The sequence below is a fragment of the Diabrotica virgifera genome, chromosome 9, assembly GCF_917563875.1.
Source record: "Diabrotica virgifera virgifera chromosome 9, PGI_DIABVI_V3a".
NCBI lineage: Eukaryota > Metazoa > Arthropoda > Insecta > Coleoptera > Chrysomelidae > Diabrotica > Diabrotica virgifera.
This window is the reverse complement of record NC_065451.1, coordinates 93,814,432-93,886,520: the sequence shown is the minus strand read 5'-3', so window position 1 is coordinate 93,886,520 and position 72,089 is coordinate 93,814,432. Positions and strand designations below refer to the sequence as shown.

General features: G+C 33.8%; 4 protein-coding genes across 4 annotated transcripts; 1 reads left to right on the top strand and 3 right to left on the bottom strand.

Moving 5' to 3' along the window:
- Nucleotides 1-5,368: 5,368 nt before the first annotated feature.
- On the bottom strand, nucleotides 5,369-6,133 carry LOC126891132 (activity-regulated cytoskeleton associated protein 2-like). The gene has a single exon (XM_050660312.1). The coding sequence runs from the start codon at nucleotides 6,131-6,133 to the stop codon at nucleotides 5,369-5,371; it is 765 nt and encodes a 254-aa protein (XP_050516269.1).
- A 33,745-nt stretch (nucleotides 6,134-39,878) lies between these two features.
- Nucleotides 39,879-42,362, bottom strand: LOC126891130 (uncharacterized). Its single transcript, XM_050660311.1, has one exon. The coding sequence runs from the start codon at nucleotides 42,360-42,362 to the stop codon at nucleotides 39,879-39,881; it is 2,484 nt and encodes an 827-aa protein (XP_050516268.1).
- Nucleotides 42,363-43,516: 1,154 nt separating this feature from the next.
- LOC126891129 (uncharacterized) lies at nucleotides 43,517-45,217 on the top strand. Its single transcript, XM_050660310.1, has 3 exons — nucleotides 43,517-44,533; nucleotides 44,596-44,878; nucleotides 45,191-45,217. Exons 1-3 carry the CDS (start codon nucleotides 44,439-44,441, stop codon nucleotides 45,215-45,217), a joined length of 405 nt encoding a protein of 134 aa, XP_050516267.1. The 5' UTR covers nucleotides 43,517-44,438.
- Nucleotides 45,218-46,411: 1,194 nt separating this feature from the next.
- On the bottom strand, nucleotides 46,412-47,638 carry LOC126891128 (uncharacterized). Its single transcript, XM_050660309.1, has one exon. The coding sequence runs from the start codon at nucleotides 47,636-47,638 to the stop codon at nucleotides 46,412-46,414; it is 1,227 nt and encodes a 408-aa protein (XP_050516266.1).
- Between the last annotated feature and the right edge of the window lie 24,451 nt (nucleotides 47,639-72,089).

Here is a 72,089-nt window from a genome sequence, read left to right as displayed (position 1 = left end):
GGGTAGCGGTTATTTTCCCCAAAAATCCCCCCCAAAGTTAAAAAAGGGTAAAAATTGTTATTACAAAAAATATCATTGACGTGACTTTAAAGTAAATTTAAATATTCAAATATAAAAAAATAAACAGGCCAGGCGATTTGAGGGCGATTTTAACTGTGTAAGATACTTGCACGGGCGTCCCAGGATTATTTTCAGGGGATGCATCTGAACTTTAGAAGATTTCATCTGAATCTGTACATACTATTAACGAATATAAAATATACAACTATACATACATAGCTATGTACATTCCTTCCGGACAGGGAGGTGCAATTGTTATTTGGACAGGGTATTTTTTAATATTAAAAATAAATATTCTAAAAAAGACAGGTTTATTTGGTGAAATTTTCCAACTGCCATGTGATCAAACAAATTACGCGTGCATTATAAATGAAAAGCGCTATAGGTAAGCACCAGTGTGAGAAAGAGCGTATACCGATAGCTGTTTGCGTCCTCTGTTGTAACTGAGCGAGTCCGTTCGCTCGAGAAAAATCACGTGACCTGGCGATACCTATGTTGTTGTAAGTAACTTTTTTTTAATTGAAGGAAAATAATACGGACTATACAATAGATTTTGCAAATATGATAGAAAAAGACAAATTTATTATTATAAATATATAGGTAAAAAAGTATAAAACTATAAACTAAATTAATTCTGTGTCCGAATCTTGTACTTCTTCTTCAAACTCCTCATCTGAGCTTAAATATTCATTCTCTTTTTCTTCGTCAGACTCCCCTCGAGACTCAGATTCCTCTTCTACCTGATCTATAAATAGTTGTAATATGTATTTAGAGTTAATTAAAAATTAATTGTGATTAATTAATTGAGTTGCTACGTATTCTTACTTATATAACCAATACTTAATACCTTCCCTTATAAAACCAATCACATCAGGTTGTTTATTTCTTAGTATATGACCAAAGTAGCTCATTTTTTCCTTCATAGTGTTGAGTATTTCTTTTTCCTTTTTCATCTTTCTTAATGTTTCCGTGTTTGCTACGTGTTGTGTCCATGATATTGTTTACATTATTCGATAACACCACATCTCAACAATGGCAAGTCTTTCTTCAGATGCGCCCGTGATTGTGCAGGCTTCGACTGACCAGTCTGAGGAAGAAGAAGAGAATGAATATTTAAGCTCTGATGAGGAGTTTGAAGAAGAAGTACAAGATTCGGACACCGAATTTATTTAGCTTATAGTTTTATACTTTTCTACCTATATATTTATAATAATAAATTTGTCTTTTTCTATCATATTTGCAAAATCTATTGTATAGTACGTATTATTTTCCTTTAATTAAGAAAAAGTTACTTAAAAAACTATAATATATAATAATCACTCTAACGTTTCGAGGCACAACAACATGGGTATCGCCAGGTCACGTGATTTTTCTCGAGCAAACGTACTCGCTTCGCTAGAACAGAGGACGCAAACAGCTATCGGTATACGCCCTTTCTCACAGTACTGCTTACCTATAGCGCTTTTCATTTATATGCACGCGTAATTTGTTTGATGGCATGGCAGTTGGAAAATTTCACCAAAAAACCTGTCTTTTTAGAATATTTATTTTTAATATTAAAAAATACCCTGTCAAAATAACAATTGCACCTCCCTGTCCGGAAGAAATATACATATACATAGCTATGTATGTATAGTTGTATATTTTATATTCGTTAATAGTATGTACAGATTCAGATGAAATCTTCTGAAGTTCAGATGCATCCCCTGAAAATAATCCTGGGACGCCCGTGCAAGTATCTTGCACAGTTAAAATCGCCCTCAAATCGCCTGGCTTGTTTATTTTCTTTATATTTGAATATTTAAATTTACTTTAAAGTCACGTCACTGACATTTTTTGTAATAACAATTTTTACCCTTTTTTTTTTAACTTTGGGGGGATTTTTGGGGAAAATAACCGCTACCCTCCAGCCAGACCAGCATTTTTGTATTAGGCTATCATGGAAGAGTCACCTGAAAAATTTTCAGGTTGCCTAAAATACCTACTCAAAAATGTCTCACAGCTCTTGGACCATCAGTAATACTCTGTGCAAGCTTAAGTGAGGTTGCTAATTGCTGCAACCTGGGGGTAATCTCTGCAACGAAGTTTTCGTTTTGTACTATGACACTTAAATCATTAGTTACTTCTTGCACAGTTCGGAGCTCGCGTCCGAAAGTTAGGTAGGCGGCAGTATAGCCTGTGCTCTGGCAGTTTGCTGTATTTAAGGCAAAACGTATGGCGGGTATGTGTTCACACCATGTTGTGTGTTCTCTTCCAACCAATATTCCAAGTTGAACCTTTTAAGTCTCGGTGCTTTCTTTCAACGGGATTAGCTTCGGCGTGATACATGGGAATAAAGGACTGTTTGATTCCCAAACAAAATGTAAGCTGCTGAACTGCGGCCGAAACGAACTGTACCCCATTGTCGCTTAAAATTCTGCGGGGTAGACCATAACGCAGGAATATATCCTCCAAAAGGACTTGTGCACAAGCTTCAGCGGTTGTGTCGGTCAACGAGAATAGTTCTACCCAGCGACTTGCCGTGTCTTCTACAATAAAAATCCACCGTTTGCCTCTTTTGGATGTGGGCAGAGGTCCGAATAAGTCGATGGCTAGTACTTCAAATCTCTGGTTAGTTGTGGATGTTTGCATTAATCCAGGGGGTTTCCTGTTGGCTAATTTATGTCTTTGACAGTCTAGGCAGTGGGCAACATGTTTGGTAATACTCTGCCTCATTTTCGGCCAGTAGTACCGTCTTGAGATTCTATGGAAGGTCTTCTCAACACCATAATGTCCTGCTGTCGGATCGTCATGGTATGCTTGTAAAATATTATTCCACTGGGATTCGGGAACTACCAATCTGGCGTCGTCGTCTTCCTGTTCTTCACTGTATCGATAGAGTACGCCTCTATGCAACAGGTATCCTCGATTGAACCATTTTTGGTGTGCCTCCAAATCCTCTATGTTTTCTAATGCATTCACTATGATTTTCAATTCGGCGTCTGCCAATTGCTCCTCGCGGATCTCTTTTTCGCTTCGTACGGGTAAGTCGATCTGCACGCTGCATACGCTACAGTTTTCAGTGTGCTGTGAACATGGCGGTCTAGATAGAAAGTCGGCAACAGTATTAGTTCTACCAGGCGAGTACTGAATCTTTAGATTGTAGGATTGTAGCTGCAGGCTCCATCTTGCTAATCGACCGCTGGGAGTCTTTAGTGTCATTAACCATCTAAGCGGCTGGTGATCGGTTATGAGAATGGTTTCTGCGCCTTCTATATATCCCCTAAACCTGGCTACAGCCCACACGATAGCGAGGGCTTCTCGCTCCGTCGTCGAGTAGTTCCTTTCCGCACTGGTGAGTAAGCGACTTGCATATTCTATGGGATGTTCTTCCTCCTTCTCCCCCTGGACCAAAACTGCTCCAATTGCGTAGGCACTAGCATCTGTTTTAATTATAAAAGGGATAGCATCATCAGCTTGTCTCAGAATAGGTGACGTGGACAGGCACATCTTAAGACTATCGAAGGCTCTCCCTTCTTGCTCACCCCACTTCCAGATGGATTTCCTTTTGGTGAGATTGGTTAATGGTCGGGCTATATGAGCGAAGTTCGGTATGAATCTCCTATATCACGAGCATGTTTGTATAAACGAAAGAAGTTGTTTAACGGTTTTTGGTGCCGGTAACGACACGATCGCCTCCGTTTTACTTGGATCCATATTGATTCCATCTCTGGTTATTATATGTCCCAGGTATGGGATAGTAGCGCAACTAAAGTTGCATTTTAATCGGTTTACTCTAAGTCTATATTGTCTAAGACGTTCAAAGACCAATTCTAGGTCGCAGATATGCTGCTCGAAGCTAACAGATCTTATTATTAAATCGTCTAAATATGTTAGTAGTGACACTGTGTGCAGACTGGCTGTAAAACGGTCCATCAGTCGTTGGAACGTTGAAGGGGCATTGCAAAGACCAAATGCCATTCGGTTAAAGCGGTAGACTCCAAATGGAGTTATGAATCCTGTTTTGTTTCTATCTTCTTCGTGGATCTCGATCTGCCAATATCCTGACTGAAGGTCAAGGCTTGACATATATGGGCAACCTTTTGCGGCGTGTAATAGATCGTCGACTCTAGGTAACGGGTAGTGATCCGGGATCGTAATACTGTTCAGGCGTCTGTAGTCTACACATACTCTAAGATCGTTGTTCGTTTTAGGAACCAAGACCACTGGAGATACCCAAGGGGTGTCACTCTCTTCAATAATGCCTTTTGCTAGCATGTCATCTAATTTGTCGCGAAGGATCGCTTGGCGGGATGAATTCAGCCTGTAAGGGGCACTGGCTATTTGAGCATGATCTGCTGTGTTGATCCGGTGCTGAGCATAGCACGTTGGCGGACCTTCTTCAGCGAAGATGTCTTGGAACCGTAGCAGCGTGGTATTGAAAATGTCCCTTTGTCCTTCGGTCAGCCCGGAGGCTTCTTCCGTATTCAATACAACGTCTATGCCAAATATTTCGAACCTTCTTCTTTTTCGAGGATCACGAGGTGGACTACTATATAGGGAAGGTATCGAGTCTTTGAATATTTAATCAATAGCATCTGGCGAATATAAGTCATTGTGTTGAAATACTTCTTTTAATGGTATCTGTGTTGGTACATTTGGTAGTTCTAGCTCGCATAGATTATAACTTTGCTCTTCCGGTAATGGCGATGTAAAAATGTCGAGAAACGGTGACCTTACTTGCCTAACCCCTGTAGCATATACAGTTTTCTTTGAGGGTGCTTGTTGTCTGTCATTCGGAGTATGATCCGTCGTTTCCAAAAACTCAAAAAATTGGTCTGGTTTATCAGCAAAAGAACAGCACCTTTGTGGTATGTGTAGGGTCATGGCCGCCTTCTCGAGAAAATCGATTCCCAGAAGTGTTCGATTATCTGAAGCGTTCGGTGGAACTATAAAGTTTATTTGAAAAGTTCTGGTTTCAATATCTATTTCAACTGTGGTGCTAAGCAGCTCTTGCATTTGGTTAGAACCATCGGCTAGGGTTACCGTAGCTTCCGATTTCTTGAAAATAACAGATGGTGTCTTCTTCAAGCACTCATAGAGAGATCTACCAGCGACGCTAGTCCTGGCTGCAGTGTCTATATGCGCAATGCCTCGAATGCCTTGTACTGTTATTGGTATTGTCGGTACTTGAGTGCTTAAGCTTTGTAGTGTATTGAAGGAGTCAAAATTCACAGCTTGGGTGTTTACGTTAGGTCGCGAAGCTGTACATACTGGACAATTGCTTCTGTAGTAACCGGCCTTGCCACATCCATAGCATATGATACCATTATTTGGTTTGGGGCAATTCTTTCATTGAATTCTGCGTATCAGGTGCTTTGTCGGTATCGGGATGCTTTTCATTTTCTTTAGTCTGCCGCTTTCTACACACATCAGTTGTGTGGCCTTTGAAGTGGCAAAATCCACATCGTGCCGGCTTGCGTTTTGTTGAAGTGCCTTGTTTCTCGTCTATTCCTTTATCTGGGATAGCTTCTTTGCGAATCTCCTCACATTGTCGGCCTTTATCTAAAAGCTCACTGAACGTGGTTATTTTATTTCGGGGTACTTTTTTCCGTATGTGGAGACTCAGCAATCGATATATTAAGTCCAATTGGGTCTGTTCGTCGTGTCTGTTGAGGGGCAGTTGAGCGAGTAACGCCCTCTTCTGCGTAACGAATTCATCAATGGTTTCGTTGGATTGTTGCTTGTTGTTAAATATATCAACATAAACTTGGTGTGCAGGTTTAGATGGTGAGAATGCTGTTCTAAGTAATTGGGTAGCGTCGTTCCAGGTTTTGGCTTCGTTCTGGACGCCTTGTTCCCATACAGCTGCATTGTCAGTAAGCAGTAAAGGTAACCCTTTCAGTGCGTCTGCTTCTGAAATCTTTTCAATTTCTTTATAAATTGACACCGTTGTTATGAATGTTTCAACTGTATTATGACATCGTTTACCGCTAAAACGTGCGGTGCATTTACTAAAACTACCGCTGGAATTGTTGGTGCCTGGACTGGCTGCGACTGTTCTAAGTAATTCATTAAATTGATCCGCAGACATAGTTATAGTAGTCATATTTTCAGCAAATCTTGGACTTCTTCTAAGTGTCGCGTTTTGATTTGGATCGGCCACGTTTGGTGTAGTCGTCGCTTACGGGTTATCACAATTATACAAATCGTCGCAAAGCGAATTCTTGTCGACGCTTGTTTGAAACGTACAGAGCTGACAAAACAATGAAAAGCTAGCGAATGTTTTATTGCACGATCTGCAAGCCAAAGTAAAATGTGAATATAATATAATGTGTGTTGAGAACAGCTACTAAACAAAGCCACGAAAGGCGAATGTTTCGTCTGATGTCTTCAACACGTTTAAAATATTTGTTAATAGGTAATATGTAGAAATGTTCGTTTTTGTATTGAAAACGCTACTAAACAAAGCCACAAGTGCGAATGTTCTGTTGGTCGCCTTCAACACGTTTATTAAATTATTTCAAAATTTCCAAAAACAGCTACTAACAAAGCCACAAAGGCGAATGTTTGTCGGGTGTCTTCAATTGAATTTACTATTCAGTTACAAGTTTGAATATTATTTGTTATTATTATTGAAAACAACTACTAAACAAAGCCGTAGATAGCGAATGTTTTGTCGGGTGTCTTCAATTACCTTTATTTTAGAATTTGCTAATTATTTCCTATGAAAACAACTACTAAACAAAGCTCCATAAGGCGAATGTTTTGTCGGGTGTCTTCAATTGGATTTTTTCAATGCGGATAAGTGAACTAAACAAAGCCTGCTTTGCGAATGTTTTGCCGTAAATCTGCACGTGTTCAATGTTACGCGGAATCGTTGCAATTCTTATTTCTTAACACGACGATATTAATTTTAAAAAGGCTTTACGTTGGACGCCAGTTGCAATGTTATGATTAAAACTTTATTGAGTCTAAAATCTTAATACAAAAAAAACCATTAAGTTATCGAAATTTAAAGAAACGCTGAGAGTTAAAGTCTTTATTACACGTCTTCACTTTTCAACGTCTTGGATTCGAGTGTTGAATTGTCGAATGACCGAAAATGCCCTGGCCTCTCTCCGAGTACCTACCACCACCTCGAGTCCATGTGGTAGTGGGGTCGGGTACAATCGACACCAGTCGATCATGCCGTGGTGTGGAAAGACAGGGCCGGCTCAGTTTGCTACAATAATCAATTAAAAGATGATATTAAACTTGTATTTAAAAAATGGCCCGATTTTCATTCAAAAGTCCCGGATTTTAGGAATTTTTTTCAGCCTTGTCCCGAATTCGACTGAATTGGAGTTGGTCACACTAGATGATGGTAAATTAAGCATCAAAAAAATGTTTTCCTAAAATAAATGGTATGTAATGCTGATGGTAAAATTTTTTTAAAAGCCGGAAATTTTCCAAAAAGTCTTCCGTTTTTACTTCTATTGTTACCACTTCTTTTGGAGTCCAAACCACCAAATAGCACCAGGTTCGCTTGGTCACAAATAATTGCCCTTGAATTTGTGCATAATAATCATGATTTCTATTGATCCTAATATTTCCTTGTTTATCAGCAATTAGTATGTAACCAGAATCCTTTTTAATGGCTTCCAGTAGTGAACATTCCCTGTATTTAAAAGGACACTTCACTTCTATGATTGCTTCATGACCAACCAAACCATCAGGACTAGCACCAATAAATCCACACTCATGTAGCCAAAATCCAGTCATCTCCACTATTTTCCCATTTTTCTCAAATGCCTGGATTCCAGCACTTTCATGTTCTCTTCCCCACTGAATGGCTTTAATATTATTCAGCGTGTATGCACCTAAAAATTAAATAATTTTTTTTAGCCACTTCTTTCATTTTAAATGGTGTCAATTGCAATCATAAGAATCATGATTTCATAAATTTTCAGCAAACGTGAAGTAATGCAGTTGAATCTGTCATTCTAAAAACCACATTATCCATATTTGGTCAAAAATAACTTTTCATTGAGTTTGTACCAGCCTCTACTATTATAATATAAGTAAGTACCAAGCCACAATTGTTGGCCCCTTAAAAATTTTATTGCATTTAAAACGGGTTTTCTCAAAAATACTTCGGTGGATATAAATATGTGGTTTTTAACCCTCACGTAGCCACGTTGCATAAAGTTACAAGAGTGGACACACTGCGGTAGGTACCTAATGCTGCACATATAAAAAACGGTATTAGATGTTAAAAATATCCAAAATTTGTTAGAATAACAAAAGAAAAGCGTTCTTTTTAACATTTTATTGTACGACTTAACATAATGTAACAACTCAGGTGCAAAATAAAAAATCGAGTAGTTCGTCTTACAATGTAATCTGAACAAATAAAACATTTACTACAAAAAAAAGTCACAAACATCCCAAAAGTAAAATACCTAAATACAAAATAATTGAATTAGTCTTATAAACCACACATGGCACTGGATTGTTTTCTCACTTTGATTTTTGCAAAAAAAATTATTGAATAACTCTCACTTCAACGCTTAATATCAAACTGATAAAACAGTTCAGAAAATGCAGTTCAGAAAATGCAATAGCCACAGATAGTATTTTAAAGATAGTCACTAGAACATATCTAAATAGACAGTGGCATGTATGAAAGAATATTGGTAAAACTTATTAAAACTTTGAAATGCGGCACAAAGTACTGTAGTGTGGACACTGGAGGGTTAAGATGACTGAATCAATTATTATACTTTGTTACCATTTATGGAGTTTCTAAATAAACCAACAATTTTTTATCATACTGTAGGTACTAAAAACTACTCTGTAGTTTGGACATTTCATAAAACTTGGTTAAAATATATCGATGGCTTAAAGCACACTTATTGTATGTCAATTTTTTTTTCTATTATTGCATCCTGCACAGATATTGCATGTCCTAACACGTTTGGTGTGGTATAAATGACATATCAAAACTGTGTGATGTATTGTACTACAGAAATTTAAACATTTAAAGTCGATTTTCTCAAAAAGTACATACACGGACATACAATAAGTGTGTTTTAAGCCATCAATATGATTAAATATTATTTCTATACTATATGAGCCAAATTCAATGAATTGCTAGTCTTACCTGATATTGTTTTAAAAAGGCTGGGTGGAAATCTATTTCTTCTACAAGCAGCTAACACAGGACCAAATACGCTTGCAGTTAATTTATTTTTTCTCATTTCAAGCCAATGTGGATTTGCATATTGTCCTAAAGTGTTTTGAGCTATACTCTGTATTTTGTTTTCATCAATTTTCAACATAGTGTTTAAGTAATCTTCTTTATCAGAAGCTGCAAAATATGGTTCACTAAATAATATATCTTCAACGTCTGCAATTTGCCACTTTTCAGATATTGGTTGTAGTTCTCCAGTCATCAGCCAAGAAAATCCTACTGCTGCATCAGAAGGGCGTAAGTCCTGCTGAAAATCTGTACATTCATTGTTCAATAAAACTCTTAGCAACCCTGTGTACTGTCAAGTCAAGTCAAATTTATTCTACACATGCGACATTGTACAAAGTACATGTATGAGACCAGTCAAAGTTACAGACATACAAAAGTATATAAATTAATAAATATGACAAAACATACTTAAAAGTTATTTTTAGAATATGGCTCTAGCTCACAAATGTATTGATGTACACACCTCCGAAAGTTTGGCTGATGTAAATTCATTCGTATATCTATTGGCAATTTGTTAAAGAAACTTATGGCTGCATAATGTGTGCTACCTTCCAACAAAACAGAACGATGTTGTGGAAGCATAAAGTGATTGTCTCTGAATCTTGTTGAATAAACATGGTTAAACTGAAATTTATTGAATTCATAAATTTTGCAATGTAAATACATTATACACGAAAATATATACAGACCAGGAATAGTAAGAATATTGTTTTGTCTAAAGATGCCTCTACAAGAATCTCTAAATTTCATTTTATAAATTATCCTAATAGCTCTTTTCTGAAGTACGAATATCTGCTCTAATTCAGCGGTACAACCCCAGACTTCAATGCCATATTTGGCTATTGAGTAATAATGGGCAAAGTATACTGTTTTTAATATTGATGTATTAAAGAGACGTGAAAGAATTCTCAATGCATAACATGCGCTACTTAATCTGGATTTCAAATTAGAAATGTGGTTTGACCATTTAAAATTACTGTCTAACAGGACCCCCAGCAACTTCGTGCAGTCTGTTTTATCTATTGCTGCTTGTATAGTGGCTTGATGGTTTAATAAATTATTTGACGTGAAAATCATATACTTTGATTTCTCTTCATTTAAAACTAGTTTGTTGGATAAGAAATAACTGTTGATGGTGGATAGTATCTGTGTAGTTTTATTTTGCAAATTTTGATCGGATGTTGCTGTGACTAGAATGTTGGTATCATCCGCATAACTGATGATGTTAACTCCATCAGTGAATTAGTTACTAAAGCTATATCATTAATATATACTATAAAAAGTAGAGGACCCAATACACTACCCTGAGGGACACCATAATGGATATCCAATGTGTTTGATTCGTTTACAAGTCCATTAGATGTTATCTTTACTTTTTGTCTTCTATTTTCTAGGTAGGAAGTAAACCATTTTAGAACTACACCACGAATACCAATCCTCTCAAGTTTTGTTAGCAACAAATTATGATCCAAAGTATCAAAAGCCTTGGACAAATCGAGAAATAAACCACATGCCTTCTCTCGTCTGTCCAAAGCATCCAACACTAAGCTGACGAAATTTGCAAGAGCTGTAGTTGTAGACTTAGAAGATGTAAACCCATGTTGAAAATTATGCAAGACACTATGCTTTTTTAGGAATGCGTTTATTCTAGTATAAACCAGAGTTTCAATTATCTTTGAAAACACAGATAAGAGACTTATGGGACGGTAGTTGTTAAGGTCATCTTTATCACCACTTTTGAATAAAGGGATTACAATAGATAGTTTAAACATACTAGGAAATATTCCTTGTTGAAAAGAGGCATTACAAATATCCGTCAGTGGATCTGCGAGAGCGTGAATGCATTGTTTTAATAACTTACGGGAAATCTGATCAAAACCACAACTGTGTTTGGATTTAAAACTTCCGACTATACTAGTTATTTCCTGTGGGTTAGTTGGATATAAAAACATAGAACAACTATTACGGTTTTTTGATGCTGATGTAAACCCACCTATTTTAGTAGGATCCAAAGCGGCAAGTAACTTTGGAGCCATTTCAACAAAATGGTGGTTAAATTTGTCTGCTAAATTATTATTATTATCACTAGGTACTTTTGAGTTGTTTTGTTTCCCGACTGTTAAGTTTACTAAATGCCAAATACATTTCATTTTATTTGATGATTCGTTTAACTGTCTCATGAAGTGACTACTTTTTGCTGCTTTTAATTTAATTGAATATTCTGTCTTTGCTAAATGAAGGACTGGCCTAAGATTACTATTTTGCTGACAGATCGTTTCTAAAAGTTTTAGCTGATCCCTTAAATTGTACAGTTCCTGCGTAAACCAATTCGAACGTGTACATTTTTTAGGTTTATATTTAAGTAGTGGAAAATGAAACCGAAAGTAATTTTGGATAGTATTTAAAAAAGCTAATGATTTATCCTCAGCAGAAATTGTATTAAATACCTCTGACCAATTTGTTGACTCAAGGGTTTGAACAAAACGATTTATGTTCCTTTCTCTATATGAACGGATGAATATATAGGCATCATTGTCTGTGTTAATGCTACATTGGAACAATTGCGCACGATGATCAGAGATAAAACCTTCCACAACCATTGTTTTTTGTTGGTGATTTATGTTTGTAGCAATATAATCAATTTGAGTTTTACTAGTTGCAGTTACTCTTGTATAATCATTCACAGTTACGGTTAAGCCATAAGAATCTAAAACATTTACCAAGTTCTGCTTACTTAGTGAATTTGATTTGAAATCTATATTAAAGTCACCTGTTAATATTATAGCCTTACCTTCGGAGACTAGTACATCAAGTATTAGATCCAGTTTTGACATAAAAACATCAATAGAGCCACGTCCAGGCAGATAAATACACAACACAACACAATTAAAAAGGCAATAGTCTATTTCCACAGCACTCAGTTCAAAATTATATTTCTCAGATTGAGAACATATATTAGAACGTTCCTTCCAAACCACACCCTCTTTTACATAGATTGAAGACCCTCCATGTTCCCCTTGGTCACGGAAGAAAGATGAAGCTAGAGAAAATCCATTTATATGGTGTAGTTCTAGTTGTTCTTTAGATTTCCAGTGCTCAGTTAAACAGACACATACATTATGTAGACCTTCGCACTGCAGGAAGAACTCTAGTTTTTCAATGCTTGTTGATACACATTGTATATTTTGATGAAGTAAGCCAAAACTTTTTTGATTGATAGTTGAAACATTTTTACCAACTGTGTCAAAATTAGGAGAATTGAATACTTCTAACTTATCCAATTTAAAACCAGTCTTCTGACTAATACTTGGGATATTTAATAATGTAATATCTGGATCAAAAACTAAGCTTCTTCTGTCTGTTTTTTCTTGTGGTAAAAAAAACGGCTTACAACAGCTCCGTGAGGCCAAACTTCGGGATTCATGGCCTTGTTGAAGTTCCCTGAACATATATTTACTTTGAACGATGAGTAAATTGTTGGATGTTTCGATTGAATCATTTCACATGTTGCTTCAGGAAAATTCACTTTAATTAACTGGGTTAGAGAGGCAGTTGTAGTTTCTTTATTAATTCTTGTAACATGTAGAGTTGAAATTTTTGGAACACCCTTAACCTCATCGCTATTTCTATTGCTACCTACTATAATTTTTCTTCGTCCGTTAAACTGATGTCGCCTAGGCCTAATAGTTTTCCATTCTTGATCATTTTCTGCTTCATTTATAGGTATTTCATCGTTAATAAGTTTTTCGTCCTCTACTAAATTAATGAACTGATCCATTTTTAATCTGTTTTGTTCAAAAAGCAGTCCTTTCGAAACATCTGTTTTTGTTATTGTTTGGGAATTCCCTTGTTTATTTACGTCAGGTTTTTTCTGAGTAATTACCAGTTCACTTTTTGCTGCTTTGCCCATAAAGTTTTGTTTGTGTTCTTCTTTCTTTTTTTCGGCAATATTTAAATTAGTCTTATAATGTGTTTTGGAGTTCGCAATAGTACTAGTAGATGGCGTTGTATGTATCTTTGGTGAATCTGAATTCTCTTTTAATTGTTTTAGGAGAAAAATTAGATCTTCTTGTTCTTGGCACCTTTTTTCTAGATGATATGTAAGTTTACTTACAGCGTCAAGTTCCTTTTTAATGGTAATGGTCCTGCCTGATAATGTGTCACAGTGAGAACAGGTTATCTTATCTACCAAATCATAAGATTTATTGTCGCTCTTGCTGTTTATAAATTCACCAATTTTATTTATATAGGTAATCACTTGTGGATTTGCAACATTCACTGGTACTTTTAACGTCACAATTATGTCGATTAGTTCATTTTTCTTTAATTTATTTAACTCAGTCGTTAACGTGGTTGTATCACGCGCCGCTATCTTTTTCCCACTCCCGTTCGATAAAGGTTGCATGTGAGACACTCTCATTGTCCTTTCATCTGTTGATTTTGGAGCTGCCCATGAACATGCTTGATCAGTTACCGAAACATTTTCTCTGGCATGCAATAAGAGGCATCCCATATGATGGAATAAATATTTGCCTCTAGGACATGAACAGGATACAGAATCTACAGTCCAGTCTTCAGAAAAACACACCTAAAATTATAAAGAGCTACTTAACATAGTCACTTTTATACATATTTTATACTATATAATATTGCACACTAATTATTTGATCTTACCTTCACATCATATTTCTTATCTTTCATACTAGCAAAAACCTTTCCTGCTATTGCCTTTAGTTGGTTATCAAAAGCAAAACTATGCACATGGCCAGATTCTAATGCATTGTCTGCACGAACAAGTGTTTTTGGTTCCTCCTTAAACAAGTTTGCAATTTCACTAATTTTAATTGATATTTTTGCCATTATTCCAGATGGTTCCTAAAACAAAAGACAAAATACAAAAATACTACAAACATAAACATACACAAGCCACGTGTATAATGACAATTGACATTGTTTTGTTGGGAAAAAAATTTGACGTTTTGACGTCACACTATCACGGTCCATTAATCGATGATATATAAACATAATATCAAAAAATTGAGGTGGGGTTATTTTTTGTTTTCACGTAATTATAAGTAACCAAATCTATTGCCAGCCTACGCCGGACGGCACGAAAATGATAAAATGACGGTGTTCATCACGACATTTTTGCGATTTTTGTGGATTATATAATTAATCGATGATATATACGCTGTGAGCTCGTAGGTAGAGGGGATAATTACAAATTCGCGAGCGCCAGTAGTGACAAGTTTGTAAACCTTTACTGGAAATTTGTCTAGCTTTTAAATGTCACACGAAAGTTGTTGTATTAAAGAGTGTCGAAATACTGGTTACAATAGCAACTGTGTATTCTACAACTTTCCTGTCGCTAAGCATAAGGTGATTCAACGACAAAAATGGATTGATGCAATTAGAAAAAAGTAAGTAAACACAATTTTAATTTTAAAACGGTAGAAAAATTTGAGCTAAAGGATCAGTTAGCACACTCTCGAATTTTGACGGTTTCAATTTTACAATCCAATCCTGAAACAAAATTTGAATGCGTGAAGATAACGACCAATCACAGCAAACGTAGAATGCCGTTAACTGTCATTCATAAGTTAATATTTAAGAAGTATTATACTATAATTATTATATTAAATTATTATACTTTTTTGCAGAATAAATTTTTTCTAATATTAGTTGTCAACATAAACGTCAAAACGATAAGCAAAATCTTAAAAATAATCATAATGAATAATAAATTCTGTACTTACTGCTAATAATTATCGATTACAATCCAATTACTTCTTTACGTTGTAAATATTACACGATAAGAATTAAATAATAAGTTTGAAACAACTATTATTTGCTTTTCTACTGTCCTCTTTAAAATTCCGGCTGAAATAGAAACACTAGTCAACCGTTAGATGGCGATAGCAGCCATACCAGCGAAACTCAGAGTATAGGCAACACTTTTTTCTTTCTAGAAAATTTCCGGTAAAAGTTATACTAGTAATCCTGTAGGTAGGTGGCGATACCAGCGAAGCTCGGAGCGGATAAACATAATATAAAAAAATTGGGGTTGGGTTATTTTTTGTTTTCGCGTAATTATAAGTAAGCAAATATATTGCCAGCCTACGCCGGACGGCACGAAAATGATAAAATGACGGTGTTCATCACGAAATTTTGGCGATTTTTGTGGATTATACAGGGTGTCCCAAAAGTAGTGGAACGGTCGAATATTTTGCAAACTAAACATCGGATCGAAACACTGAAAAATACGTGTTCAATCATTTTCAAAAATCTATCCAATGACATCAAACACCAACCCCCACTACACCCCCTGGAGGTGGGGAGGATGGTAACTTTAAAATCTCAAATGGAAACCCCTAGTTTTTCTTGCAGATTTGGATTCGTTACGTAAAAGTAAGCAACATTTATTCAAGACATTTTTTCAAACTGTGGATAGATGGCGCTATAATTGAGAAAAACGATTTATCCTGATACCATAGGTAAATTATAGAAACGGTCTAATATCTCGAACAATACACTTCCAAATGAGAAACCAAAAAAAAAGTTTTTAATACTTTTCGAAAACCTATCGAATAACATTAAACATGACCATCCAACCCACCCCCCGGAGGTGGGGTTGGGGGTAACTTTAAAATCTTAATTAGCAACCCCCACTTTTTATTACAGATTCAGATTCGTCATGAAAAATTAAGCAACATTTATTCGAAACATTTTTTAGAATTGTTGATAGATGGCGCTTTAATTGGAAAAATGCGATTTATTAGCGCCATCTATAAGCAATTTTAAAAAATGTTTCGAATAAATGTTGCTTAATTTTTCATGACGCATTCGAATCTGCAATAAAAAGTGGGGGTTGTCATTTAACATTTTAAATTTACCCCCAGCCCCGTCTCCAGGGGGTGGGTTGGAGTATCATTTTGATGTTTATCGATGTTTTCGAAAAATATTAAGAACCTCTTTTTTTGGTTTCTTATTTGGAAGTGTATTTCTCGAGATATTAGACCGTTTCTATAATTTACCTATAGTATCAAGATAAATGGTATAGCGCCATCTATCCACAGTTCGAAAAAATGTCTTGAATAAAAGTTGCTTACTTTTACGTAACGAATCCAAATCTGCAAGAAAAACTAGGGGTTTCCATTTGAGATTTTAAAGTTACCCCCCACCCCACCTCCAGGGGGTGTAGTGGGGGTTGGTGTTTGGTGTCATTGAATAGATTTTTGAAAATTGTTGAACACGTATTTTTCAGTTTTTCGATCCGATGTTTAGTTCGCGAAATATTTGACCGTTCCACTACTTTTGGGACACTATATAATTAATGGATGATATACAGGGTGTCCCGAAAAGATTGGTCATAAATTATACCGCACATTCTGGGGTCAAAAATAGTTCGATTGAACCTAACTTACCTTAGTACAAATGTGCTCATAAAAAAAGTTACAGCCATTTGAAGTTACAAAATGAAAATCGATTTTTTTCAATATATCGAAAACTATTAGAGATTTTTTATTGAAAACGGACATGTATGATTCTTATGTCAGAAACATCTTAAAACAAAATTATAGTGAAATTTGTCCACCCCATAAAAATTTTATGGGGGTTTTGTTCCCTTAACCCCCCCCCCCCCAAACTTTTGTGTACGTCCCAATTATTTCATTATTGTGGTACCATTAGTTAAACACAACGTTTTTAAAACTTTTTGTCTCTTAGTATTTTTTCGATAAGCCAGTTTTTATCGAGATGTGGCTTCTTTTTTAATATATTTACATAAAAATTTTTTGTGGGTTTTGCTCCTTTAAACCCCCCAAATGTTTGTGTACGTTCCAATTAAACTATTATTGTGGTACCATTAGTTAAACACAGTGTTTTTAAAACTTTTTGTCTCTTAGTATTTTTTTCATAAGTCATCTTTTATCGAGATGTGGTTTCTTTTTCAAAATATTTTCTTATTTCAAAATATAAATTAAAAATAAATTTTCAGATTATTAACAGGTCTCTATAATCGTACTTAACCATATAATACAAATATGTGGTGGATTTGACAAATATTCAAAATATCTCGATAAACCCTAGCTTATCGAAAAAGTACTAAGAGGCAACAAAGTTTTAAAAACATTGTTTTTAACTAATGTTAATACAATATTAATTTAATTCGAACGTACACAAAAGTTTGGGCGGGTTTAAGGGAACAAAAACCCCCATAAAATTTTTATGGGGTGCACAAATTTCACTTTAATTTTTTTTAAGATTTTCAATAAAAAATCTTTAAGAGATTTCGATATATGAAAAAAAATCAATTTTCATTTTGTAACTTCAAAGGGTGTTCATCACGAAATTTTTGCGATTTTTGTGGATTATATAATTAATGGAGGATATATAAACATAATATCAAAAAATTGGGGTGGGGTTACTTTTTGTTTTCACGTAATTATAATTAACTAAATCTATTGCCAGGCTACGCCGGACGGCATGAAAATGATAAAATGACGGTGTTCTTCACGAAATTTTTGCGATTTTTGTGGATTATATAATTAATCGATGCTGTATAAACATTATATAAAAAAATTGAGGTGGGGTTATTTTTTGTTTTCACGTAATTATAATTAATTAAATCTATTGCAGGCCTACGCCGGACGGCACGAAAATGATAAAATGACGGTGTTCATCACGAAATTTTTGCGATTTTTGTGGATTATATAATTAATCGATGATATATAAACATAATATCAAAAAATTAGGGTGGGGTTATTTTCTGCTTTCACGTAATTATAAGTAACCAAATCTATTGTCAGCCTACGCCGGACGGCACGAAAATGATAAAATGACACTGTTTATCACGAAATTCTTGCGATTTTTGTGGATTATATAATTATTGGATAATATATAAACATAATATAAAAATTGGGGTGGGGTTATTTTTTGTTTTCACGTAATTAGAATTAACTAAATCTATTGCCAGTCTACGCCGGACGGCACGAAAATGATAAAATGACGGTGTTCATCACGAAATTTTTCCGATTTTTGTGGATTATATAATTAATGGATGATATATAAACATAATATCAAAAAATGGGGTGGGGTTATTTTTTGTTTTCACGTAATTATAAGTAACCAAATCTATTGCCAGCCTACGCCGGACGGCACTAAAATGATAAAATGACGTTGTTCTTCACGAAATTTTTGCGATTTTTGTGGATTATATAATTAATCGATGATGTATAAACATTATAGCAAAAAATTGAGGTGGGGTTGTTTTTTGTTTTCACGTAATTATAATTAATTAAATCTATTGCAGGCCTACGCCGGACGGCACGAAAATGATAAAATGACGGTGTTCATCACGAAATTTTTGCGATTTTTGTGGATTACATAATTATTCGATTATATATAAACATAATATCCAAAAATTGGTGTGGGGTTATTTTCTGTTTTCACGTAATTATAAGTAACCAAATCTATTGTCAGCCTACGCCGGACGGCACGAAAATGATAAAATGACGGTGTTCATCACGAAATTCTTGTGATTTTTGTGGATTATATAATTAATGGATAATATATAAACATAATATAAGAAAATTGGGGTGGGGTTATTTGTTTTTCACGTAATTATAATTAACTAAATATATTGCCAGTCTACGCCGGACGGCACGAAAATGATAAAATGACGGTGTTCATCACGAAATTTTTGCGATTTTTGTGGATTATATAATTAATGGATGCTATATAAACATAATATCAAAAAATTGCGGTGGGGTTATATTTTGTTTTCACGTAATAACAATTAAAAGTTACTCCATTGGTATCCTGCGCCGGACGGCACGAAAATGATAAAATGACTGTGTTCGTCACAAAATTTTTGCAATTTTTGTGGACCATATTGTTAATCAATGATGTTTAAACAAGATATAAAAAAATGAGGTGGATTTTTTTTATTTTCAAGTAACAATAATTATAATATTTCAACATGTGCATCCTGCGCCGCACGGCACGAAAATGATAAAATGGCTGTGTTCATCACGAAATTTTTGCAATTTTTGTGGATCGGATCATATTGTATATTAATGATAATATAACATATATTATTGAACAGTGTATAAAAAAATAAGATGCTCATTCTTGCAAGCTTATCCTTGGTCTTCCACATCACCCTTACGGTTCCATTATACGGTAGAGCACTTTTCGAAATTGAAGAAAAAAAGTTTATGGAAAATGTCTGCTTTATCCTTTAAAATAGGGTAATGTTATTTGCAGATTTGATACCTTGAATTTAGGTCAATCACGCAAAACCATTCTTAATATTGTTGTAAAATTATAACCGTGCCATATCAGTATAATTTCAGAATTATATGTGAGGAATTTTTTGTAATAACTAAATCAAATAGTTCTACATAAATCACAAATATAGTTGTTACTTTCCCTTGAATTTGCACAAATAGCGTGGTCGTTTCGATTACATTTTAAGCACTTGAGGATGTTTTCGAAATCATTTTTTTGTTCACAAAATAAACATGAATTAGGTTCAATTTCCGATTTCGAAATAATTAGGTAGATGTTTTAAATAATCTCTGCATAAAAGGGGATTAAAGTTCTTATCCATATTTTTGTTTATTAAATTTTCCACGTAATATAATACATAAACTCCACAGTTCCAGTCATCCAATTGCACAGGATAAGATGTTTCCTGAAGGAAGAACTTTTTGTCACGGTAATTTTCATTACAGTTTAAAAGCACTGAAATTTTGCGAAAATGTGACTCAGATTTCCTTTTGCTTCGAAATGTGGAATCGTAATATTGTACTATATTTCTTTCGAAGTCAATGTACAACAAAGTAAAATGGTTTGAAGTTAAAATTGGAAGAAATAGGTTTTTTGTTGTGGGCCGTATTGTTAGTTTAGAATCATTAAAGTTAAATAAAATATGAACTTGATGTACGTAGAGAAACTCAACATCGTCAAAATGATGACTCATAATTTTTATGCAATAATCAATTGTGAAGTTATCGAGCCACATTTCTAAAGAATTTTCCTTTGCGGTAAGAGTATTAAAACTGGAGTAAAACAAACTTTCAGATCCAAATGTTGATACTACATAATCACGTTTATTAAAAAGTTCTTTAACCGTTGGAGCAGAAAATATTGTATAATAATTTAAATTGTGGTTGTCTTTTTGAAATGACTTTTCACTACTATGTTCTAAATCCTCTTTTTGCTTGACATCATCTTTTTCCCCGTTTTGTTCTTTATTGTGTAGTTTTGTGATAAACTGTTGTTTGAAGTAGTTATGTTTGTTTTTTCTTCTTTTGCACCATATTTCTTCTGGTATTTTTTTTTCTTTTTGAAGCACATCTTTTCAAGCCCAGGTTCAACTTATGTTCTCGGTATTCAGAAATTGTAAAGTCCCTTACCTTTCGTATAAAGCGTGAACACTTCAGTTGCAAAGTTTTTGCAAGAATATTATTTTTCAGAATTCCAAAATATCTTTCAACTACTGCATTGCTGGATCTGTTTTCACAAAATAGACTTGTCCACAAGGGCAAAAATGGAATATAATGCACAATAAAGTATGTTAAAAACGATTCACTGTAAAATCTATTTTTATTCTTTCCACTGTCTTCCTCAATAAGCAATTCGTTTTGAACATCATGAAGCATTTTCTGAAAGTACTTAAAAAAACTATTATTTTTATAAAATATATCGTTTTGTTTAGTATATTTTTGTGAAGGTAACTCCTCTACGTCATCATCTTTAACAATATTTTCCACAACATTACACGCACGATTGTCATTTTTTAAATTAGATTATTCCTTGCATTTATCATTTTTAAGTTATTGTTTTTACTGGAGATCAAAACAAATAAATTTAAAATTATTTCTTTTATGTCATCAAAATTAGATTTATCAAAGAGTGACGCAATTATTTCTTTTAAAACTTTACGAACATACATTTCCTCAAAAAATATATTAATGTCTAGCGAATAATTTCATTAAATGAGCGCAACACAATCGTAATTTGACAATATTAATTGAATTTGAAGTGAATTTGACAATATTGAAGGACAGTTCACTTTCTCGTAGAACAAGTTGCAGTAATTTAACAATGATTGGCAGTTCCATGACTCCGAAATCGCACTTAAAAATGCTAAACTGAAATCAGTCGTAACACTATTAAAAGCAGGCTATTTTAACTGATTCTTCAAACAATAATATTTAAATTCTAGAAGCCAAGAAACAATACTTCCAGTATCGTGTCTCGTGGACACCATTTCTAGTACTGGTAATAATTTATTTTTATTGGTTTGTATAACTCGAGCGTAATACAGTACTCTTTTGGATACTTTAAAAGGTTTTCGAACTACTGAGCCGGTAGCATCCAAATGAATATTTGGAAGTTGTGGTATGTCACTGGCATATTTCTTAATAAATTCAAGTTCTTCCCTACTAAATATATACACTGTTAAAGGTTCGCAAACTTTAAAAATATAATTGTCATTTTCTAGAGCCATTAATACCATATCAAAAACGTCATCTACAGATCTATCTAGATTAGAAAGTGCTTCAGTTTTAATTTTGCGATAGACAAACGTGATCTTGCTCTCCTAATGTTTTTCGTATACGAAACTTTTTTGAAACACGATTTAACATCTTCTTTTCGTATGTCTAAGATTTCAGAATTTAGTAAACGTTGTCCTAGAATACATCGCTCTAGACCTCTAACGTGTCTAGTTAATTGTTCACTGTGACAGAAATTAGCCGACGTACTATATACACAACCCCTAAGACCAGCACTGTCAATATAACACTTAATTTTAAACAGCTTACATTCGGAAGCAGCACAATATCCATAAATTATTACAACCGAGTTAGATATATAATTAATATTTTTAAAGTTAAATATACATGTTGTGTTAACTTCTTCAAATTTCTCTCTTAACAAAATATGGTAATAATTAGCTTTGAATTTGTTAGTTGTAAAATTATAAATTGAATTTAACTCTTCTTTTGAAACATGAAAATCGCCTTCGAATATTTTACAGTCTTTATATAAAATAGGTTCATTTGTTAAAAGCGAAGGGTACACGTTTACATAACCGGAGGGTAATATTGAAGAAGATTCGTGTTTATTTTTTTATAAAATGCTAGAATATTATCTATGTCATCCAAATTTTCAGGGGTTACATTATTAAATTCATTTTGGGGAGTATTAGTCATGGACAAATTAGGATTTGTTGTACTTATCGTAGCGGTCTCCGAATCTTCACCAGACGTAGAAATGTCAGACACAAACACATGTTTATCATCATCATAAGATTGATCACACAAATTTTCAGTATAAATATTGTTTTTAAAAACTTCACTGTCACGTAATTCTATATCACTTACATTATTTTCGGAACTATTTTTCAAATTTATAGAATCCACTAAATTTATTATTTCCTCGGTACGTCTTTTTAACTTTGTATATAAATGTAACCTGTTTAACTGTTTATTGTCTCCGAATATTAACTCGCACGCATTTTTAATTAAATCATCGCTATAACTTAAACGACGAATTTTGTTTGAGCTCGTGGATACAGAACTAAAATAATTTGCCAATTCAAATACGATATCTTTAGAAGCCATTGTATGGAAACTTGGCGTATATAGGTATATTAACGCGTTGTAACTATTCATGAAAAACAATGTACAAAAGAACAAATAAACTTATATTTAGAGTAAAAGTAATTAAAGCATCAATCTAAAACCTAACGGAGTGAACACGACGTGCTTGCTCAATTCACGCTTAAAAACTTTCCCATTCTCTTTTTAAATTCCCTTCGAAAGCCCTTGTGTTTTTTTTACAAACCAATATATTTAAAAATAATAGCCCACTGCCCACTTAATTAATATTTGGTCTACAGTCTTAATTTTCTTCTATCGACCCTGACGCCTTTGTATTATGTATTTTATGACTACTCTCGGCTGAAGGGTGTCACGATAATTAAAAATTTAACCATGTCAATGTTTTTCAAATTTAATATTTTACGGAACTCTAAGTACTCTCCATGAGACTACAAGCAGTCTACCCGTAAAATACACGATCAGCCCAAAAGGTCTGATTGCTATTATTAACACAATAATAGTTACCCCCAAAACAAAATTTAGTAAATTCAGCATATATTTATCACCAAGATGAGGAACCTGATATGTTATTTATGTATGCTTAGGTTTCAAGCGTCGACACTTCATGATATTGTATTACAAGTATTAATAGTTTTCTGTCGAATTTATGTGTGACATGTGTTTACAATAAATACCATTTCTTCAGCTATTTTAATTGTATTTCTCGAAACCGGAAAAGATTTTTCTTTTGATTTTCTAATAGACCTGATAAAACACTAATTCTTATCTTTACATGTATAACAAAATTCTTACTTACATCTGAAAAAAGAGATATTATTACATCATAAACTTTACGCTCAATTCCTGTGTACCTGAGTTACATGATGGAAATTTTCATTGTGATTATCATTCAAAAATAAATATTGTTAGCATCCATAACATGGGTTTCGTCAAATTTGTAATTGTTATTACGCGAAAACAAAAAATAGCTCCACCGAAATTATTTTCTATGTCGTTTATATCATTAATCAGCTAAATAATCCATAAAAACTGCAATAATTTCGTGATGGATAAAGTCATTTTATCATTTTCGTGCCGTCCGGCGTAGGCTGGCAATATATTAAGTTAATTATTATTACGTCAAGAAAAAAAATAACTGCACACCATTTTTTTATATTATGTTTATATATCACCGATCAACTATATAATCCACAAAAATCGCAAAAACTTCGTGATAAACACAGTCATTTTATCATTTTCGTGCCGTCCGGCCTAGGATGGCAATGGAGTAAATTTTAATTATTATTACCTGAAAACAAAAAATAACTGCACCCCAATTTTTCTATATTATGTTTATATATCATCGATTAATTATATAATCCACAAAAAACCGTAAAAATTTCGCGATGAACACCGTCATTTTATCATTTTCGTGCCGTCCGGCGTAGACTGGCAATAGATTTAGTTAATTATAATTACGTGAAAACAAAAATAACATCATCAAATTTTTTTCATATGTTTATATATCATCCATTAATTAAATAATCCACAAAAATCGCAAAAATTTCGTGATGAACACCGTCATTTTATCATTTTCGTGCCGTTCGGCGTAGGCTGGCAATAGATTAGTTAATTATAATTACGTGAAAACAAAAAATAATTGCACACCATTTTTTTATATTATGTTTATATATCATCGATCAACTATATAATCCACAAATATCGCAAAAATTTCGTGATGAACAGTCATTTTATCATTTTCGTGCCGTCCGGCGTAGGATAGCAATGGAGTAACTTTTAATTATTATTACATGAAAACAAAAAATAACTGCACCCCAATTTTGTTATATTATGTTTATATGTCATCGATCAACTACATAATCCACAAAAATCGCAAAAACTTCGTGATAAACACAGTCATTTTATCATTTTCGTGCGGTCCGGCGTAGGATGGCAATGGAGTAAATTTTAATTATTATTACCTGAAAACAAAAAATAACTGCACCCCAATTTTTTTATATTATGTTTATATATCATCGATTAATTATATAATCCACAAAAAACCGTAAAAATTTCGTGATGAACACCGTCATTTTATCATTTTCGTTACGTCCGGCGTAGGCTGGCAATAGTTTTAGTTAATTATCTCTCTCTCTCGTTCCATCCCTCCTTGTGGAGTATTGGGCGCTTATGCGTTTCTTGGCCAAAAGTGTAAGATTGCTGTCTGGCCGGGACAGCGCATCTTCTTTTGTTTTTATTCTCTGGATAAAAGTATGAATCGTCCGGGATTTGAACCAGCAATCTCGCGATTTCTCGATCTCTGGTCCAATGCTCTACCAACCAGGCCATCAAGGCACATTTAGTTAATTATAATTACGTGAAAACAAAAAATAACATCACCAAATTTTTTTTATTTTATGTTTATATATATCATCCATTAATTATATAATCCATAAAAATCGCAAAAATTTCTTGATGAACACCGTTATTTTATCATTTTCGTGCCGTCCGGCGTAGGCTGGCAATAGATTTAGGTAATTATAATTACGTGAAAACAAAAAATAACTCCACCCCAATTTTTTGATATTATGTTTGTATATCATCGATTAATTATATAATCCACAAAAACCGTAAAAATTTCGTGATGAACACCGTCATTTTATCATTTTCGTGCCGTCCGGCGTAGGTTGGCTATAGATTTAGTTAATTATAATTACGTGAAAACAAAAAATAACCCCATCCCAATTTTTTTATATCATGTTTATATATCATCGATTAATTTTATATTGATAATCATCGATATAATTATATTTTCGTGCCGTCCGGCGTAGACTGTCAATAGATTTAGTTAATTATGATTACGCGAAAGCAAAAAATAACCCCACCCCATTTTTATATTATGTTTATATATCATCGATTAATTATATAATCCACAAAAATTGCAAAAATTTCGTGATGAACACCGTCATTTTATTATTTTCATGCCGTCCGGCGTAGCCTGGCAATAGATTTAGGTAATTATAATTACGTGAAAACAAAAAGTAACCCCACCCCAATTTTTTGATATTATGTTTATATATCATCCGTTAATTATATCGTTAGTGTTTGTGCAAAGAGTTATAAGTCAAGAAATTAAACTTTTGAGAAAAATGGAGATTAAGGTAGCGATACTTTTCAAACTTAAGTTTAACACATTTTGTTAGTTGCCGAAATTTTAATTTCTGTGTATTGATTGTTACTTATAGATAGGGTTACCATAATTTATTAAGGCCAAATCCGGACAGGGTTAGTCCAAGGAAAAAAACATATCCTTGCCCTTGCCTTTTGGCACCCCCAAAATTAGTATTGGTATCATCAGCACAAAGGCAAACTACTTTTGAATGAATAGAGTACTTTTTAATACATTTTAAAACATGTTCTACTAAAAGATCAGATGTTTCACCCGAAAGTTCCTCAAAAAATAAAAGTTTCACGTTGATACCTTCATTTTGCTTAAAATAACGAACACACACCGGAGTCAGTTTGATTTCGGTTCTGTTTGAACTATCAATAATTGTAACCGTAATAAAATTTGCATCATTGAGATCTTCGAGTAATTTGTTAAATATGTTTTTAAAATATTTTTTTTAGTGAAGAAAAAAATCCGGACATTTCTCATATCCGGACGCCACTCCGGATATGTCTTTCAAATCCGGACTGTCCGGACGAAATCCGGACGTATGGTAACCCTACTTATAGAACACCTCCTATTGCTAACTTTATTTATTTAATGTAACAATGATTTTCGAAAATAAATACACTTATGTCCATTGACACAACAAAATATATCTACTTAACGCTTTATTCACCAAAATATAAATGACCGTAGACTTGAGTTTTACTCTACTGTTACAAAAATAAAAACTAATTGTATTTATATAAAACCAATTTTATTTATATTAACCTGCACTACCACAAAAACATATATCCTAGCTATATAATACTAAAATTTAGTGCAGGCTCGAAACGGATAATCGTTTGCAAAAATTGCCGACCGTGATTTGAGTTTTGATACGTGTTATTGGTATCTGTAGCCATATGAAAATACTTGTTGCCACGAGCGAGCGCGGTGCGTTGCCGTTCCGACCTTGCGCGCCTCGCCCACTTCCCTAGTTTGCCTTTGTGCTCGAGCGCGACCTTGCCAGCTTGTACAGTGCACGCCAGTCGACGCGTAAACATCGCCGAATATTAATGTTTTCGATTATGTACGTTATTTACTTATTAAAGTAATATGTTTTGTTGAGACAATGTCGCTAGAAATCGTGAATTTAAAGAGAAAAAGACCCGGTGAACGCTGTTTTGCGATTCGCCCGGACAGTTTGTGAGTGAACCAAAGCCTGGATGGATTGCATCGTGGATGATTTCACACGCTGAATGCTTTCAGTAAAGCGATCCATGGGAAAGTTTAATTCTGTTGGCTGTGATTTGGCTCTAGTGCAGTCGCAGAATCGGTCTTCGGCCGTAACTGGAGGCCTGATTGGTATAACTCAAAATAAAGAAGCGATGCAACAGTGGATCCTTCTGTATCCCTTCAAAAACTCAATTCATTCCACACTACTGTCATATCTTGGAATGCAAACAGATGCTACGGGTGATATTGATTCAAGGGTACATACTGAGTGGAGTGAATCAAGGATCGCTCGCTAGAGATGAAAAAGATATTCAAAATCTTATTTCGATTTTGAATGACTTTAATCCATTTAAATCTAATGGGGAGAACAATGTACTCTACAACATACATACTGGTGCGTTGGCTGATAAAGATACCTCAGAATGTCTTCTTAATATCAAAGAATCGGGAGAACGTCTGATTAAAGATTTTGATAAAGCACGTTTTGAATTAAAACAAAAAAGTGTATTTGATACCATAACAAGAAATAAATTTTTAAGCTTCAATTTCCATCCTACCAAAAGCAAGATGACAAGTTCTAATAAACAATATCAAGATACAAAAGATGTTACAGAAGTTCAACAATCATTCATGTTAGCTTCTCAACGTGATTTTGACATCAAAGAACTTGCATCACACGAAATACTGGATTATCCAAAATATATTTTTCATAAGCATGGTTTTTATAGAAAATCGCAGAAGTCAAGTTTAGCTCTGGAAATTGAAAAAAATAGCAATTGCACTTCACAAGATATTGCACTAAAGACAAAAATTTATCTTGTAGATGGCATGGCACTCGTGTATCAAATACAACTAAATAAATTTAGTACATTCGGAGATGTCGCAGCAGCGTTTTTCAAAAAAGTAACGGCATTTTTGTCTCAAACTTCCGTAACGCGAATTGATGTGGTATTTGATCGGTATGATGATATATCGATTAAGTTTTTGGAGTCAAAGTTACGAAGCAAAGGACGAAACACAAAACAAGTAATGATTACCAGTCCATTGACAAAAATCCCCGCTGATTGCAAAGATTTTTTTACTAGCACTGAAAACAAATTACAATTAGTAAAATTTCTTTGCAAGTACGCTCCCACTTATGCAGAAGTAAGTGAAAATAGTGAGGTATATATTTGCGGTGGATTTGACGATCCTCAAAATGTTATAAATTGCAAGGAGGTTCTTTCGCTGAAGTTACTAATTTAAAATCTAATCACTTAGAGGCTGATTGCAGAATATTCTGTCATATATTTCAAGGCGTGAAACAAAATACTGAAACAGAAATTATCATCCTCAGTCCTGACACAGACATATTTGTGTTAGGTATTTATTTCTGGCATAAACTTGAAAAACTAGGGTGCCGGGGTTTGTGGTTTGAGAGATCACGAAAGAAGAACCGTTTCCTTGGGTGTCATTTGGCTGCACAGTCTCTTGGTGAAAATGTATGTAATGTTCTTCCTGCATTGCACTCTTTAACCGGCTGCGATACCACAAGTCGCGTAGGTACGAAAAAACAAATGCTAAGTGCCGCGAAGCTTAATTTTGTTCAGAACGCACTCCTTACGTTGGGCGATGGGCTTTTGTCAAGGCAGCAGTTCCAAGATGTAGAGAAAGTTTGCACTTACCTAATTTCCAAACATCAAACAACAGCCGATGAACTTCGACATAAATTGATGTCAAAACATAGGCTTTGTCTTAAATTTGTCAAGAGTTATATGTACCTCCGATGCGTTGTATTTACATTGTTTAAGAGCATCAGCACAAATATATCTTTGGAAATACTCTTCTGAACCAATGTTTGAGCCCATTGATTTCCTTAAATTTGGCTATCTATGAGCTACGAGAAGGAAACTTATATCCAAAGCAAATGACAAAAAATGCTCTGCCTATCTCTTTAATTAACCCATGCAAATGTACATCTAACTGTAAAAAAAGATAAAATTTCTTAATTACAAACTACTAATCTGCATCCACTTCATCTTCGACAGAATCAGGATATACGTCACGTACATCACTTTCGCAAGGCAAACTTTTGTAGAAGTCATGAAAAATTTCAGAGATGTAAGGTAGTAATTCTATTAAGTTTCGTTTTTTCTTCTCAGAAATAGCTACCGGGCCTTCATGACAATGATTTGGAGTCAAAGATACTGTATTGCGACCTCTTCGCTGAAAGTTGACTTTCTTAAAAGGTTCCAAAGGATTTAATGAAGTTTTATAATAAAGAATTCCACACTGCTCTTTGTTGTATTGTAACCACTTTACATTCCCCCAAACAAATTTTTCGCCTTCTTCGTTCACTTTCTTTTGCTGTAAAGAGGTTTTAAACAGCGAAGCATAATCATAAAAGTCTTCCCTTTTCATTTCTTTCACGACAAATGGTTTCCCCTTTCCTGTTTGTCTCACTAGTTGCATCCAGTCATAGGGATGATTTATTGAGGTTCCATATCTCTTTCTAGTTCTCTCGATCATGGAATGATCAGTGTCACATTCCATATGTGTATGTCCTGCGATAAGGAACTTATGGTCAATGGTTTTCAAATGTCGGCTGTTTTGTAGTAATGTAAAAAACATTGCCATAACGTGTGTATTCTTATTTTGACCACCACACGTATCTGAGTATAATATAACGTGGGTAATATCCGTAGGACGATCAACAAGATGCTTATACAAGCCGATTTGCACCGATTTGATTTGCACCTCTTCCGGAAATTACTTCGTGCCACATATGATTAAAAGATTGTCCGGTAATACAATCATGGACCGTAAGATTACTTTTATAAAAAGCAACGGATGTAACTAGGTTAGGTGTTGGGAGACATTGCTGAATATCAAAGGTATATACTTTTGTAAAGGTGTTGTCCTTATTGTTTGTTTTGTCATTTGCTTTCGATTTGTATGCGTAGTCTGCTTCGGCTTGATGAATGGCTAGTTGTTTACATAATTCGTCGTTGTTTTCAGCATTTGCTTTAATTTTTATATGCAGTTGGTCACATGTTTGACATGTATCCTTTTTTGGTGCTTTTATAGCTATTTTCATACTGTGAAAAATGTTCTCGTAAACCTCTCTGCTTACAGGTTGGTGTTTGGACTCTTGTTTGAGATATTCTTCATAAATCTTTGCAACTGTATAGTGTGGTGGAAGATACTTTTTGCTTGTTTGGTTTCTGCAATAGTGACTTTCGTACGCAGGCAAAGACAAAATGTGATGTTTAACAGCTTGAGTAACTTCATCGGATAATTTATGCCATGGCTTATGGGGTCCTCTATTATCGTCGTGTGTTATTCCAGAACTAGAAGCGCCCTTTTGGAGTAAAGTGTTGGTAATAAATTTACTGCTTTCACCAAAAGTCTTTTGAAAGCACGACTTACATGTTGGTATTAAATTACCATTAATCTGAAGATGATATTGATAGGTTAATACACGAAATTTTTGCTTAGATTCATCAGCAACTTTTTGTTTTGATGTTTTCTTTTCAACGATGTTTACAAGACTAACTAAATACACAACTCTCTTATTATGGCTACCCATGGCCCAATATTCTTTAAATAAAGTGTGTCTTGTAACATCATTAAACTTTTCCTGGCATTTCATGCGACAATTCGTTAGTGGTTTGCACTGTCTCGCTTCAACATCTTTGCCTTTTCAAGTTTTGTAGCTTTGGCCTAAATTTCTTTTCGATTTATTTTCTAACCTTAGTTTTCGTGTGTCACCTTTTATAACTTTATTTCCGCAATTTTTTATACCTACTTTTATTCCTACTTTGTTTCACTGGTGTTATGTGTACTGTGTTTTCTAAATTTACCTGACTCACACCAACCACTGATTTCCTTTCAGTTTCCGGTAGACTCTTTTGTTTTTTCGGTCTTAAAATGTCATTTTCATCCGATAATAAAACGTCAGAATCTTCCTCCCGTTCATAAGAAGGATCAATATCACTATCATTATCAAGACCATATATTATGTCAGTTGGAAATTCAGAAATAGATGGAGCTGCATTTGAACCTAAAACCATCGTTATTAATTTTTACTTAAAATCAACAAACGAGAACTTACTTGTACCACTGCCTAGGTTGCTATTAGTCTGTCTACTTTCTGGCTCTGGCTTTTCACCCGCTTTCTCTTGATGTTGATAAGATTCGGAATCGGAATCTACGTGTTATTGTAGTTATTAGTCACATTAAAACAAATTTTAATAATAATAACTTACCTGTATTATTTGATTGTACATTCCCACACATTTCCAGAATTTTATTAGCTCGGAAAGACCTCATTTTAAACTGTTAAAACTGTTTTAAAATACGTTACAAATAAGTGCTTAACATTTATTTTGAGGTTAGAACGCCGCGTGTCAACCGATACAAGTTAACTGAATACTGGTGTCAAGAAACAAAAGTTGACTTATCACTAAACGCACGGGATGCGCTAGTGGTGCTATTAGATTTAAGTCAAGTTATGCTCCTTTGCACGCAATGAATGATAAAATTTTGATTTAGAGTCATTGGGAACCAACTCATATCTAGATAACGGTGTTATTATTGACTTATGTCTCTTTGCACAACCACAGATGAACTTGTTTTTTACAGCGTATTGTACTTTTCCCATTTTTCACCAAAGGTATACTTGTACCCCTCTGCACGCGTATCAACGATATAATCCACAAAAATCGCAAGAATTTCGTGATGAACACCGTCATTTTATCATTTTCGTGCCGTCCGGCGTAGGCTGGCAATAGATTTGGTTACTTATAATTACGTAAAAACAAAAAATAACCCCACCCCCATTTTCTTTATATTATGTTTATATATCATCGATTAATTATATAATCCACAAAAATCGTAAAAATTTCGTGATGAAAATCGTCATTTTATCATTTTCGTGCCGTCCGGAGTAGGCTGGCAATAGATTTAGTTAATTATAATTACGTCAAAACAAAAAATAACATCACCCAAATTTTTTAATATTATCTTTATATATCATCCATTAATTATATAATCCACACAAATCGCAAGAATTTCGTGATGAACACCGTCATTTTATCATTTTCGTGCCGTCCGGCGTAGGCTAGCAATAGATTTGGTTACTTATAATTACGTGAAAACGAAAAATAACCCCACCCCAATTTTTTTATATTATGTTTATATATTATCGATTAATTATATAATCCACAAAAATCGCAAAAATTTCGTGATGAACACCGTCATTTTATCATTTTCGTGCCGTCCGGCGTAGGCTGGCAATAGATTTGGTTACTTATAATTACGTGAAAACAAAAAATAACCCCACCATAATTTTTTTATATTATGTTTATGTATCATCGATTAATTATATAATCCACAAAAATCGCAAGAATTTCGTGATGAACACCGTCATTTTATCATTTTCGTGCCGTCCGGCGTAGGCTGGCAGTAAGATTTAGCTAATTATAATTACGTGAAAAGAAAAAATAACCCCACTCCAATTTTTTATATTATGTTGATATATCATCGATTAATTATATAATCCACAAAAATCGCAATAATTTCGTGACGAACACGATAATTTCATCATTTTTTTGACGTGCTGTACATGGGACGCACGTAGTAGAACTTTTTGGGTTTGGGGTTAATTTAGGGGGTGGTTTTAATGATATTTTAGTTCTAACACAAGTAACGAAGTATTTTGTATTGCTTTTGTGAGGTAGTTTACGAGATTTTTCGAAATACAGTTTATTGCTGGAATCTATTGCTAACTTCACACAAGCTAATTTTTTCGGCTGCATGCTTCTTCATCACTCTTTCTCTTATGTTTTTGTTTCTTGTTTGCCTTTTTTTTTCATTTCAAGTTCCCTAAAAAATTTCTTCTTGATTCGTAACTCTTTTCTTTCTTCTTTTGCTTTCTTTTCAGCATCTTTATTTTCCTTCTCAGCTAATAGTTCAGCTTTGTAGGGGGATTCTGTTATTATTGCTGTTTTACCTTTTTTTCGGTTTGAACTTTTTGTACATTCTTTGGAACTGGTAATACTACTTCAGGGGACACCGCTGTAAACGCACTATTTTTTTTTGAGGTAAGCCAGTCAGTTGATCTTCCATCCAAGAACATCCTTGCTATGGTTTAACTGTGGGATTTTGAATCTATTTTCTGGGTTCGGTTAGTTGATCTTGGGTTTGGTCTGAAGATTCGACTGCTTCATTTGGAGTAATGGTTGTTTGTGCTGCAGTACCTGGTGATTCAGCGTGCCCTTGTTTTTCTCTGACTTCTGTCGTTTCAGCAGCCAAAAAGTCACTATCACTAAATACATGTCTGTTTGGTGGCCAAATCCCTGTCTTCTCAAATCCTTTCATTGCAGTCCTCATCGTCGCTGCTTGTATGAATGCAGATCCAAAAATATAAGAAATCTGCCAAAGGGTTACAAATTTGCCAGGGTTGCATCGTAGCCTTTTTCGCAGGTCATCTCCGTAGTATAAGCTCACAGGTTCCAAAAAGGTGACGTCAAGAGGCTGAAGCCTGTGTGAGGTGGGGGGGGGGACATAGTAGGATCACACCATTGTCTCGTGCAAAATCAACCAGCCATTGTCAGAAACCTCTGCCCATCCCCCTGGTGGTAAACCTAATTCGAACTCTTTTTGTTTTCGTTGTCTAGGAAATATCAACATGGCTGGCATGAAAGCGCCAGCTGCTGACACACACACAAGGCCGGTAACTGTATCTGCCTTATCAGCTGAAGTCAGCGATCTAACTGGGCGTTTTCCCCTCATCGCAATAATTTTTGATTTCGATTTAGGGTTAACTGTGACCCCTGTTTCGTCACAATTGAAGATTCTGTCCCAGTAAATTTGTACTTGTCGATGCATTTTTCTAACTATTCAAAAAAATTGTTGATATAAAGGGGAATCTGTTGATATATTTATTTTTGCGATAGGGGACACCTGGGGCCACGTAGGGAGCTAAAAATTTGGTTAGGGGTTTTTAGATATATACTTTCGATTGCCCTATCTCAAGTAAGAATCCAGCCGAGTGCAGATTTTACCATTTTATCCCGCTATAGCCTTTACATTCAAGATGCAGTAGAAATAAACAAACCAAGACACGTTAAATGCTACTAGGACACCCCCGAATCATAATTTACAATGTATAATCTTTGAAAATTATGATTTGGGATTTACAATGTATATACGTTGTAAATTATGATTCGGGAGTGCTCCTCCTAGTAGCATTTATCCTGTCTTGGTTTGTTTATTTCTACTGCATCTCGATTGTAAATTTAGTATAAACAGCTAATTCCTTAACAAATGCCTAATAATACATAATAACATAACTAAAAACCTAATTAACTTATAAGATGAAGTAAAAAGTCCTTTATGTAATTGGTATAAATTTAATCAAGAATTAAAGATTCTAAAAAATCCTAATGAATTACACACAACCAAACGTACATGGCATCACCATGTATTTCAAAGAAATGTTTATTTCTTTTGAAAAAACTTGTTATTGTTGCGAAGAATAAAGGTATTTATTGAAAATAAACCAGTCGATAAGACAATCGGGTAGTACAGCTCGGTACGGTATAGGTTATTTGCTTGAGTTGCAAATTGAACGAAAATAAATAAACAAATTTTTCCATCCAAAAACGAAAATATTCCTCATGTGGGGTTATAGAACTTAGAACGGGTAAAGATTATTGGTCTTGTGGAGCAAATACTGTTCTCAGAGGGACATAGCTGTAGAGCTAGGCGTAACACAGGGCGTTCTGTCTAAAACCTATGCTAGGTAACAGGAACTAGGAAAGCTCAAAAGTAAAGCAAGGGAAAGTCCCCAAAAAGTAATAACGGATCGCCACGATCGTTTAATTGTCCAATCAGCTGAAAGACACCCAACCATTTCTCACCTGCAGCTCCAAAGGCAGCTTTTGGAAGCTACAGATATAACTGTTTCAGTTGAAACGATAAATAGAAGAGTTCGTGCCAAGAAGTATACAGCAGGAGACAGTTATGCGTTCCCGAGTTATACAGGCAGCACAAGACTGATCGCCTAAATTGGTGTCTTCACCACCAAAACTGGAACATTGGGAATTGACAAAATGTGCTATTTTCAGATAAAGTCACGATTTGTGTAAAATTAGATGACCCACGAAATCGTGTACTTAAGAGGTCAAAGAAGACAATCAAGAACGAAAACTGTCAGATCTGTTCACAAATATACCAAGGGTACGTGTAATGTTCTGGAGAGGAATTGTGATCCGTGCAAAAACTTCTTTAATTTTCATCCAATAAACTGTGCACAGGTATGTTCATAACCTGTAGTTGGGCTCTAGAGAGGTGCAACAGGAGAAAATTAAATTTTCATGCATGATAATGGACCTCCACATACCATTAGAGTGACTAGAGACATCATTGAAGCAGAAGGTATCCCTTGTTTGGAGTGGCCTGCTTGCTCACCCGAGCTTAACCCTATAGAGTATTTGTGGGATATGCTTAAAAGAAAAATTAGAGCTTGCAAATTAGAAATCCACAAAACACCGCACGGTTAGTACAAGCTGCTCTTGAAGAATGGAGCAACATACCACAACAAAATGTTGATAATTTGATTAGGAGTATGCCCACGCAAACTGAAGCTTGCATAAGGACTAGAGGTGATATAACTGACTGCTAAAAAAAACAGAAAAAAAAATAAAACAATTTAAACATTATTCGTTTTACATTGAAATTTTTTATGCTATTGACTTTAAAACAACTAGTTTCAATGTGTTTGTTAAATAATTTATTGTTTTATTTAATTGTTATGTATTTGTTATTAAATTGCTTTAAAATAAGTATTGTTAGACTTCATGTGTTCGTTTTTTTAATTCGCACGAAACAATAGGAACTATCTGGTGATTCCATATAAGTTTGGTTGTGTGTACATTAATCATTCAAAATGTTTTGGACTTATCAGTCCATCTTCAGTGAACTTATTGTCCTTGCTATATAGCGACAAAACCAAACAGTTGTTGGATTAAATGTAGAATCTACATTATTTTGTAAAAATAATGAGGATTAAAGTCAATGACCATGGATTGCTTTCCAGAAACATGTAGAGGAGCATGGGTTACAGTGAACCACTTTTTATTTGGAGTGGTGGAACTCAGGAAAAAATATGCATATATGTCTGAAATTTGGATGATGAATGCTATAAGGTACGAACTTCTGCTCTCATAAGTGAAACATGATATAACCAGATGTTTGGTACTATGTAGTTAAAATATATTTTTTTCAAAGCGTCACTTGGTTCAGTGTGCCCCTGTCCTTGTGAACAGTAAACCATTCTATGGGTAACAATGAACCAAATGGGGGTACAGAGAATCAGCAGGTTTCTTGAAGAAAAGAAAACGCATGATATAGCAAAACCTTTAATAACTTACTACTTCTACAAACTAGCGTATATCTATTTGAGTAACATTTAATTTGAATGAATATAATGACTGTTGTCGTTTAGTATTCCCACAGATAGTTGGTTTTGTTAATATCAATTTTTCGTCTGACAGTGCAACCGGAGATACGTCTAAAGCGTCTGGCAAATGGAATGTGTTTTCCATTTTATAATTCCTCCTTAAAAAACTTACTTGTACTTTTTATTCCTTGGCCTCTTGTAATACCTTAGCAACGTAATATACTTTACGATTCTTCCCATTGAATTCAACGAACACATAGTCTCCTTCACTGGGTAATTTTTCTAATGGATTAAAAGAGTTGGGGGTTATAAGATTCTCCTCATCACCGCTTTCATAATAGTCTTCTTCCTCAGAATGAACACTGAACGTATCTTCTTCATCTGTTGTATTTTATGGTTCTTGAAACACCTTTTTCTTTATGGGTTGCGTTTTCTTCTTTCTCTGCTTTTCTGCTTCGCGATCCTCAATTTCCATTTTTTCTGGGGCGTCCGTGGTTATCATAGATTTGCCCTTTCGTTTTGGTTATGTCTGTTATTTTTCCTCGGCCCAGCCTTTGGCAGCCCTCGGAATTGATCCGGAGTTACAAATTCCAAAGATCTTTCAGTCTCAGAGTCAGGAGTTCTACTTCTACTATGTTCGGCTCCGACTGCCAGTGGATTTTCTGGATTGAAGATTTGCCCATCTGGAGTATTCCCATCATTTTCAGTAATGGGCCTGTTAGTAACTTCACTTAGCAAGAAGTCTATGTCGGTAAAAACATTTCTATCGTACGGAAAGCGGTCTTCTTAAAGGCACTACAAATATTTGACGGAGTCATTGCCTTCATATGTGCATTCCCAACGCAAGCAGCTACCTCATAAATGGTTAGAGGTTTTCCTGGATTCCGCATTATCCAACTATCTACAGCTGCATTGTAAGCAGTTTTGAAAGGTTTATAAATGCAAACGTCTAAGGGTTGCATCTTTCCGGTAGAATGAGGAGGAACTGTTAATATTGTCACACCATTTTCCTTTTCCAATTCAATGGCTTTTATAGAAATATGAGCTTCAAAGTTGTCCATTTTCAGCAAGCTGGGGTTTTCTTTGCTAGTGTTTGAGAATTTAATAAAGTGTTCCATCGTGTCTACAAATAGTGTGCTATTCATCCACCCAGACTGTGTCGCCAATCCTAACGTGCCGGTGGGAGCCCCATTTGTCATGTGATGCTTAAAATGGACACGAGGAAAAATCATGACTGGTGGTAAAAAATTGCCGGAAGCGTTGATGATACAACAGGTAGTTACTAATATTCCCTTTTCACCACTAGTGACTTTGCTGACCTGTTTTTGTTCTTTCGTTGCGAGAACCTTTTGAGATTTTTGCACGGTCAGGGAACTAGTTTCGTCAAGATTATATATTCTAGTCCCATCAGCAAATTCGGGCTTACGTAACATAACTTCTTGTAACTGATCATAAAATATGTTCACATTATGTCGGTTAAATGACGTAGCTCGGGACAGACTACATCCCTAGTAGTATAGCTATAGTGGTTCTGGGCCCAAAATATCGGGCCCAGAATTCCTAGGACTTTTCCATGTTAATTTTTGGACCCAGAATTCCTAGTACTTTTCAATGTAAAATATCGGGCCCAGAATTCCTAGGACTTTTCAATGCTTTTTCTCTCTAGGACATATCGTCCAGGTTCGGTGAGGCTCGGTGAGGCTCGTGGTGGGGGATTTGGTTTATTAGCAGAAATGTGTGAATTGTGTGTTAGCAGTAACAACAAAAAAATGGTAGAGAATTATGAAGTGCGAGATAGAGTGTCAGAGTTGTATAACGTTTTTTGGAGCCTATCAAGAGAAGCATGGCATGAGTATAAGGTAACGTCAGATCGTTCAAAGTTGTATCTAGCATGTGATTATGATGAAGCGGTAGGTGTTTGTGCTGCGTTCCTGAGCAATGATATTAATCTGAATACATTATGTGAGGACATAACTGATTTAGGATATGGTCAATATTGTAATGCTCTAATGCCAGATGAAGGGTTTTTTAGTGAAGAGGAAGAAGAGGAGGAAGATGAAGTCGATTAAGAATAGTAAAGAACAAAAAATGTTACTTTTGTGTGTGTGTATGTGATTTTAAAATAAAATAAAAATTTCATACTATTGTTTTTATCTGAGATTGGTTTTAGGTAAGAAGTATGACTAAGAAAGAAATAAAAGACATATTTTGTTATTCTTTTATTAAATTCATAGGTATACAAAACAAATGTCATTCAAATGTAGTATATTTATATAGATTCGTGATTTTAAAATAAAATAAAAATTTCATACTATTGTTTTTTTTATCTGAGATTGGTTTTAGGTAAGAAGTATGACTAAGAAAGAAATAAAAGAAAATTTTTTTTATTCTTTTTATTAAATTCTTAGGTATACAAAACAAATGTCATTCAATGTAGTATATTTATATAGATTCGATATCTTCAGAGCAGCAGCTTGTTTGTAAAAGCTTTCGGCGTTCTTCCAAAAATAATCTCTGTAGCTGATAGGTCTATTTTGAAATTGTGTAAGTTTATAGTGTCCACATAAGATTGGGCTTTTGAATGGAACAATAGGATAATAATGGTCATTTGATCCTATTGTAAAACCACAGGAATAGTTTCCTACTTTCTCATCTTTACAGGTAACTGAGGAATACATTGGTACTGGATTTTCAGAACGGAACGCTAAATATTCATTTAAAATTATTTCATTGTGATATACTTCTGCAACTATAAAGTCACCATCGTCAATTTGGTATTCAGTATTAACAAACACAGTTTTGGATGCTGGAACTCCAATAATTTGTGTAACAAGAACGATAGCAAATAATAAATAAAAAAAATACATCTTCATTGTTGTGGCTCTTCAATACACAGTGAAATTGAAAATCTCTTGTAGCTGAGATCTTTTATCTTTTAAAGAATCTCTTTTATCTCTTGTAGCTGAAATCTTTTAAAGAGAGAGAGAACTGGAGGGGGTAGTAGCGCCTTCGCATGAACTAAAACAAGAAAAAAATATAAAATTAAAAGTGATTCTTTTTGTATTAATTTTTTTATATTTTACGTTTTTTAGTGTGGATCTTGATGTATTCTTGTATGAAGGTCTTCTAAAATGGCAATTGAGGAGTTCATTCTTCTTCTTCCCACCCCCAAGGGAGAGTATCAGTTTCAAAATAATTGACTATTCTTTTATCATCAGTAGGTCTTAAGGCAACTTTATTTTGTTGAATTGTGTAAACCTCATGTTTTTTAGAAATGATAAGATTTTGGGTAGCGTTCGTAACTGTGTGATGAAATAGACAATCAGAATAATCTTTAAAGGTTATAGATTTTAATTCACTTTTTTTTATGCCTTTAGCTTTTTTAATACTATATTCTTCTTTTTCATTTAATACTTTTAATGCATACATTTTTGATCGTAAACCTACAAACTCAGTCATAATTCGACCACCATTTTCATCTTTCATTAATCCTAAAACTTTTTTATTACATAGTGGCATGTTATAGGCATTATTTACTGAAAAATTTGATGTGTCAAACTTATTTATATCAGCCCTCATATGCTCATATACATTTTCGTCGAAAATATGATAAATTAAAGAGTCAGTGTCACAATAAAGGAGTTTTGCGTTATCTCCAAATTTGTTTTTAGTATAGTTATAATGGAAGTCGTACAACCAAACTTTAGATAAATCTAAAATAGAAAAACCTATAAAAAGAGGTTTATTAAATGTTATTTGTGTTCGCTTCATTTCTACAACTACAAGATTTTCATTAATAATAGATAGACTATGAAAATTGGGTTTTGAAATGTAATTTCGAACACCATAACGGCCTTCCCACTTTGATAGTAATTTACAGTCCTTGTATTTACGTACATTTTCACAGGTCTTACCGAAGAAGGAATTTGTCATCATTTTGTAATTATTTGATTCAAATTCATTTTTACTTTTTTTCCTAAGTTCTGTATTTAGATCAACATATTTCTTCACCCAAGGTGCCTGATTGAATTTTAAGACTCTGTAAATTTTATCAAGTTTTAAACCTAGTGTTACTGCTTGTTGAAGAGCTCTGTAATGAATTATATAGTGTTTTTTATCAAATAAAGTTGTTAATAATTTTGTTACTTTGGATTTTGATTTTGGTGGTATTAGATGTTCAGGACATAAGGGTAAATCTTTGTGTATATTAAATAGTTCTTTTGAATAAATAATGTCACATTCTAATATATATCCGATATCAGAGTTTTTATCAACGGTTGTAATATCTGACATCACATTAGGATCTATCCATTCAAAACCTCCATAAGGTAGAGAAAAACACATTATTGTACCATATAAATTTACAAAATCCCAATATATTAAGTAGGAATCACGATCTTGTTCATTATAGTCTTTACTCATATATTTGTTATTTGCTTTGCCATATCTATTGGATACTTGTGAAATTCCTCCTCGTAGACCTCGTTCGATAAACATTACTTTATCTATGTCATCTAATAACTCAATTTCTACTCCAGTAATCTTAAGACATGCATCAAATGATAATCCTGGAGCTGTGTAATAGTGAAGAGGATCTAAGCCATATGTTTTTAAAGAAGTTTCCCGAAAATTTTCAACAATATCACCTAATAATAATACGTCTGTAGTTAGATAAATTTCCGAAAAATCTTTTAACGTATTATTATGAAATTCTGTCCATATGTTGCATGCATGATTGTAATCATCATCACTAATATGTGTTTTAGTAAGAGTGCTATAAAAAGCATTTTTAGGAGGTAAATTTTCATCTTTAAGTTTCTCCCAAGAATCTAAATACTCATAAGGAAAAACACCTTTTCGTGTCAACAAATTAAATTGGATTTCATTTGGGAAAAACGATTTTAAAATTTTGTTTTGAGAAGTAGTCAAATAGGAGGCAAGCTTATCGATACTTTCAGACATAAATCTATAGGAATCGATAAATCGTAAACTGCATTTAGTACCTTGTACAAATTTTGTAAAGGAAATATATCTTTCTTTGTTTAGAGGTAATATTTGAAAATTTCCTTCAATGTCCGTATTTAAATGTTTAATTAGGAAGTGACTATCATATCCCAAATTATGAAATACTATAGGTATCATAAAAGTTTCACGTAACTGTAAATTGCAACATTGATGTGAAGGACCCCTATAGGTTCCAGTCCTGTGGCAATGATCTTTGCATTTAATATCATCATCTGAAAAGGGTTGTGTGCAAATATAACATAATTCTGCATTTAAAAATTGATTTTCTTCTAGATTTGTCAAAGGTGTCATTGGAACAACGTTTGAATAGATATCATCCAGTTTTTTACTGATTAACCCTAATTCTTTAACAAACCAGGATATACAGTCCTCTCCTGTATAAATTTTAAATTGTGTTAATGAATCATCATATGAACATTTTAGTAGAAAAGCTACACTATAAGGTACATGATGTTGAATTTTTCTCATGTTCGCCGTTGGAATGGTAGGATCGGAATACTTTAATAGGAGACATTCTATATCTGCGTAAATGACAAAGGAAACTTTAATTTTGTTCTTAAAATTAGAAAATTTCAAGATTCTCTTATTCCAATTGGGAATTATCATTTTAGTATTATTCATTGTAAAACAGTCCACCCAATGTTGTTGAAGAAGAGGTTCAGATGAAAAATAATTTAAACATCAATCACATATCCACTTTTTAGTATTACTATTATTTAATTGTGTAAAAACTAATTTTGATAAATTTTTTATAAGGACATAATGGTAAATCTGATAGTGATCAATACAAATATTTTCAAAATTAATATTATTATCTCGATTGTTATATTCAATATTTTCATTTGTATAAGGAAGTATTAGTAGATTGACACGTTTTCTAAAGTCAAATTTACTTAAACAGACTGGTGCTATGCTGTTATGTTCAAAAATACCAAAAACGTTTATGGATATATTATTCATTTGTTCAAATTTCCCTATATCTTTTAATCTCATTGGGAAATCAATGTTATCATATTTTAGAACACTTGAAAAATGTGGATATGAGGATATTCTACTAGAATTTGTATTTGGTTGTACAGGAAACAAATATGCCACAACAGACCAAAGGAAACAGTAATTATCATTGTTTTTAATATTAATACAAGATTTTTTATTTTTAATAAAATCAGGTAATTCTATGTAACTAGAACAACCTACTGCTATGGGTATATACTGATTTATATTTACTTTTAAATTCAAAATTTCATACAATGCAAATCCTGAATCTCTCTCCTGAAAATCTTCAATTTTTGATAATATTCTATTAATGACGTATTCCTCATACCACTCTTTTAAATTAGTAGTGTGATCAATTATTTCGTTTTTTGTTGCAAAATGTTTAATATCAGTTTCTAAATTATGAGGTTTAATAAAATTTGCTAAAAATACAGTATTGACTATTAAAAGTGTTTGTTTTAGTGCCTCTTTAATTTTTAGAGAAAAACTTCTAAATGCCTTTTTCAAAAATGTTTTAGGATCTTTAAAATTTAAATTAATAATTACACCAGTTTTGATTCTTTTATTAAAACTTGACTCTAAATCACGCCATATTAAATTATTATTAGTTTTTTTTTAGATTTTTGTTTTTTTGACTGTAGTTTTAATAATTTTCGATGTTTCAAATTGTGTTTGTGATAATTTAAAAGACCCAAACCCGTTTCAATTCTATTACGATGTTTAATATGGTGAGACTTATTTTGAATTACTTTCTTAACTAAATTTATACTTATTTTGATAAATCTGATCCACTTGTTGAACTCCTCAATTGTTCGTAACAGCATTACAACTTTTTCCACTTTCTTCACCATATCCAAAACAAACATATCCAAAGTTTGTGAAGACATGGTATGTTTTATATTATTTTCAAAAATACTGACAACTCATTGGCACTTCTGCTACACTGAAGCTACCGATTCTAAATGAACCGCAAGCAGTACGTAAATGATTGTTTGATCATGTTTGTGCATAGTAATTATTTGTAAGTAGGTATGCATGGTCATTAGATAACAACAATGTTGCAAATAACCATTATTTTAATTATTCATTAAAACATTTTTCTTCACAATTAGATAGATAGCAACAAAGTAATAAATAAGGTATTTTTACAATAATTGGATTCTAATTATATATATGCAAAATTATTCATTAAAACATTTTTCTTGTCAATTAGATAGATAGCAACAAAGTAATAAAATAAGGTATTTCACAATAATTGGATCCTAATTATTTTAAAATAAGTGGAATTGCATAGATATGCTTAAAAAAAAACAATTTGTAATTAATGACCATTAGATAACAACAATGTCACAAACACCAATTATTTTAATTATTCATTAAAACATTTTCTTGCAATGCACTTATTAGAAAAAAATATGTAATATAATTGCTTTGTTTTCCAATAAGTGCATCTCATTAAAAATGTTTTATGTAGTATTTTAGTAGGTAATAGATAAAATTTTGATATATATATATATATATATATATATATACAGGTGCCTGCAAACGGATATGATATTATACCAATAACAGGTTGAAATAAGTACTAAGTGAGTAACATTTTGTCATTGTTGGTGTATTCATCGTGGTCTCATTTATTGTCACTGTTTTATTTATTGTTTATTGTTGTTCTTTTCTATATATAAAATGTCTGGTGTACCATGTACAATTTTGGTATCCATAGAAGATAGATTAAATTTCCCCACGAAAATGGCTCTAGTAGTCATAAGGCAGCTATTCAGGTATGTTTTTTTTTTTTTTTTATTTTTTTTTATTAACAATCAGTTTTTGCATTCCATTTCAGATATGGTTTAAGAAGCATATCTCTCCGGAATGATAGAATCTTAATAGACTTAGTATATACCCCAAAGTCCACAACGCTGTCGAGAAAATTTGGTAACTTACCAGTAAAATATATCCGTATGCAAATAAATGATTCTAATGAGATAGGATTGTTTGAAAAAGCAATGAAGAGATACTACTTTGACTTAGAGGAGGAGACAGAAGCTCTTCCTCCTCCTCCTACTACTACTCCTTCTATTAAATCAATTCAGAAGGAACCTTTAAAGAAAAAATTGAAGAGGAGAGTAACACAGCATGTTGAGTCCATTGATCTTGATCAAAATTCACAAGTGTGGTCATTTGATGAACACATTATAGATGATGATGATGATGATAAAGAAGATCATACCAGAAGAGCGACAATAAGTGAGACCAGAAATGACTACGGCGACGACGATGACGATGACTGCACCACCACATTGATACCTCCTACGGAGTAATTTTGTATTAATATATATATATATATATATATATATATATATATATATATATATATATATATATATATATATATATATATATAACTGCAATTTATTTTTTGGTTTTTTTTGTTTTAGAGGTACAGTACTGTGTGGAGATTGTAAAATTTTTTTTTGTTTCTGCAAACTTTCCTTAAGAATTCACTTAACTTCATTATATTGTGAGGAAACACTTCCAACAAGTGCAGAATGGTAAATGCATCAGAAACTGAAGAACGAGCTAAAATTCAGAAAATAGCAGTTGAGATTATAAAGGCACCTATGATAAGACATATTTTTATAACACTACTGGCAGTCTGTAAAAATCCACGAACGTTAAGCCCTAACGATTTAAGTAGGATTATTAATCACCACTCACATCGTGTACTCCCAAGTATTGTAACAGATGCATTTTTTCGAAACTTCAACTTACCAGTTGAACCAGAGGAGTCCGATTATGATTCTGATGGAACAATTTGTGAATAATAATAATGATAATTGCAGCTATATTATACATATATATATATATATATATATATATATATATATATATATATATATATATATATATATATCCACCCGAAATGGTGGATGTGTGAATTGTTCGTAAGGGGATTTTTCCACATTCTCTATTTCATCTGTTTGATTATATATATATATATATATATATATATATATATATATATATATATATATATATATATATATATATATATATATATATATATATATATTTGTTTGCGTTATGCTTTGTACATGAGGAAAAAAAAATAAAAAAAAATTTTTGACAATATGAGTTTTATTTGTCACAAGTAACATTTTCAATATTAGTAATAAATTTATTCATTAACCAATCATGTATTACATTTACAATTTCTAGAGAACAACTTAAGGTATTGATAGTATGTACATTGCAATGGATTAACATATTGCATGAATTTTGTTTTAATACACATAATTTTGGACAGTTCATTGTAGCTTCTATATCTATAATTTTATTACACAAAAACTTTTGGAGTGTCTTCTTTTTCGGACTTCCTTTGACTACAATTGTATTGGTTCCAATAATATTTTTAATGTACTCACTAATAGTTTCCATTGAAATATTATTGGGATGTGAACTATTCCAATTTATTCCATGTATATTGTCGGTTATCCACTGAAGATGGTGTTTATGTTTTTCTGCAAAACACACCAAACTCACAGGATAATTGACAAATGTATGATGCCACACACGTGTATATATATTAAATATACATATTTCTTTACTAAAGAACTCGCTGTCTTTATATTGGAAACCTTGGATATCTATAATAAACATTATTGCACTTTTACTAAATTTGATAATGGATTGTAGATAACAGTACGATCATGAATTATTAAACAGTATACTGAAGTGTTGTCTGGAAAGTTTTCTGATGATTCTAGTTCTAATCGCACATCTATAGCACCACCTTTTACTGCTTCGTTTTGGTGACTACAATCTATGATGAATATCGGTGCTTTTTGTATGAAATTGGTTAAGGATAAGCAAGGTTCGCTTTTACCTTGAAAATAATATGATTCTTGAAACCTTGCATACATTTCATAAGCAATGGCATAGTGTTTCTTTTTAAAATCAATATTTAAATTATCATATGGATAAACCTCAGAATTCAAATACACTTTTAAATTAGTCAAATTACAATGATCAAAATCGCTATTATCTCGTGTTTTACTATTTTCTCTATCTGTCTGAAAACCTACAATCATGTATCGAGGCACTTCGCTTTGTTTAACTGTCATGATGGTCCAATCGTAAGATTTTGTTTTTGGTAGAACTGGTAACTTTTGTAAAGACCAATTTCTGAATGAAATTTCCAAATTATTTTGCATTTCCAAGTGTTGTAATAATACCAATTTTTGTTCATCAGAAACAGATATATGAGGTACTTTCCACATAATTTTTGTAATTTTAACTTTTGGAGTATCAGTAGCACCATCTGTCGTTATAGTTGCGTTAAAATCAGTATGACTGCGAACCAATACGAGTTCCTGCTGTAAATTAATAATAATTTTTTTAAAATCTTCTCCAAAGCCTAAAATTTGTTTCAGTGGAATGCAAACGTTAAAATAACCCGTTGTCGGTTCAACAATTTTAGGATCCTCCGTTATGGACCAACCAGAATTGGCATTTTTAATACAATCATTGGGAGTAAATGATGCATATCCTTTTAATGTTGATGTGATTCCAGGAAATCTAGAACGCGCAATTATTGTTCCTCCAAGTTCATATCTACATTCTTCAAATAAATGAAGAAATCCATTATTGATAAAACTGAGTTTCGTACTGTAATGGCCTTTTTCTTGTGATATCAAATTTCCCTCCAAAATTATATAACTCTCGCTGGGATATGTATAAATATTTTGTGATTGAATTGGTATTCTAATCTCATCATTATTGTCTAAAGATGTAGCTGAATATGGAAGGTGTGTATGATATTCAGAGTTAATTATAGATTCATCTACAGGTACAGTTTTATTGACATTAAGTATACTACCGTTCATTTTTTTTTGTATGTAACTGTACACCTACAAAAACACTTTATAAAATATTCTTTGATAATAGTAAATAATTTACAGCGACACAAAAATCTTTGCTTCTTCTCCTTCTTCTTCTTCGTTATCTTATTCTGCTTCTGTTTCGTAATTTTTAACTTTTAATCCTAAGGATATTAAGAATAAAATATTTTTCTGTGTTAATGGTTTGTACGTTGTCTTTAGACTAATAGGACTCAATATTTTTCTTTCTTTTATATTGTTCCACTCAATAGGATGTACATTATATAATACAACAATGTTTTTAAATCTTTTTTAAATGTAGTCTTATCGTTACCACCTCACCATTAAAATTGATTATATTTCCATCTTCGTCAACTATTTTAAGGTTAATTTCTTCAATATGACTTGTATTTATTGGTAAATAAATGACGTTAGCAGGAATTTCCACAATGCGGTGTCCAGGTGGAACTTTATGAAAAAACATATGGATCATATGAGTACTCTTTTCATTATTATAAGTATTTGTAACTAAATTGCACTCAACCCCTATAGAATTTACTCTTGTAATATTTACAGGATACTCTGAAATATGTTTGTCTGGTTTTGTATGTAAGAGTGGTTTAAAACCGAGAACAGAGCCAATGTTATTGGGTTTTTTGAAATCCACGGTCCTGTTACATTATAATTCACTTCTTAACGTATTTCTATTTGCAACTAACGTGAAGATTGTTTTATCAGTTGCAGGATTATTCCTTTCAAGCCATTCAATGTGTTCTTTTAAATATTTTTCAATATCTTCAACCTCGTATGCTCCATTTGGAATCGTAATTTTTTGAGATTTACCAAAATAAAATGTGTTATTACTTTCATCAACATTCGGAATAGAATTATAACTTACGAAATCAATAAGACCTAACACATATTCATTTTGATCACTTAACGTTATAGGAGGATTGATTTTAACTGAAAGGATAGAACTTCTCCCTGAAACAGTGAAAGTATATGACATCGTGACGACTTTCGTTCAAATGAAAACACACTGGTAAAATTATTATTTTTATTGACATAGAAATGATAAACATAACTGACCACAATTATAACTATTATATGATTGATATCTATCATGATTATATAGTACTTTACAAGGTCCATTTGATAAAAAGTAATCTCTTACTTCCAGAGCAGGACGAAGGTTGCCAAAACTATCAAAATAAATAACTGTTTTTCCAAATTTTTTGTATGCTGTCCAGTGAGTTCCAGAACCTGTATCATCATCTAAGTTTATAACAGCACATTCATTATTTCGTATTTTCTTTGGTAACTGACTTTTCATATATACACCACGAAAGTATGGAATTTTAGCACTAGTAGCAAAATATTTTATATCAATATTAGTTAAAGGACGTTTAGGCATGTTTATATTACAGTTTTTCCTAAAAAAAGACCCATTCCATTTTTATGAGGTTTAAGATAGAGTCCTTTTCCCATTGCTACGGCTTCCATGGTTCTGTTGTGTCTTTGTGATTCTTCTAATTGTTGTTTAGCTGCACGTGCCTCATTTATGACTTTTGTCACTCCTGCAACGCCTCCTGTAACGGCTCCTAACGCTGAGAGACCTGCAAAAATGGGAATCAAGGGAAGAAAACCACCACTTTTCGGTACTGGAATCACACGAGCGGGCAATACTTTTTTCTTAAATTTTTCAATAACTTTAAGAGCAAGCGAAATACCGCTATATAAATCTCTTGGTTTATGTCTAGTTAACGCTTTTCTAATTTCTCTTAATAATACATTAAATTTTATTTTTTTTTTGTTCTTTTTTTAACTTTGACATTTTTACGTTTTTTCGTCTTAGCACTCGTTCTTCCTCTTTTAATGTTTTGTACTGCAACCATTTCTATACGATGTTTCAATATATACTACAACATTGTTCTACACAAACTATCTTATATATATTTTTTTCGTTCCACATTCCTATTGAAGTCATGATCCACACGTTTTCGCTTTTTTGCTACTGCTAGCACTGGATATGTGCTAATTTCATTCAATTTTATTTTTTTATCTCTTGTGCTTTCATTATTATTATTATTGTCATCATCATCGTCATCATCTGATACCGATAATTTTCTTTTTAAACTTGTATGAACATGTTTTGGTACAGTTAGAGATTTTTGTTGGGCTTCTTCTTCTCCTTTATTAATTCTAAAATTAATTGGTGGTGGTCTAATTTTAGGCATAATAATTTTTTTAGGTTTTCTGTTGATTCGTTTTAATGATTTATTAGCCTTAAAATCATCAATTTGTCTTAAACAATGTTCCACAGTTTCCATTGATTTATTCATTATATTTCTAACAGTTGATATTGACTTATAACAACTTTCAAGTACTTTTGGACAACTTTTTGTATACCCCATTCCTAATTTGACTTTTGCATGCATAGCCCCACTTACTCCTAGAGCTGCAATTTTTTCACCTAAAGAAGCATCTTTTGACTTATATCTACCATAAGCATTTTCAGCTAAAATTTTATCAGCTTGGTGGCGTTCCTTTAAATCATTTGTAGAACTTTAGGCTATATCATGATTCTTGCAAAAATCATCAAGAGGATTTATACCAACATCTCCACGTTTTAGTCGTTTTCTAAGCTTAGTACCAGGTCCACAATATCTGTATCCTCCTGGTATATGAAGTTCAAATGGTAGTTTATTAATTAAACTGTTTACAACACCAGTTCCTGAATAATACTTCATTATTTGACCAACTTCTACATAATGATTATAAAACTAGTGTATTAGATATTTATAGTCATTTTATAAGTTAGTGTTTGACGATATCGTTGTCTCTTATGAACAAATTTAAAATTATTAAACAAAAAACTAAACTAAATATATGCAATCATGATGTTCTAACAGAAAATACACCGAAACATGGGTTACTCCTTCCAAATACGATTCAATGTTTAATTGTCGGAAAATCTAATTGTGGAAAAACAAATTTGATGATTAGTCTATTAGAACATGAAAATGGGTTTAAGTTTGAAAACATTTATTTATATTCAAAATCTCAAGACCAACCAAAATATTTATATTTACAAGATTTATTAAAACCAATTAAAGGTATTAAGTTTTTCACGTTTACTAACAACGAAGATATTATACCACCCTGTAAAGCGAGACAGAATTCAGTTTTTATATTTGATGACGTAGCTTGTGAAAAACAAAAAGTAATTCAAGAATATTTTAGTATGGGTCGACATAATGGAGTTGATTCATTTTACCTAAATCATATGCCAAGATTCCAAAACATTTGTTACGTGATAATGCCAATACTATACTTACGTTTCGACAAGATGAACGAAATCTTAAACATATATTTGATGACCACGTAAGCCCGGATATTACTTTTGAAGAACTAAAACAAATCTGTTCACTGTGTTGGCAAGAACCGTATGGTTTCTTTAGCATTTTTAAAGATAAACCAATCAATAATGGACGATACAGAAAGGACCTTGATCATTTCATACAAATATATAATTAACAATTTGAACAGATCAGATCAGTACCCTTTAAGAGAGGAACCGTTCAAAACAGTTCAAAGCAGTTCAGACACTTGTTATGATGACAGATCGTATTTTGAAAAAACAAATTATTGCAAAACGTAAAATTATTAGAAATAAATTAAAACTTTTAAAACATGGAGAAGTTATAAAAGAAAACATTTTCTCACCAATAACAAGACACTTAAAGGTTATTGAAACAAAACTTAACAAACCGAAAGATCCATATAAAGAAGAGGAATTTGGAACCAACTATGATGAACCATTAGATCGAATTAACAACGAAGAAGAAGAAGGAGAAAGCGAAGAAAAAGAAGAAAAAAACGAAGAAGAAACCGAAGAAAAAAGGAATGATGTTGATTTAGAAAATTTTCATGCACTACCTAGAAAATATTTACAAAATATGCAATCTGATAATAAAGAATTTGATTCTAAATATGGTGTGAGATATATTAATGATAAAAAACAATTCTTTATAGGAGATTCACAAATACATTTTGACAATTCAAATATAGTACTTAAACATAAACAATATAAAGGAACTCCCGGATTATTTGAACTTATCTTTAAGAAAAATCCAAAGAATTATTTAGAAACAGACCTACAAGTATATAAAGACATAGTATCTAAAACTCATGCCCATAAAAGACACTACCATCCTTCAAAGCAGATTGATGGTAATAAATCCGAAAAATATAAAAACATTATAGCGCCTATGTTTGGATTGGGTATGTTAATGGAATCCACTAATACTCCAATACAATATGTATATTTTGATGACCCAAACGAGCTGGTTAAACGATTAGAATTGCTTATAGCTTCAACACAAGCAGGACATACTGGTCATACTAACGAAATAAATTCGATTATCGAGGAATTACGTGAACTTAATATAATTATCTAACAATGTCTTCTAACCAGAATGATACAAAAAGGAAGGTAGTAAACGAAATACATAAAACAGCACGAATTAATTTTAAACGTCGTAAAGTTATCTTAAAATCAATTAGTGATTTATTTCAAGCAGATCTCATTGATATGCAAAAATATCAAGATGTAAATAATGGATATAAATACATTTTAGTGATAATTAATTGTTTTTCAAAATTTGTTTGGACATGGCCGCTTAAAAATAAATCTGGCAACAACGTTGCAATTATGTTGGAAAAAACTTTCAAAAAACAGCATCCAAAAAATTTACATACTGATATGGGTACTGAATTTTATAACCCACATGTCAGAAATGTAACTAAAAAATATAAGGTTAACCATTACAGTACATATAGTGAAAAAAAGGCATCAATAGTTGAAAGAGTAATTAGAACTTTAAAGAGAAATATATGGAAAGAATTTAACTATCAAGGACATTACAAATGGATTAATATTTTAGATGATATTGTAAATAATTATAATAATACAAAACATACAACGATTCAAATGAAACCAGCTGCTGTTACTAAACAAGATGAACCACATCTATTACGTACAGTATTCAATCGAATTAAAATAGCACATAAGAAGAACAAATTTAAATTAGGAGATCACGTTCGCATATCTAAACATAGAGGTGTATTTGATAAACACTATACACCAAACTGGAGTACAGAAATTTTTACAATAAACAAAGTTCAACTTACAAATCCTACCACCTACCTTCTTCAAGATTTTGAACACAAAGATATCAAAGGAGGATTTTATACTGAACAGCTCCAGAAAGTTGAATTTCCTGATGCATATCTCGTCGAAAAAGTTCTCCAAAGAAGAGGTGACAGATTATTTGTAAAATGGTGGGGATTTTCCGACACACACAACAGTTGGATACATAAAAATGAATTAATATAAAAACATGTATACATTTTATTAAATAAAAGAATAGAAATGTTAGATTTTTTTTATTTACAAAATTACATTAAATTTTCATTACATGATTATTCATTACCATCTTTCTTTGCACCTTCTTCTTCTCTACTAAAAAAACTGTAATCATTTTCCACTGGCACTGAGTTATAATTTTCATGATTAATGAAACTAGGCCATAGGTTATTACAATATGACATAAATCCCAAATAACATAATTTATCATATAAAGTACTCAAATTAATTTGATCTTGAAGGAATCGATTACAAAATTCTACAGCTTCATCATAATCGATTGCTAATAGTTTATATACATGGGTATCTTTTTTGAAATACTGCTGCCATGTTTGTATTGATAATTCTGAAAAAACTTTACACAATTCCAATACTCTATCTTGCACTACCTTTTTGTCTGTCATTTTTGGTGGGCTACACATAGACTTAATTTTTAATAATACTAAACTGAAATATTCTTATGTTTCTGCTAATAAACCAAATCCCCCACCACGAGCCTCACCGAGCCTCACCGAACCTCGACGATATGTCCTAGAGAGAAAAAGCATTGAAAAGTCCTAGGAATTCTGGGCCCGATATTTTACATTGAAAAGTACTAGGAATTCTGGGTCCAAAAATTAACATGGAAAAGTCCTAGGAATTCTGGGCCCGATATTTTGGGCCCAGAACCACTATAGCTATACTACTATCCCTCAGGTGTCCTAAGGCTTAACCGGGGATGTCGCTTTGTAAAATTGTATAGCCATTCCATGCCAGCAAGCTTTCGATCATTCCATTTTTCAGGAATTTTAACGTTGTTGACTATTGTCATTTCGTAGGCCAGCTGAGGACATTCCAGCAGGGTTAACCTGCAAAACATTTGGCTACATTTTAAAATATAATTGGCCAGTGCTTCTTCCTGGATGGCTGTGAAAATTTTATTCACTTCATAATTAGGAGCTAATAGCCTTATTGGTTCATCTGTATTTTTAAATTTTTGCGAATATCTTCTAACAGTCGGACAGGGAATCCCTTTAAGTTTTGCCACACTTATGCTTTGATTTTCTCTCGATATGAGGTCTAAAGCACTTCGCATCTGCTCTTCACTCTGCATGCCAATGTTTGTTTTTCTAACTCGGTTGCGTGGCATTTTGGATCTAAAAACAATAAATAAACGTAATCAGAAACCAAATTATGATTAATGAAATTAAATGCATACATTCTTAGTATAACATTTGCACAGAAAACCATTATGGGGGACAGTGAACCAGGTTCAGTGTAACCCATTCGTCCATGGTTCGCTGTTACCCACCGCCACCTATTCAACTAAAAAATTTATTTAAACAAAAATAAACTACATTGATTTGAAAAACGACATAAACAAAGACCTATTAAGTAGCTTGAAATTATAATTGACCTGAATTTACCGCCAGGCTTGGAACAAAACTAATAAATAGAACAATGTGAAAAAAGCATTCGACTTACCGTTCAGCAGATATCGAAATACACATCTACACACTATGTTAGCTTGATGCGAACTAAAGTAGAAAGGTGTTGCGTAAAACCGGCAGAGATTTGAAGAATAGAGTTGGGCGATAAAGTGCATAGGCAAAGAGTGGGGGCTGCTGGTTCACTGTGTAACATGGTTCACTGTGACCCAAGTTCCCCTAATTGCTCTACTGTGACATTTTACTCATGCACTGTAAAGTTCGTCTGCCAACTGAATGTAGTCCAAAGTGTACTGGTAAAATGTTACTGTAGAGCAATCACATGTTTCTGGAAATCAAACCATGGTTATCGACTTTAAGTTGCATTATTTTTACAAATTCATAATGTAGATTACACATTTCATCCAACGACTGTTTGATTTTGTGGCTATATAGCAAGGACAATGAGTTCACTGAAGATGGACTGATAAGTCCGAAAATATTTTGAACAATTAATGTAATCCATTATAATTTTTTAGAATTTTTAATTCTTGATTAAATTTATACCAATTACATAAAGGACTTTTTACTTCATGTTAAAAGTTATTTAAGTATAATGTGATATACAACCAACTCCCGGGAACTATCCTGTTTAAATTAATAAAAACTTAATTCTTAATCAGAATCTTCACACTCGTCAGCCTAGGCGGCATATACTAGGTTCATTATTTTTCTGCGCAGTGGCCTACATCTATTCTTGCTCTTAATCTGGCGCAGTTCTGAACCCAAATGTCTAACAATGTGGAATTATTTCAACGTAAGTTAGATATTTTTTTATTTATTACAACAAAAATATTGTACATGTAAAATGTATTACAACAAAAAAACATGAAAACCATACAAATAAGTACTAAATTTTTAAACACACTAAGAAACCATCAATAACATTCCTGTTCTCAGATTGATTCGTTGATTGATTTTCTTGGAGGGCGCGACTTGCAGCTTCCATGATCTTCATAGCAGCATGGTCCTTGTTATCCTGTGCTTGTTTGCCAGTGCCCTTGTTTTTTGCCAATTTCCTTCTTTTCGAAGTTGTCTCCAGAGATTCCAAACTCTGTGATCTTGAAGGAATCTCATCAGGTATGGGCTCATCCAAGGGCTCTGACAGTGACTCACTAATTTTTCTGGATGGCCCTGCTCCTTTCCTTTCATTTTGTCCAGCGCAGTCCAACTCAAATAAGTGACTTGAAGAAGGCCCTTAATAAATAACTTCTAAATCACCAGGGTCTCTGAGGTCACTTACCTGTTCCACTAGATTGGACAGTACAGTAGCTTGAACGTACAGGATTACTGCCATCCAGCAATCTTAGATTGTCGTAGCACCATAAGGTGGGACAATAAATATCCATTGTCCCACTGCCACTGACCATGCTGGTCTTAATTTTGGGCTTTTCAGGGAAATATTGGGCCCTCAAATTATTTATTTTCTTCCTTATGTCACTGATCTCTACTTGGGCCGATGGATATTTGGTGTTAAATTCGTCGGTCATCGATTTAAAAGCAAACAGCCACTTTGTTTTGTTTTTGTAATTGAGGTTAGTTACCTCATACAACTCAGGACACAACTCATAGAGGGAAATTAGATACATACTTTCCTCACGGAAAATCGTATGTTTCTCCTAAAAAATACATATTTCACCTTCTGTCTTATTAATTATATTATGATAATAAACTTACCTCCTGTCCACAACTCATTTTTACTCAATTCTATGATAAAAAAGTTAAAAATCAACTGCAAAGTGCAAACTAAAATGGTCTTCTACAATACAGAAGGAACAAATAACAATAAACAAAAAGCTCTACTTCCCGCCAAATGCCAAATGGACACAGGTTGGTGACACTGAATTCACGTCAAATAATTGAAAAAAAATAGGACAGTGTTCTATTTCGTCAATTTCTTCACGTGAAGTTGATAACGAAAAAACTTAGATGTCAAAGTGTGTTTTAATACCTCAAATTTGGCCTTGAATAAATTGGTCAATTTCTTGATCAATTTATTGTTGGTGTAAAGCGTGTTTAACGACCTTTTTAAGACGCATAGTTTTTATCTCCGCAGTGCAGAGCCGACTGGGAAACTATCGCTAAACATCTTTGTTTTCTATTAAAGTGCCTCATAATGTTATACTTTTTTAATATAATACTCTCTCGACAAATCAAATAAGTTGCTGTTCGGTATTTGTTAGGTACAACAAAATATTCCTTTTCCCAATTATCTTTAAATAATTTGTTTTCGTCAGATATTTGATTTTGAGGACACGCCAGCCATTCTAACTGTTTTGAATTCCCGGCAATCAATTATTAGTATGGTATAGTTAGACCCAAACTTAGGTGGGGGGAGGGGTGAGGAGGGAGAAATCTGCCAATTCGTAGTTCTTTACGTTTTTCGTCAATATTTCTAAAACTAAGCGGTTTAGCATGAACAATCCTCTACACAAAATTGTTCTACATTAAATTTGAAATAAAAAAGGTCCTATGCATAACCCTTCTAAAATGAACGGTTCCAAAGTTACGGAGGTAGTATAGTATAATTGGTCCAAAAAAAGGTCTAACCCAGACATCCAAAGTAAAAGTTTTCCTTCAAAACCAAATTGTTCTATATGGTCCACATATTGTTCAGTAAAAAGTTACACCATTTTGAGCGTCCGGTTTGGGGGGGAGATGGGAGAGAAGTCGGTAAATTAGTAGTTTTTTTACGTTTTTCGTCAATATTTCTAAAACTATGCTTTAGCGTAAGGAATGTTCTATAGAAAAATGTTCTACATAAAATTTAAAACAAAAAAGGTTCCATACATAATTGTTATAAAATCAACGGTTCCAGAGTTACGGAGGGTGAAAAGTGGAGGTTTTCGATACTTTTTATATTTACCGATTTCTCCCCCCTTTTCCCCCCCAAACCCGACGCTCAAAATGGTGTGACTTTTTTCTGAACATTATGTGGACCATATAGAACAATTTGGTGTTGGAGGATAACTTTCACTTTGGATGTCTGGGTTTTTGGTATAGTTACATCATAAATATTGCCCAAAAAATATAAAAAGTATCGAAAACCTCGACTTTCACCCTCCGTAACTCTGGAACCGTTGATTTTATAACAATTATGTATATAACATTTTTTGTTTTAAATTTGATGTAGAACATTTTTGTATATAACATTGTTTACGCTAAAGCATAGTTTTAGAAATATTGACGAAAAACTTGAAAAAACTACTAATTTACCGGCTTCTCTCCCATCTCCCTCCCAAACCGGACGCTCAAAATGGTGTAACTTTTTACTGAACAATATGTGGACCATATAGAACATTTTGGTATTGGAGGAAAACTTTTACTTTGGATGTTTGGGTTAGGCCTTTTTTTTGGACCAGTTATACTAAACTACCTCCGTAACTTTGGAACCATTCATTTTAGAAAGATTATGCATAGGGCCTTTTTTATTTCAAATTTAATGTAGAACAATTTTTTATAGAGGGTTGGTCATGCTAAACCGCATAGTTTTAGAAATATTGGCGAAAAACTTAAAAAACTACGAATTTACCGATTTCTCCCCCCTCTCCCCCCCAAACCCGACGCTCAAAATGGTGTGACTTTTTTCTGGACATTGTGTGGACCATATAGAACAATTTGGTGTTGAAGGATAACTTTCACTTTGGATGTCTGGGTTATGCCATCTTTTGGATCAACTATACTATACTATATAATTAAAAATATAAGTAAAAGAAGCTCACTTTAATTGACAAAATTTGAAAAACACGATGCATGTGTAGGCGGAAGCGCTCGGTCAATAACTGAAATTGATATGTTGATATAATAATTGAACTGGTTTGTTTACAAAACAAAATCAACTTAAAACATGAATTGGAAGTTCATGCATAGCATAACGACGTCAACTTCGGGACATTCCCGGTTGAACACCACAGCGGCGGATCTTTTTATATTACAAATTAGACTTTGTTGATTAGGAATTACCACCAAGGCGACTGTATACGTGGACGTCACCTCAACACACACAAGAAAAAGCAATCAGAAACCAAATAGATTACATAATGGTGACAAAAAGATACCGTAATGCCGTGAAATCTACTAAAACTTACCATGGAACTGATATCGGTTCGGACCATAATTCAGTAGTATCTGTGTTAGAAGCTAGACCAAAGAAAATGAGAAAAACCATCATCCCAGCGTTATGACTTAAGCCAGCTTAAAAGTGAACACCGACGACAAACAGTGCGAGAAGAAATCAACACCAGCCTCAGTGTAGCAGAAAATCAAATCCGCAGAACAGACAACATAGATGAAAAACTGAAGTATATAAACACTATAATAAGAACTACGGGAAAGAAACACCTAACCAAATCTACAAAGAAACATAAGGTGTGGATGACACCAGACATACTAGAACTAATGAATGAAAGACGCAAATTGAAGAATAATTCAGAAAAATAAAGAGATGTTGATAAGAACATAAAGCAAATAATGAAGATGGCCAAAGAATCATGGATTAAAGAACAATGTGTAGAAATGGAAGACTATGAAAGAAAGTATGACACATTCAATATACATAAAAAAGTAAAAGAACTTACAGGAACCCAAAGAAGACATAAAATAAGTTTGCTTAAGGACAAAGACGGAAATATTGTTATAGACTTAGCAGAAAAAATTAATAGATGGAGTGAATACATAAGAGAATTGTTCGAGGACAACAGAAATAACATTGTCCAGGTAAATGGTGAAACGGGACCTGAAATCCTAAAATGTGAAGTAGAAATGGCACTTAGAAATTCCAAAACTGGAAAGGCAAATGGACCCGATGAAGTTCCTACTGACAGTGGCGTAGCTGAAGATTGGGGGTATTATAAACATAACGACAACTAATAACAGCATAATTATTAAAATATGAGTACATGAAAGAGACTAGTTATTTATGTATTAAGAGCGAAAAGTGATACATTATTAAGAGAGTACTAGTTACCGCGCGACGTGTAGCGGAGCGCGGTAATTACTCGAAAGCAATAATTTCACTTTATGCTTGTAAAACATACATTTTTTCTACAATCATTCAATAAAATGAAACTATTTTTAAATCATTAACTTTATGAGTTTGAATATTCAATTTGTTTGTATTGTATGGATCTACGGTTGCTACGGACGACGCGCCTTTATGAGTATGAATTTTCAATTTGTTTGTATTGTATGGTGGTATGGTTGCTACGGACGACGCGCGTTTTTCAAATTTTAACGCGCTAGAGCGATAAAGTGACGGTACTCAGTATACGTCAACTTTTCGTTGCCATTGACAAGCGAAAAAGTATTCTTTATCAAGTGATTGTAGAAAAAAAAATACATAACAAAAAAGAAATAAGTATTAAGTGGAACCCCGATAAGTCGGATAATCGGGACCGCAGCCGATCCGGGTTTTCGAAAATCCGGGTTAGCCGGATAATGAGCTGAAAATTAAAGAAATACGAATAAATAATAACCAAATACACATTATAATTGCAAAAACATGAAGTACATATGCACAGTACATCTAAATTACATACATTTGTATACAGTATTGTTTATTTCTTGGGAAAAACTCAGTCAAAGTGAAAAAATGTTTGTTTTGTCTGATGAAAATCGGTCGGGGTTATCCAGACTTCCGGGTTATCGGAGGCCGACTTATCGAGGTTCCACTGTATATTTTTCTGGTACATTTTTGCATTATAACATGGTATTAAATTTAGCAAGTCGTCCTGAATTTGCCTGTATGAAATTGTCAATTAATGAATCGATGTCTAAACTTTGAGCGGTATCTTGTTCTATACTTAAAATACCTAGATTCGATAGCCTAGTTTGTGACATAAAGTTTCTCAAATATGTTTTAATAATTTTGAGCTTAGAAAAAGAGCGTTCATTACTCGCTACAGTGACCGGAATTGTTAGGTATATTTTTAGTGCAATAAAAACATTGGGAATAGAAGGTATCAATGACATATATTTTGAAGTCAGCACATTGAGTAACTCTTTTATAGTCGTACATTGTTCTTTATATAAAGTGTCTCTAACAATAGAACGGAACGACAAAAGCTCATTGACAAAGTCGGCAGACAAATCAGAGTTATAAAAACTTGACAATATTTGGCCTTTCTTTAATAAGTCTTCATCACTTACTGTTAACGGATTTTTTGGGAATAGACATGAAAACCTATTATACATATCTCTTAATCCGACAAACCTGTTAGTAAGTTGTTGCAATATTATGTCTAAATTTACATTGAAAACATTAACTTCAAAACTTTTTTTACTACAAGTTATTTTTTGTTCGCAGCTGAGCTCATCATAAATTTTTTTTATACGTTTTATCCGCTTATTTTTAAATTCCGGTATAATACCCCACTGTTCTGCTATTCCTGCTGCTTCTGCTAATATTTCGGAAAACGAATTTCTCATTTCTCGAAGATTATCACGAGTTTTTTCAAGAAGTTGAAGGGCGACCGTTAATTCTGCCGTTTCAGATTGCAGAAGTTTTGATGTAAGATTAATAAAGTTAAGTATTTTAGATTGAATAGTAATATTAACGAAAAATTCAAAATTATTCATATGCTCTAATAATGTATTAGCTTCTAATTTTTCGTCGTTTTTTTTTTTAGATAGCAATGCAATTTTCGTTAAAGATTTCATTACTTGTCGGAAAGATCGACGCAAAGCCATAACAGCATCATGTCTGGATGACCACCGGGTTTCACATAATCTTTTAAGTGTTGGCAAACGCGATGAATCCAAAGTCATAATAGTACATAGTACATCCCATATTTTAATACTTGCACTAAAAAAACATATAATCTATTAATTATATCATAAAAAAAACTAACTCCTGTACACTAGCAACGGCATCATTCAACATTAGGTTTAGATTATGGGATGCACAATGAACATACGAAGCTGATTTTTCAATGTCCGTTATGCGCATTTGTACGCCTGAATATATACCACTCATAACACTTGCCCCATCATAACCCTGTCCTCTGCAGTTGTGTATGGAAAGGTGTTTTGATTCAATACATTTTAGAATTTCGTTTACAAGACCTTCTGCACTTTGGTCTAATATGCGAATGAATCCCAAAAAACTTTCAACAACTTCTGCTTTGGAAGGTAAATTGTTTTCATCGTAAGTTATTTTTACATAGCGGAAAATAAAACTAAGTTGATCCTGTTTTGAAATATCTTGAGTGGTATCAAGAGCAAATGCTACCCGCGAGCTGCTTGATAACATCAAATATAGAAAGATGGCCTATTTTGGACACGTAGTAAGGGGAGACCGGTATAATATTCTTCAACTTATTATGATGGGTAAAATCGAAGGACGCAGAGGAATTGGTAGAAAGCAGGCCTCTTGGTTGAAGAATATCCGGGAGTGGACAGGAATAAAGAAAGCAGAACACCTATTTAGAATAGCTCGAGACAGAGACAGTTTCGCCATGTTAATCGCCAACGTCAAGGAGACTTGATAGGGCACGTTAAGAAGAAGAAGGTATCAAGAATTATTGAATAAAAACAACTTTTTTTTAATTAAACTAATCAATTTGTTTTCAGTTTCTTGAGCCAGCAAATTTATAATTTCGTTTTGTATTTGGGGGCTCAAGTAATTTGTTTTTATCAATTAATTTAGCTAAAACAGGATCATATTTAGCTAGTAAAAGGACCACCGACAAAAAATTACCTTTTTGGGATTCACTTTCATCTAAACTATCAACATGTCCACGAAAAGCTAAATTGCAACCGGAAAGTGTAAGAGTTACGTCAATTACCCGTTTCATTACTTCCTTCCAAAAATTTAATTTAATTTTCATTTCGTTATTCAAGTACATGCCAATAGTTCGATCTTGTTCCCAAGTATCATAAGTTACACAAGCATTTAAATGTATTAAAGAGAGTTTTTTAATGTTTTTTAATGTTTTTTAATTTTCTTCGAAACACCTTGCCAGTCTTGCAAACCATCCACCCACCCAGGTTTAAAGGTCGGATTTGAACGGCCAGCAAATAACCAACAAGGTTCACAATATACCTTATTAAGTTTAATGGAATAAGCCAGTTTCGAGGAAGTACATTTCCATCAGCAGTCTTTTTTATGAAGTAATCCGAAGAAAAACATCGACCTTTGTCATCTTTAGGATATGTCTCTTTGGGCTTACATGGACCAAAGTGCAATAGGGCTTTTAAAAGCGCCGAGTTCGTTATGTTAGATAAATAATGACCACGGTCAGATGGATACGCATCCTCTAAATACAACTCATTGTGCATATTTGCTATTGGTATGACATCCTTGGAAGTAGTCTCGTTGTGGGAATGGAATACGACTGGTGAAGTATTAGAAAAAGTTTGTTCATTTCTAATTGCTTCTAGCTCATCAGTAGAAAGTGTATGGACAGTTGTTGTAGTTGAAGTTTGGCTAAGGAATGGCTCAGCCTCAGAAAGATTCGTTGGGGATTTGCTTCGTATATTTTCAGATGTAATTAAACTGTCAGCTAAGACATCATTTATAACCGACGTACTTGGATCAGCATTTGACACGCCAGTATTTAATGTTTGATGATCGGAAATTAATTTTGAACTGTTTGAGGACAGTGCAGCTGCTGAATCAAGTGTTAAGAAAAAACTTGTCATTTTAGCAGTTTTTGCATGTTGTTCACATTTTTGTTTTTTTAATTGTCTTTTTTGGGCACCACTAAGATACTTTCGTTTTTGCTCGCTCATATTTTCCTGAAAATATTATCTAATGTGATATTAGGTAATAGGTCTATTATAGTGCTTTTTTGATCTTGCGTGATAGGAATTTACATGGTATGATTCCCATAATGGTTAATTTTTGTTCTGTAGTAAGTTGCAAATAGAACTTGTACATATATATTGTAACACTCTAACTTCTTAATAGATATAAAATTTACATTAGTGACTTCATTGCCACGAATGTTATTTAAAAAAATAAAGTTTGTTTTAACACATTTTAATTTTCATTCCATCTGTATAACGTATTACTACTATAAATACCTTATATAAGCCCAATAAATGACCGTTTTGGAGTGTAATTTTCAGGGTCAACTCCAAATTGGATAACAATCCGTGAAAAATGAAAATTTTTCACCCCCTTCTCGGGGGTGAAAAGTGTGGGGTGTTTCGCTAAGAATATTTTTTTCGATAAAATACTTAGTTTTTGAGTTACTTGCGGAAAATCGCCAGAAAACGTGGTTATTTGTTGAAAAATAAATATTTGCAATCGCAAATAAGTATTGATTTATTTGCGAAAACTCTAGAGAACGAGAACGAATGTTTTTTAAAATTAGTCAGTTTATTCATTTCCGGACTTATTGTAAACTCCCGTTTTTCACCCCCAAGAAGGGGTGACTGTCACCCCCAGGTAAAATAAATCAACGGCACAAGTTCAACTTCGAAGTGAAGGGTAAGTAGAAACTAAACTCCAAATTTTCATGTAATTTGGAGTTGACCCTTAAAATTACACGCTTTTGCCGTATTTCCCGTTCATTTACTGGGCTACTATTATTTTTCTAGAAACTTGCAAGACAGATTATAAAAGAAATATACCTACTTAATAAGTAATTATAGGATGTAGACATTCTCTGTGTGTCTGAACAAAAAAAAGTTTATGCATAAGTACCTATTCAAAATTTTACCATATACATTTCTGAGACGCGCGATAAGAAAGATCACTGTGTATTTTTATTAATATTGCCTTGCGAGATTATTCTGTTATAGATATTAATGTGCTCTGCAGATTAATCTAATGTGCTTCCCACCTTGACTTTACAGTACATGTTCTTATGACCAACAGTGATGCCAAATTTTATCAGAAACAGGTTTTAAGCAAACATACTTTTTTCTACAGGATAACTATTAATAACTTAGGAATTAATATTATTGACATTTTGTGGCTGTCAGGGGTTCTAAAACATATTTTTTTTTTCGAGAAATACCTTTATGTGAACAAAATAAAAATAATTTTGTATAAAACATTTATATAATAATGTATTTAAGCGCATAAATATGTTAAACTTTAGTAAATACGTAGGTACCTACAGAAATAATTAAAATACATTTAAACTATTTATATTTTAGCTTCTTTCTATAATCCCGTCTTCCTCACTTTCACTGCCACTGTCGCAGGGTGTAAACGTATTAAAATGACATTAATTTCATCTTGGAAATCAGTCATAATAACAATAAACTGCAATTAGGATCCAAATTTTCCAAATAAGCAATGAGTTACTCAATACAATGTTATCAGTAATAATTTTAAGCTTATTTAATATTCTTTGTTATAATTTAATTTAGGTGAACTCATCATCATCATTTGGCTCTACAACTCTATGTGAGTCTTGGCCGCGTTTACTATTTCCCTCCATTGTTGTCGGTCCTGAGCAGCTATTTCCCACTGCTGTACTCCGATTTTGCGTAGATCGCTGGCTACTGCGTCCTTCCATCTCTTTCTTGGGCGACCAACTGACCTTTTTCCATCGGGCATTTCCCAGAATGTGGCGTTTAGAAGTCTTTCGTCCCTTGATCTTAGTACGTGACCCGCCCATCGTATTCTGTTTGATTTAATGTAGCGTACTATGTTTTCATCTCCGTATATTGTCTGGAGTTCATCATTGTGTCTTCTTCTCCATTCTCCTGTTGTCTCTTCTCTGCAAGGCCCATAGATAGTTCGCAGTATCTTTCTTTCAAGTACCAGTAATTTTGTTGTTTCCCGCTGATTCAGAGTCCAGGTTTCGCTTCCATACGTTATTGTGGGACGAATTATTTCTTATATACTCTTATTTTTGCTGGTCTTGAGAGTATTTTTGATTTAAGTAGGGTCCTTAACGAGTAATATGCCCTGTTTCCTGCAATAATCCTGGCTGCCACGTCATTTTCATAGTTATTTTCAGATGTTATGATCGCTCCCAAGTACTTAAATTCTTTGACGACTTCAAAATTGTATTCATTAATTGTTACGTTTTGTCTAACCCTTGGTCTTGGGTTCTTCGTAACCACCATGTACTTGGTCTTGTCCTCGTTGACCTTAAGACCAACTTCCTTGGCTCCGTTCTCGAATAGGGTGAAAACTTCTTTTGCATCTCTGGTGGATTGTGCAATTGTGTCCACGTCATGCGCAAAGGCTAATAGTATTTTTGATCCTTGGGCGGCAAATCCGTTTGTCAGTTGTGGCTGAGCTTTCCTTACTGCATGTTCCAGTGCGAAGTTAAACAGCAGGGGGGCGAGAGGATCTCCTTGTCTAAGTCCGGTGTCAATGAGGAATTCCTCCGACGTGTTGCTGCCAACTCTGATTCGTGCGGAAGCGTTCTCCGTGCTCACCTTTGCTAATCGTACCAGTTTTCCAGGTACTCCCATTTCTACCATAGTCTCCCACAATGCTTCTCTGCTAACAGAATCGTAAGCTTGTTTGAAGTCCACGAAGATTTGGTGTACATCGCGGTTGAATTCCCAGTTTTTTTCCAACACCTGGCGTAGGACGAAGATCTGGTCTATAGTCGACCTTCCCGGTCTGAATCCGCTTTGGTAGTCGCTTATTATTTCCTCTGCATATGGAGTTAATCTTCTAAATAGTATTATGGATATAATCTTGTATGTTGTATTAATTAACAATATTCCTCTATAGTTCCGACATATTTGTTTGTCTCCCTTCTTGTGAATAGGTATTATATGGCTTTAATGCCAGTGTTTCGGTATTTCTTCTCTTTCCCAGACTTCTCTTATAAGATGATATATCTCAAGATGTAGTTTGTCTCCCCCTTTTTTTAGTAGTTCCGCCTGTATGCCGTCTGGGCCTGGAGCTTTATGGTTTTTTAGGGACGAAATTGCGGACTTTACTTCAGCTAGTGTGGGCCCTGGTATTTCAGGTTCGGCTAACTGGTACTGTCTTTGTTGCCCTGTCGTTGTGGGGTTTTCTGTATTTAAGAGTTGCTCAAAATACTTTCTCCATTGGCGGCGTATCTCTTCGTCGTCAGTGAGCAATTGTCCTGCATCGTCTTTTATAAATCTTGGGCTGTTGATCGTGTTGCCCGTCATTGTTTTTATGTCCCTATAAAACTGTCTAGACTGACCGGTTCTATGTTCCTCCTCGAGTTGCTGTATTCGTGCTTCTAGGTACTGTTTCTTTTTTCTTCTCAAAAGTCTTCTCGTTTGAGTCCTTACTCTATTGTAGTCTTCCCTGTTCTCTTCTGTAGGTCGCGTTAGTAGCTCCAGCCTCTTGATTGCTTTCTGCTGTAAGCTTTGTTCGCACTCCTGGTCAAACCACTGGTTTTTCTTCTTGTTATTCTTTTGTTTCCCTATCGTTTCCGCTGCGGCGCTTTCTATGGCGTTTGTTATATTTTGCAATTTCTGGTCTATGGTCAATTCTGGTGTTGATGTCTCTTCTTCTTCCATTGTCTGCAATTTATTTTGGATCAGTGACTGATATTGGCGTTCATTGTCAGGTAGATCGAGCCTTGAAATGTCCCATCTGTTTCCTTGTTGGCGTTGCTTTGGATGTCTCGTGTTTAGCCTTGTTCTCATTTTTATTCTGACCAGGAAGTGGTCAGAGTCACTTTCTGCTCCCCTTAAACTATGTGCGCCGATGATATTTCTAGAGTGTCTTCCGTCGATGAGCACGTGGTCTATCTGGTTTCGTGTGATTCCGTCATTTGACACCCAAGTTACTTTATGTATATTTTTCCTTTGGAACTGTGTAGTTTTCACTACCATATTGTTGGCTACAGCGAACTGTGCCAATCTTGATCCGTTATCATTGGTGTTATCGTGTAAGCTATGTGTACCGATCACCGCTCTAAGATGGTCCTCTACCTAGTTTGGCATTGAAGTCTCCCAGTATGATTTTGACGTCGTGTCTGGGTGCCATTCTGTACTGTTGTTCTAGAATTTCATAAAATTCCTCCTTGTCATCTTCATTTGCTTCTTCAGTTGGTGCGTAGGTTGAGAAGAGGGTTAGGTTAAACCATTTTCCTTTAAGCCTTAGAGAACACATGCGCTTGTTGATTGGTTTGAAATCAATTATGGCAGACTTGAGTTTTCCGTCAACTACAAACCCACATCCAAATTCGTGCCTTTCCTCTTCTCCTGACCAGAAAACCAGGGAATTTTCCATTTGCAGGCTTAGACTTTGAAGCCCAAGACTATTGTAGAATCCGTCCAATGAAATATGCCACTGAAAGATATGGTGAGCGCCCTCTGAATATGATGGAACAATTTGGCGGCTACAAGAGCACCGCACAATTCCAATCGAGGAATTGTAAGAGCCTTGATTGGACTCACCTTGGATTTGGCACAAAGTAGATGAACATGAACATTGCCTTGAATGTCAATTGTGCGAATGTATGCGCAGGCACCATAAGCCTTCTCACTTGCATCGCAAAAAGTGTGGAGTTCAGTTACAACAGGGTTGTTACATCTTATATGTCTAGGAATCGTAAAGGTATTAATATGATTGAGCTTATCACGAAGATTTACCCACACTGTGTGGATATATGCTGGGACGGACTCATCCCAAGACAACCGTTCCGTCCATAGTTTTTGAAGAAGAATTTTTGCTATTATGACACAAGGACTTAGTAAACCTAATGGATCAAAGATCTGTGAGACACTGGATAAAATTAGGCGTTTTGTAACGGTTTTGGAAGAGTTGTCTAATAAAACCTCTGAATTGTAGGTTAGGACATCTGACGAAGATGACCAAAATATGCCCAATGTTTTTGTATTTTCCTTGGAACCTAAGTTCAATGTGTGTAGTTGCACATTGGAATCTGAAATATGTTTAAGGGCTTGAGGTTCGTTAGATATCCACTTCCGTAATTCAAAACAACCTTGTTTGAGGATTAAAGATACCTCTTTGCAAATATTGGACAGGTCTGTTAATGAATCAGAGCCTGTGAGTAGATCGTCTACATAGAAGTCGTTTTGGATGACCTTGGAAGGGACTGGATATGAATTCATATTTTCTAAAGCCAATTGAAAAATGGATATTATGGCTAGATATGACGCTGAAGATGTGCCATACGTAACCGTATTTAATTGAAATTCCAAAAGAGGATCTGAAGGTTTTTCTCTCCACAGAATTTATTGAAGATTTCTTTGTGGAGGATGAATTGAAACTTGCCGATACATTTTGCATATATCAGCTGAAACGACATATGTATGTTGCCTGAAACGAAGTAAGATGTGAAAGAGATCATTTTGAATGGTTGGTCCTACCATTTGTATATCATTTAAGGACCAGCCTGAAGATGAAGAACAAGAACCATCGAATACAACCCGTAATTTCGTTGTAAGTGAATCTGCCTTTAATACGCCATGATGTGGCAAAAAGAACTGTGTTGTATTATTCGACGGGTCTACCTTGGACATGTGCCCTAACTCTTGATACTCCCTCATGAATGAAGTGTATAACTCTCGAAGCTGTGCATTCCGCTGAAGTTTACGTTTTAGACCATGAAACCTTTTAAGTGCAATAGATCTTGAGTCACCTAGTCTAGAAATAGGTTCTTTCAAGGGTATTGAGACCACGAAGCGACCTTCATTGTCTCTGTAGTGTGTAGAAGTGAACATATATTCACAAGATTTTTCTTCTGGAGACTGAATTAAGTCAGCACACTCCTCTATTTCCCAAAAGCGAGCAAGCTGACTTTGTATATTTAAGTTTTGTGAATAACTTAGAGAAGAACTGGATCGGTCTGAAAGAAGGGGCTTTGAAAGTGGACCACTAACTATCCAACCGAACTTAGTTTTATGAAGAAACGGACCTGAAGGTTTAAGACGAATCTGTCCTATGCATAATGTTTCCCAAAACAACTCAGCACCTATGAGAAGATCAATTTGTTTGGGAATGTGGAAATCAGGATCTGCTAATTTATGACATATAGGTATCGAAAGAGATACTGGATCAATAGGAGCTTCGGGTACAACATCGCATATTTCTGGAGCTACCAAACAGACTAAAGGAGCAGTAAATGGAGTGTTTTTAGACACAATTTAAATTTGACAAACAGCCTTAATTTTGGATTCCACCTTGAATGCCCCTGAAATCGTAATATTTGTAGGCTTTCTTGGTAGTGCAAGTTTATGGCATAAATGTGAACTAATGAAATTAGACTGGCTCCTTGGATCTAAAAGTGCTCTGCAATCATGACGATTTCCCTTTGAATCAACTACCTCTAACAAGACAGTGGATAGAAGTACCTGTTTTGAACTTAAATTAAATGTAAATAGAGACTGTTGCGCATTGGTGTTAGATGTAGAAGGTTCGGAAACGCGCAACAGAGAATGATGCTTAACAGTACAATTTTTGCAATGACCAAAGTTACAATTGTTTACTTGATGCCCCCGATTCAGACAGTTAAGCACAAATTGGATTTTTTGACTATATCGGTTCGTTCAGGCACAGACAACCTTAGAAACTTTGTACATGTATAAATTTTATGATTTGGAGCATCGCATGATGCACAAATACCATTTGAGATGTGATAACTTCTCTGAACATGAGAATTAGATCTACTACTAGACTCTGCTGGTGGTTTAGAAGTTTGTCCCTTTACGTTTTGGCTTGAATTTGCCTCTGTAGGTTTTTCCTCCATTCTTTTGAGCATTTTTGCCTTTTGTTTAAAAAATGTGAGAAAAGCTTCCAACTTAGGAGTATCATTCATGAAATCCTTTGATTCCCATTCTCTAATTGTCACTGGATCAAGTTTAGTGAATACCAAATATATAATTAAAGTATCCCATGATTCTGTAGGCTGTCCTAATGACTTTAAAAACCTTAAGTGCATCCTCACATGATCTACCAAGTGGCTTAAACTCTTTGAAGATTCCTTTTTTACAGGATGAATATCGAATAAGGCCTTGGTATGTACATGCAACAATGCCCTCTTGTCAGTATATTGGTCACACAATAAATCCCAAGCTATCGGAAAATTGTCATGTGTGACCTGGATATTGGCGATAACTTCAAATGCTTCACCTTTCAAAGCTCTCTTTAGATAGTGAAATTTCTGTACATTGCTAATGGAAAGGTTGCTATTTATCAAGCTATCAAAGCTATCGCGAAACTGGAGCCATTCACATGCCTCTCCTGAATATATTGGCAGATTTAGGGCCGGTAATCGTACTTCTGATGAGCTAGGGAATCTGTTATTTTCTGGATTGGAAACCGAAGCTTAACCTACATTATCTGTACTATTTTCTTTGACAAGATCTTGCGCTTTTGAAATAATTGAATAAAAGTCGTTTTCAAATGCCTTGCGCTTGTCATACTCGCCTTGTAAGTCTTCTTCTTTCACCGAGCATTCAATGCCTACCTGAAGCTCCGAAAATTCCGCGAGTAGGCTTTCAATATCCGAAAGTCTGTTTTTTAAGACTCTATCGTCTATTCTATTGAATCGATTTGTGTCATGCATTTTTCTACGTATATCTGAAAATTTGCTAGTCGCGCTTCTAAGCTACCTCGCTTGACACGTAATGTTTTTAAATGTTCCATTTTATTTATTAACAAAAAAAACAAGTTTTATTTAAAAGTGCAAATAGAATTTAACTAAAATAAAACCAAATACTAAATATGACTGTACTATATAAATATGCGATATAATATTGTGTAATTATCTTTATATTTAATAGATAAGTATAGCGTAAGATAAATAAAATGAAATATGTAATTGAATTAAAATTAAAACATGTTAAAATGTCTTTAAATTGCTTTCATTGAATAATTGAAAAATGGTATAGGAAAACGGTAAATAAGGATTAATTAGCTCTGAATATTTGTATAATACTTATAATAGGTATCTGACCTGAGAATCTTTTGTCTGTTCTCGCCTCGAGATGTGGTTGTTGCGATCGGCCAGTTGAAGAATCGAAGAATCCTACAATGCAGATGAATGATGAATCGTTTGATGGCTGGGTCTAGAGCGCGCGCTTTTTCGGCTTGGCTTGGCGTCACTTCCACGAAACACAATGCTTTTAAATGAACTAATCTTATTATTATTAATTGAACTGTAGATCTGGTTTATTACGAAGGACCAAAATTGTAGCTGACGCTTGAAGTGTTCTGTATATGCTGAATAATTATTGAAAAACACTATAAATGCTATGTATTTATTGCTCTTTGATAGTGACAAGATTGTATGTTGTGTACTACTCTGAAGACGAATGAGTACTGTCGTCTTTCCCCTCAGTCGGGGTGATGGTCGCACGCATCCACGATGCGCTCTGACTCAAATTAAAATTGGGGGTGAGTGGCGCGTACAAATACATTATAGTGAAATTTGTGCACCCTATAAAAATTTTATGGGGTTTTGTTCCCTTAAATCCCCCCAAACTTTTGTGTACGTTCCAAATAAATTATTATTGTGGTACCGTCAGTTAAACACAATGTTTTTAAAACTTTTTTGCCTCTTAGCACTTTTTAGATAAGCTAGTATTTATCTAGATATTTTATAGAGACCTGTTAATAATCTGAAAGTTTATTTATAACTTAAATTTTTAGGTATACTTTGAACCATATATTAAAAAAGAAGCAACATCTCGA

What these genes read in the sequence shown, in the direction of transcription:
- LOC126891132 (XM_050660312.1), bottom strand. Translation starts at nt 6,133, where the DNA reads ATGTCTGCGGATCAATTTAATGAATTACTTAGAACAGTCGCAGCCAGT.
- LOC126891130 (XM_050660311.1), bottom strand. Translation starts at nt 42,362, where the DNA reads ATGATAATTCCCAATTGGAATAAGAGAATCTTGAAATTTTCTAATTTT.
- LOC126891129 (XM_050660310.1), top strand. Translation starts at nt 44,439, where the DNA reads ATGTCTGGTGTACCATGTACAATTTTGGTATCCATAGAAGATAGATTA. An exon ending in GTCATAAGGCAGCTATTCAG is followed by an intron (nt 44,534 to 44,595) that starts GTATGTTTTTTT and finishes ATTCCATTTCAG; the next exon opens with ATATGGTTTAAGAAGCATAT. An exon ending in AGAAAAAATTGAAGAGGAGA is followed by an intron (nt 44,879 to 45,190) that starts GTAACACAGCAT and finishes TTTTTGTTTTAG; the next exon opens with AGGTACAGTACTGTGTGGAG.
- LOC126891128 (XM_050660309.1), bottom strand. Translation starts at nt 47,638, where the DNA reads ATGAACGGTAGTATACTTAATGTCAATAAAACTGTACCTGTAGATGAA.